General features: G+C 37.8%; 3 protein-coding genes across 4 annotated transcripts; all 3 read right to left on the bottom strand.

Moving 5' to 3' along the window:
* Window positions 1-18,809: 18,809 nt before the first annotated feature.
* Window positions 18,810-22,403, bottom strand: LOC138901212 (uncharacterized). Its single transcript, XM_070188957.1, has 3 exons — window positions 21,601-22,403; window positions 19,524-20,814; window positions 18,810-19,424 (listed from the first exon to the last, which is right to left on the bottom strand). The coding sequence occupies exons 1-3, from the start codon at window positions 22,401-22,403 to the stop codon at window positions 18,810-18,812; spliced, it is 2,709 nt and encodes a 902-aa protein (XP_070045058.1).
* Window positions 22,404-42,955: 20,552 nt separating this feature from the next.
* LOC104117309 (ethanolamine-phosphate cytidylyltransferase-like) lies at window positions 42,956-49,504 on the bottom strand. Of its 2 annotated transcripts, none has more exons than XM_009628353.4 (10): window positions 49,347-49,504; window positions 48,067-48,491; window positions 47,461-47,696; window positions 46,896-47,074; window positions 45,902-45,973; window positions 45,721-45,788; window positions 45,457-45,577; window positions 44,642-44,707; window positions 44,384-44,506; window positions 42,956-43,442 (listed from the first exon to the last, which is right to left on the bottom strand). In XM_009628353.4, the coding sequence occupies exons 2-10, from the start codon at window positions 48,417-48,419 to the stop codon at window positions 43,371-43,373; spliced, it is 1,290 nt and encodes a 429-aa protein (XP_009626648.1). In that variant the 5' UTR covers window positions 48,420-48,491; window positions 49,347-49,504; the 3' UTR covers window positions 42,956-43,370. The 2 variants fall into 2 exon arrangements, with proteins under 2 accessions (XP_009626648.1, XP_009626650.1); XM_009628355.4 differs by lacking the exon at window positions 49,347-49,504 and adding an exon at window positions 49,172-49,194.
* Window positions 48,547-60,762, bottom strand: LOC138901211 (uncharacterized). Its single transcript, XM_070188956.1, has 4 exons — window positions 60,565-60,762; window positions 60,425-60,523; window positions 48,685-48,717; window positions 48,547-48,588 (listed from the first exon to the last, which is right to left on the bottom strand). Exons 1-4 carry the CDS (start codon window positions 60,760-60,762, stop codon window positions 48,547-48,549), a joined length of 372 nt encoding a protein of 123 aa, XP_070045057.1.
* Between the last annotated feature and the right edge of the window lie 11,327 nt (window positions 60,763-72,089).

Raw genomic sequence — 72,089 nt, 5'->3', positions numbered from 1 at the left:
TTTTAAAACCACATGCGGATAACGTAATTAGGAAGTCCACTAGAACTGTGAAATTGGATAACTATGAAGCCGAGTATGAAGCTATGATTGTAGGTCTAGAACTGGCTAAGAGCCTGGGGGCTAAAATCATTGAAGCCAAATGTGACTCCCTCCTCATCGTAAATCAAGTCAACGTGATGTTCGAAGTAAAAGACGAACAGATGCGGAGGTACTTGCACAAATTGCAGGTGACCCTAAACTAATTCAAGGAATGGACTCTGTAGCATGCGCCTCAGGATCAAAATAGTGAGGCCGATGCACTGGCCAACTTGGGGTCGTCTGTTGACTCCGATGAATTCGACTCGGGGGCAGTGGTACAACTGATGAACTAGGTGGTAGAAGAAGGTCACGCCGAAGTAAACTCGACAAGTTTGACTTAGGATTGGAGAAACAAATACATAGACTACCTGAAGACATGAAAATTGCCATCTGATCCCAAGGAATTTAAAGCCATGCGCACCAAAGCTGTTAGATTTAGCGTAGTCGAAGGGAAATTGTTCAGAAGATCCTTCTGTGACCCACTTACTAGGTTCTTAGGTCCAGGAGAGACCGAATACGCCATGAGAGAGGTCCACGAGGGTACTTGCGGGAACCACTCGGGTGCAGAATCCCTGGTTCGAAAGTTAATCAGAGCCAGTTACTACTGGAATGAAATAGAGAAGGATGTGAAAGATTTTGTACGGAAATGCAATAACTGTCAAAGACACACCCCGATGATTCATCAACTGGGAGAGGTGCTTCACACGGTCCTGTCGCCATGGCCGTTTATGAAATGGGGAATATATATCGTCGGTCCCCTGCCATGGGAGCCCGATAAGGCCCAATACATACTACTCATGACCGATTAGTTTTTCAAATGTGTCGAGGCCCAGGCGTTCGAGGAGGTCCGGGAGAAATAGGTCATCAACTTCATCTGGGATCACATAATATGTCGATTTCGAATATCGGCTGAGATTGTTTGCGACAACGGAAAATAATTCATCGGCAACAAGGTAAGTAAGTTCTTCGAAGATCAAAAATCAAGAAGATGTTATCAATGCCTTACCACCCTAGTAGGAACGGGCAAGTGGAATCGACGAACACAACAGTACTACAAAACTTGAAAAAGAGATTGACCGATTCAAAAGGAAAGTGGAAGAAAATCTTGCTCGAAGTCTTGTGGGTATACCGTACAACTTCGAAGTCAAGTACCGGAGTGACCTCGTTCTCTTTAGTTTACAGAGAAGAAGCCTTAATACCGATCAAGGAAGGGGAACCGAGTTTCAGGTTTAGTATGCTACCGAAATATCAAACGGTGAAGCCATGATCACGAGCCTAGAATTATGGCACGAAAGGCGAGAACCCACCCTGGTCTAGTTGGCCGCCCAGAAGCAACGAGTAGGGAGATACTACAATCGAATAACCAACCTTCGGCATTTTCAAGTCGGGGACCTGGTGTTAATAAAATTAATGCTACACACTAGGAACCCAAACGACGGGAAACTGGGCCCGAATTGGGAAGGATCGTGTAGAGTTTCCGGAATAACCGGGAAAGTCTCGTATAAACTCGAGTCGGGAAACGGTGTACAATTACAAAACAACTGGAATGTGGCACACTTAAAGTGGTACTACTGCTAAGATACGAGCTCAATTCCATTTTTAATTTCGTTATATTATAGACTAACTTATGCAAGTACTCGGCCGAGGGCAAATGTGATTATTCGGTCTGAAAACACGTGTTGTACTCGTTTTCCCTTGAACCGGTTTTGTCCCGGAGTGGATTTTTTTACAAGGTTTTTAACAAGGCAATAGTAAAATGTGCTACCTTAGTTTTGAAGTCCGACCTAAAACTGGAATTGTTGATTGTTTGCACCGAACCAACAGTATTAGAGCCCTTATAAGTTCGGCCTCAAATACTGGGGGCCATTAACCCTAAGTTAAGAATTTAAAGGGGGCAAATTTTATATATGTCAAAAGCCAAGACTTGATAGTTAGGATTCATTGTAAGGGTCAAACGCTCAAATGAACCGTACCCATGTAGCCCACTCTAGCCACGGCACAAGGCTTATGCCGATTAAGTACTCTACATATAAATCAATGAAAGAAATATTTGCTTTTTTCATACTTCATTACTATGCATTTCGCTTCGTCGATTCTTAACAACGGATCCTAAATTCTAAAGCACATGGGCTACCAAGACAATAAAGAAATCGGATAGCCCGGGCTATCAAATCCCGGAGGCACCTAACCTATTAGGCAGGGCCCGAGTATGAAAGGCTACGGCCGTCCTAAAACTGCTCGGAGACATCCGAAGTCCGTACTCAGAAAGTAAGACCCTTACATGTAATCAAAACCTATTAAAGGGTTACCCTCAGCAAAAACATCGTCGTGTGTGATTGAAACACTTAAGCATCTTAAAGGCCTTTAATTTTATCGAAATTTTGAAGCCACGAGCAATTCAGAGTTACCATCGAAATCGGGCCCCATTAGAATTTCCGGAGAATGGATGCTCCAGATCACGTTTAATTCTATGTTAAGGCATTAGGGACGATACACAAATAAAAGATTGCAAATAGATGCTGAAAAGTAAAAACATATTGTTTCCAAAGGGAAATTTTATATATATTTCAAAAAATATGTACAAACGCACTATAAAACAGCCTCAAAATAAACAAGAAAGAAAATGTACAAAATGAAAACCAAAAAAGAGCTAAGGCGTGTCTGCCTGATCTTCACCGGAGCTCAACTCGGCACCGAACCTTTAGAACCTTCGGGGTCATAAATTTCCTTTGCCTAAGCCTTGAGCCTCTTAGCTTCTTCAATCTCGGTCGACAAGTCGAATCCTCGGGTGTGAACCTCCTCGAGGGTCTCCCTCCGGGATAAATACTTTATATACTTGGTCATCATTCATAAACGGGCCTCGTCTATCTCCACATCAACCTTGTACTGGGCTAGCATTTCCTTGACGTCAGAGGAATCAATCGAGGTTTCCTCCAATTTGAACTTCAGCGCAGTATATTCCTAACTAAGGGAATCCCATTCCGAGGCGGCTGAATCAAGTAATTTCCAGAGTTCGTCATTTAGCCATGACCACTTGTCGAACTTATCCTTTGCCACTAGGGGCTGGTCATTAACTGATGGTAGCTCCTCTTTTGTAACCTCCTTTTCCGAGGCCAACATGTCAATCCTGCTTCTCAGTGCCTCGGTCGTAGTCTTGACCTCGTTCAGCTTGGCCCGGAGCTGGTCAATCAAATCTTTCTTCTCTTGGACCTGTGAGGTTGCGTCGTTAGTCACTACACGTAACCTCTCATTTTTAACCTCAAAAATCCTTACCTGCTTGACCAGTTCGGCATGCTCCCATTTTACGGACGAGGCCTCCTTTTGTGCCTTTTCCAGCTTGGCTCGGAGAATTGGGAGGTCCTTGAGAGCCTCGTCTTGTTGTTCACTGAGATCCCTATACATGTCATTCTTCCAGACCTGCTCTTTGAATTCGAAATCGAGATGGATGACTTCCATTCGAGACTGAAGGAAGCTTTCGTGGTAGAGCACCGAATCCTAAAAAAAAATGATAAGATCGTTAGAATATGTTAAAACTAAGCAAGATTCGCAAAGGACACAAGGAATAGGAAGCTTACCCGGTTCAATACTTGTTGTGCCTCGTTGAAGAGGCTCAATGTGCCTACTTCGTTTATTTTTGCCTGGTCCTCCTTAGTCACCAAGTAGCAAAGATAGCTGGCCACACCCACCGGAGCGGACAACATCCATGTGTCCGCCGGAATAGTAAGCACGATCGTTCTTTTACGGTCGGAATCCACACTCGGAGCAGGAAACTGCCCCACCAGCTTTGAAGTCGAGCTAAACTCACCTACTCCGGACGGAATGTCCATGCTGTCAAAAAACATGTTGCGGGCCTCGTTTGTGCCTCATGCCATCTGATTTGATTTCTCTTTGTCGTCTTGAATCTCATTGAACATAGACTCAGTGTGAGACGGCGACTCTGTGATGTCAATGACACCAGCTAATTCCTTTGGGGCGGGGACGGTTTCTCGGGAGTTCGTGGCCTCTGATTCTCCTCTGGCTCCCGAGCAAAAGGGGGATCGGCTTCTCGGCCACCTTCCCCGGTTGCCACCTGTTCTTCTTTGTTGATGGTTAACCCATGAGCGATAAACTCTAGATCATCGTCCTGAGGGTAATCCCTGAGAGGGAAAAGGGAATCAGTGTCCGATACACTCGCTTTGGTACTCTTTTTGTTGCTTCTCCGGACCCAAACAACTACCCTCTTTTTCTTCTTGACCTCGGCGTCCGCGGAGCCAGAGGATTTCTTCTTTTTCCTTTTCTTCTCCTCCCGTCAGCCCTGGGCTTCCCTGAAGCGGAGGGCTTAGCAAGCAAGGACGGGGCCTCGTCCTCGTTCAATGGTCTAAGCCCTGTGGTCTTGGGCAAACCCGTGGAAAGAAAAAATAACTTAGCAAACATAGAGGTTAAGTATGAAATTAGAATTGTTCGGGAGGAGGACTCAACGTGGGAACAGGCCTCCCACTTTCCCTTTGAGAGCTTGCATCATTCGCGCTCAAAATAGGACATTTGCTTGCAGATTCCCTCGATCTACTCCTTGAAGCGGGGGACTGCATTGGGAACTTGGGCGACCACTGCATAATAATAGGCACAAACAATTAGAAAATTAACAAAGGAAGTACCAAGGACTCAGGAAGGAAGGAAAACTTACAGGCTGAGTTCCACTTCTCACGGTAAAAATTTGGGGGAAATGAGGTCTTCGGTTTTCACCCGAACGAACCTCCCCTACCATCCTCGTTCTCGATCTTCATTGATCTTCATAGAAATGAAGTACGTGGTCGAGGGCAAACCGAGATGCTTCAGTGTTGTTGATGAAGTGTTGGAGGAGGATTACGATCTCCAAAAGGACGGGTGAATCTACCCAAGGCAAACCTCATACTTTTGCAGAAGCCAAGGATTATAGGGTCTAATGGGGAGAGCATGAAGAGGTAAGTGTAAGCACTTAGATACGTCTCCACGTGAGTGGTAATGTCTTCGTTGGGCCCAAGGATCACCATTTCCTTACCCTCCCAGTTGCAGTCCACCCGAAGTGTAGGGAGTGTATCCTCGGTAACGGAGCATATATACCTTCATACTCTCTCGCCTCAATCCTACTGACTGGAGGCCTTCTCAATGGAGCAGCCCCCGGGGATGAATCTCTTCAAAGGTGGCTCCGGGGATACCTCAGGAACTGCCACCTCGGCATCCGTGGCCGGGTTGAAAGTTGAAGGGACGGTCTGTTGGGGCACGGATTTGAAAGTTTTTGCCATCGGATTCTGAAAAATATGAAGGCTTAAAGGTAAGGATGAAGGTTTGAAGATGAGGAAGAAGATTTGAAGATTGGGATGAAGGTACGAAGGTTGGGCGTGCAGGTTTAAAGAAAGAGTATGAAGATATGAAGATCTGAAAAGCAGTATATGAAAGTTGGAAGGAGTTAGGAATAAGCGAAGAAATTGAGGGTAAGTCAGGGAGCTCTGCAATCGGAAAGTAAAAAAGTAAAAAAGAGATCGAAGCTTTTATAGAATGGCTCGACGTGAGTATGATTGAGGCCCAAGGATCCCTCGTATCAAAACCTGGGGGAACGATCGGTGTATCTGAGATCGAGCACAGTGGAATAACGGACACATATCAAGTATAGCTTTCGGACTTCGGGAAACGCGGAGAATGGTTATACATGACGGGTAGGGGGCTGTAATATTCTCTCTCAACCGAATATTACAACGCGAATCCCGTTTAGTATCAACCGTAGATCGACATTTACTGAAAAATAAAGATTTTTACTTAATTTAGACTTGTACTATGATTGGAATTCTCCAACTATATAAAGGGGAAAGTTTTCTTTATTCTAGCACATTGTAACACGCAACTCAAAGTAATAAAAGTTTACTTTTGTCTTCTAGCTATTGTTCAAGGCATTATTCATATGTTATTTTCTTCACTCACGACCGAACTTGTACCGAGGGTCTAATCGAGGACGAGTTCTACTGTTCAATCTAAGATCAAGCTTGGTCATTACATTGCGATTGGTTTGATCGTTTATTTTGTCTTTAATTCATTTATCCGTTATTTTTAATTATTCGTATTGAATTAAACCATGTATTCTTTAAACCGCGTACAAATTAAGTAATTACTCATTTTTTGGGTAAACAATATGATATGGTTCATCTAACGCTCAGCTATTCCATGTAATACATTATACATACATGTTATAAAGTTATCTTAAAGCATGGAAATAAGGAAAAGAATTAATGATACAGTGTTTATTAAAATTCGGGCAAGTTCTTCCTTCTGTCTTCCAGTATATTTGAGTGACATTGATAATTGATATTAGATCAATTAACTTAGTACGATTAGGCTTTGTTCCTTCAGCATAGTTTCACTGTGAGTTGAAACTGCATGATGATAAAAAAAAAAGTCTAAAAATAAATAACATCACGTAAACTAAATTATGGTTATGTAAAATATAACACTAGTATTATTTATTACGTAGTGGGGATCACTGATTTTACACAATATTCAACTGGTGAAGCTCACATAGTGTGCATCACTTTTATTTATTCATGCTTACTTATTTTTACATGCACAACATACTATTCCTTTATTCTTTTCATAACTAATACCATATCACACGTAAGTGTATGTACGACACAACGTCTAGTATGTTGTACCACAAACTCTTAATAATATGGTCATGATCTGAACAGTCTTGATCGATCAGTTGAAATTACCAGCATCCAAGTGTTTGTTATTGTTGGCAGTTTCATTGGCGAACATGGTGGTGGCACAGCCTTTGTGGCAGTTGCTCTGGCAGCCAGATCCACAGTAGTTACAACTAGAGCCACACCAACCAAACTTGCTACAACACAACTTGTTAGGACACTTACGCTTATTGTTTTGTTTACCACATTGTTCTGCATAAGTTGTGGTTAGCAACAAGGCCAACATCACAAAGACAACTACAACGGAAAGTCTCATCCTATTGGTTCTTACTTTTTTTCTCTCTATGGAATATTGGGGAAATTGCTTATAGATGATATTGGAAAAGAAGCAGATGTACTCTTATATAGGGTATGATCATGTCGTCTAGTGAAAGATTTACTCGAGATTTTCTACCGAGCTAGATGATTTATCAACGTGACTTTAAGTGTAATGGTAGACGTGAGTGGATGACTAAGACTTAATAGATAAAATCTCGATCGTAGGTTAATTCCCTACTCGGAGGCTAAGTAAGAATTTAACCTTTATCGTATAAAAAGATTATATTTTGTTAATGTATTTGACTGGTACTAACAAGTAACAAGTACTCATTCCCGTTTAATTTTCAGGTTATCATGCTGAATGCCAACATTTACTTGTGGCTCTATTTTAATAATGTTTATTGTGTAAATATTTTTAAGTGCATCTTTTAATTAATGGATAATTTCAAATTCACACATTCTTGTTCAAGTCTTTCATGTTAATGTCATAGTAGGTTTGTTTTTTCCATGTTGATGTCATAATAGATAAAGATGTAACATATTACTTACAGGTTAAAATAGTACTATTAAAGTGAGTGGTGATCTATGCAATAGGAGGTATTATACAAAGTGAAAGGTTAAGTAGAACATTTACAAAATTACCTATGTTCGATGTGAGTAAATGTTTGGGCATTTAAGTCCCAAAATATCCATAAGCTGACTGTCCCGAAATGCGAGTTATATGTGTTGCCACCCCAAACATATGGTACATATTATCAGTTAGGAACGAAATAATCAGGTGTTATGCGGAAGCTAGTAAAGTAAACTTTGAACGACGATAAATTATATATCAAAACATATATAAATATTTAACGTGATTCGGTCAATTGATCTACGTCCACAGCGGAGATGAGCAATCCACTATATAAAATGAGAGTATAAAATATCGAGAGAACAACCTCACGAAAAGAAAAACACAAGTGACACACTAATACTTATCCCGTAAAGTTCTCCCCCTAAACACGACTCTCAAACCCCATATGGCCACATTGTGGATGTTACTAAATGAGAAGGAAGGATCCTCAATTTATAAAAGTCTAAATATTTTCCAACAAGAAAAGGGACTAGCCAAATATGAGAGATTTATAATTTTCTTCTACAAGAAGGAAAACCCAATTATGGTAAATATGTTGCCATTTCCTTCAACATATAGGAAACCCAAATATGGTAAGAAAATCAGGATAACACCTAACAATTCTTCCCCTTGGCCTGAATTTTCTGACAAAATAAACTCGATCCACCTTCTTCATATAATCTTCAACATGTCGCATCTCCAAATCTCCACCACAAAGTTTGTCTCAACGTGAGTAGAACTCCCGTCAAATTTGTCAAATAAAAATCTTGATTATCGTCAAATAGGATGCGGCTAGAACTGAACCCGCCAAGATGAATTTGTCTTGAACCTCACTCTGATACCACTTGTTAGGACCAAAAATAATCAGGTGTCATGTGGAAGCTAGTAAACAAACCTTGAACAACGATAAATCATAAAACATAAGAAAAATATACCAAAAGAACACAAACATTTAACATGGTTCGGTCAAGTGACCTACGTCCACAGCGGAGATGAGCAATCCACTATATAAAATGAGAGTACAAAATATCGAGAGAACAACCTCACGAAGAGGCAAACATAAGTGACACACTAACACTTGTCCCGTAAAGTTCTCCCCCTAAACATAACTCTCAAACCCCATATGGCTATATTGTGGATTCTACTAAATGAGAAGGAAGGATCCTCAATTTATAGAAGTCTAAACATTTTCCTACAAGAAAAGAGACTAGCCAAATATGAGAGGTTTATAATTTCCTTCTACAAGAAGGAAAACCCAATTATGGTAAATATGTTACAATTTCCTTCAACATATAGAAAAATCAAATATGGTAAGAAAACCAGAACAACACCTAACACGTTTGGCTTGGCAGATAAAATTTATTTATTGGATTACAACAATGGAGTACATATGTGCTCACGCCATGTGAACGTGTGTTATATGTTTTATATTTTTCCTTCTTTTTCGACAAAGGATTTTTATAGGGTGTCATATGCATTTTTCCTTCAGAAGCTTACCAGCTTGGAAACGTAACAGTAGTTCTCCTTGAAGAGTCATCCGCTAGCCTTATTATGGGTGTCACATACATCCCCTTATAATGAATTAGGGTCATCATTGAGGTTTTGCCCTATTATTGTATTGGAGTGTCTGGTTCTAAGTCAAGCTCATGGGGTGTCAAAACAATTCTGAAAACCAACCGAACCAAACGTAACCGAACTGATTATTAGTTTTTTTTTTAAGTAAAACCGCAAGTCTCAATAAAAATTTATAACCGTACCGAATATTATGGTAGATTTTTTTATTTTATAAACAATGCTGAAAAAATATTGAACTGAACTGAACCTGTCATATCTCCTTTTTCCCTAGGGGGATATGGGGAATAAGGGAGTTTTTCCAATTAAAGTGACATTAATCGAAATGAGATTATTTATTTATTTCAGAGTCGCCACTTGGAATAATTTATGGTGTCCCAAGTCACCGGTTTATTTTAAATCCCAAATCGAGGAAATTGACTCTTATTTATGGTCTGTGAACACAGAAAACCGGGTAAGGAATTCTGTTAACGCGGGAGAAGGTGTGAGGCACTCCTGAGTTCCGTGGTTTTAGCACGGTCGCTCAACTATTAATAATTGGCCTAATTATCTGATTTATTACATATTTAAAGCCTATTGTGCATTTTTACTTTTTAACCGCTTTTAATCATTTATGGAATTATTTCTGGGACAAGTCACGATGTCGTACACTTGTCATTTTGGCACATATTGTGAATCACGTCACGTGAAACGCACCCGCGACTTACAACATATTTATTTTTATTATTTGAAGTTGTGGTCGAGTCACGTGAAACGCACACTCGAATTGGGGAATTATGTATCATGACTATACCACGGGAACCGTACCCATAGTCACGAAGATTTATTAATCGCGCCTAAAGCATTTTCTACGAATATTCATTAAAAAAAAAAAAACGTACTCGTGTCAAGCGAACGTCGAAAATCCTAAAGATTGCCTACTCGGGTGAGATCGGCTTAAGCATACTCCTAGCTAGAGCAATAAAATAAAATAGTGAATATGTAGTTCTCAAATTTCAATTATGTTTCCTTAAAATCCCAACTCCACGGCACATTTCAATCATCAATAAACATATGTTGCATCTAAAACATTAGAAACCAACCAGACACGACATGAAGGAAAGAAAATTAACAAACAAACAAAATAAGGGAGAGTAAATAAAAAATATGGTAAGAGCTATTTAAGTATTCTACTAATTCCTCTTCTGCCAACTAAGGACACTCATATTGCTCACTTAACTCGCACAATCACAGTCTTTACACATCAGATGCTTAGCTAGATGAATAACCTTCACAAAAACTCATTATATTCTCTAAATTTCTTCAAAAACAGTGACCTCCTTTTAAAATTTGAAATTTCAAGAATGAAATAAGGGACTATGGTAAAGCATGAGAAACAGAGACTAAACCAACTTTCAAATCTGAAGACAATACCTCTACAATATCTATGGGCTACTCAATATAGCAAAGATAATTCCTACGAACGCATCTAAATTAAAATATCACGAAAAAGATTCAACAAATCTCAAACAAGAAATCAACCATTGAACCAAAGGCTAATACCATTCTCCAAATCATATTGAAAATCAATGCTAAATTAGAAGTAAGAGGGGGAAGACTGAACCTGTTATAGCCAAAGAATTTAATAATGGCAGAAGAGATAGCAATTTCAAAGTTCGACTCAAAAAATTTGTTTGAGAAGCGACTGTACAAACGAGTAGGAACCGCGAGCCAAATTGAAACCGCGAACCCCGGACGGGATCTCGAATCGGCACCGGAATTTTGAACTCAAACACGAACTTCAAACAAATTTCATCTTCATAGAAATGGAAGGAGCTATTGCTGACCGAACCAAAAATTGGAAACCTCAAACGGAACCCGCCCACTTCGCCGAACCTTGCTTTCACTCGATGGACTGAAGCGATGGAAATAGAGGATAGTTCACGGTGATTTCAAGCTGATATCGAGAATTATTTTAGCTAGTTTTTGGATCTATTTTTGTTGGGTTTTAGGAGAGGATGAGGGTTGTTTGAAGGATGGAATTGAGCAGATTTTCAGCTACTATTTTGGGTCCTTTTGGGGGCTATTTTCAGGTGGTATTTATTGGTATTTACCACTCGTTGAAGTGAGATTATCGGGGCTGGTCTTCAATGGTCGAAACAGGGGTTGAGAGTGGAGTTTGGCGGGTGCATTTCAGGTGATGAAGATGGAGGTTTTTAGGTAGTGACCGGAAGTGAAGTTTACTGGAGGAGAGATGATGGCTTTTTATGGCTAAAACCCAGGTGAAGAAGGAGGAGCTGCTGGGAAAAAAAAAATAGGAAATTGAGAGTAGCCCCCCTATTTTGTGTCCCCCCCGGGCCTCTCAAAATTAGGTGTTAGGAATTAATTGGTGGCCAAGTAAAAAGAGTGTATGGGCATGTGAGTTTGTTAGGGAGAGCATGTGAGTTTGTTACAAAAGATAAGGAAGAATCTTGCCACATGGAAATGACTCATTGATTCTTGCTTTAATTAATAATAATTTTTTTTCTTTTAAGAGTGTAAAATAAAAATACTAGCTAAATATTTTAAAATCAAGAACATATAATTTTTGTGATTTTTAATTTTCTTAAATAAAACCTACTAAAAATGAAATAAAGGTTAAAATATGTAGATTAAACTTAAAATTATTTACATACTAAAAAGTGTTGAAAAATCACAAGTATGGTAAAAAAATTAGGTGCTCACAGCTGCCCCTCTTTGCTTGGAAACATGAAGAGTTTTCAGGCAAAGACAAAGTGAGCCGTGTGACTAATTTTTGACCATAACGTTATTCAAAAGAGGAAGAAAATAAAAGGAAAAAGGTGCAACCGAGTCCTAACTTTGGACAACCTACATATCTCGGGTTATAAGGGAATCAGGTCGCGTGTAGTTCAAGAGGTGAATGAAGGGATGGAGTGTGTGGAGAGGATGAGAGAGTCGAGTGAGGTGCCGTTTCGTCGAGGTTCCGGTCCGCGATCCTGTTATTACATCAAAATCAAAAAATAAAAAAGACTAACTAAGCCTGTCAGCTATGAGTTACAAGATTCCTATCTATAAGTCTTCTGAAGCTTGATCTTGAGTCTTGAATGGTTCTTTATGCGGACTTTTGACTTAAACCTTGATGTTTGCTAGCTGCAGGTGCTAGTTCTCTCTTCTTCAGCTTTTCGGATCAAGACGGGACATGCAAAGCTTGTGACTTCAGCCATGTCTTGAGCAGTTCACATCTTTCATCGGCTTCTGCATTTTGGATTCACCCTTTTCCTTTTATTCTGGATTGAGACTTCTTCCTTTGGTTATCTCGGACTGTCAGCTCGCATTCTCGAGGCGAAATTTTGCTACTTCTAACTTGGATTGAATTCTTAAATGACTTCCCTCGTTCTCCAGGTGGGCGCCTGATGACTTTAAACTGAAATGAATTCCCTCGTTCTCCAGGTGGGCGCCTGATGACCTAAAAATTTGAAATATATTCCCTCATTCTCCAGATGGGCGCCTGATGACTTAAAAACTTGAAATAAATTTCCTCATTCTCCAGGTGGGCGCCTGATGACCTAAAAACTTGAAATATATTCCCTCATTCTCCATGTGGGCGCCTGATGACTTAAAAACTTAAAATAAATTCCCTCGTTCTCCAGGTGGGCGCCTGATGACCTAAAAACTTGAAATATATTCCCTCATTCTCCAGGTGGGCACCTGATGACTTAAAAAACTTTGAAATAAATTCCCTCATTCTCCAGGTGGGCGCCTGATGACCTAAAAACTTGAAATATATTCCCTTATTCTCCAGGTGGGTGCCTGATGACTTAAAAACTTGAAATAAATTCCCTCGTTCTCCAGGTGGGCGCCTGATGACTTAGAAACTTGAAATAAATTTCCTCATTCTCCAGGTGGGCACCTGATGTTGACTTAAAGCTAAAATGAATTCCCTCATTCTCCAGGTGGGCGCCTGATGCTGACTTAAAAACTGAAATGAATTCCCTCGTTCTCCAGGTGGGTGCCTGATGCTGACTTAAAACTTGAAATAAATTCCCTCATTTTCCAGGTGGGTGCCTGCTGACTTAGAAACTGAAATGAATTCCCTCGTTCTCCAGGTGGGTGCCTGCAATCATGACAACACAGACAAAACAGAGAAAAGTTTTTGCCCCAGTTTGTACCAGGAACATTCATTGATTGTTAGTTGCATCCCATTATCCAGGAGGGTCCTGAAAACTTAAAACTAGATCCCATTATCCAGGAGGGTCCTGAAAATTTGAAATTAAATCTCATTATCCAGGAGGGTCCTGAAAAGTTGAAATTAACTCCCATTGTCCAGGAGGGTCCCGGAAACTTAAAACTGAACTTATCTGGAACATGCTTTCTCATAGATGATTCTTGGCAAAGCAAACAAGATTTCTTGCCCCTGCTTGAAACAAAGAAAATTTTGTCAGTTTGAAACTGTGGCGGTTAGTTTGTGGCATCCTTGCTGAAGGTGTCTGCTTCTGTCACTATCCTGCTTCACAAAGAATTGTTTGACCTTTCAATCGGACCTCGAACACAAAACCTCTGAATGCCTTGAATCCCTTACACTCAACTCGCCGTATGGTACTTTCATTCTGACAACTGTCGAACCTTTTCATTTCCTACAAATTCACGAATCACTTGACCACCTGAACTTCAGTTACCCCCGCACTGCTAATTCTACATCATGTCACTTGGGATGTGCCTGGCCGAATTTCGCTTAGTGCAAATAAAGAGCTGGTAGTGGGCTTTGAAGTCCTTTCTTGCTTGCTTAACAACAGACTAATTTGACTGAGACTTAGAAGAATAGACCCAAAAGAAACGAAGCGAAGTGACTTCGAGAATTAGGAATAAAATAAAAGAAAAAAAACAGCGATGACTATTTGAAGAAAAATGGAAAAGAGACTTATCTGAATGAAGCAACTGGCTCCAATGATCATGACATGCATTTCGGACTGATCAGCCTAATCCATCCAACTAATCACATTTCAGTTCATGCCATGTCTTCATACTTCAAAACCGGGTTTTCCATAATTTAATTTCTTTGTAAAGTCATGAACCTGATTTAGCTTGTAATGCCCCGAGGGGTTTTCACCAGCAAACCTTTCTCATTTGCTCCTCTCTCAACTCATTGTCGCCTTACAGTGCCCGTAAGGATTTTCACCAATAAGACTCTCTCATTTGGATTTTCTCTCGACTCACCATCGCCTTATGATGCCCGTGAGGGTTTTTACCAATAAGACTCTCTCATTTATTCATTTTTCCTTGTGCCCATGAACCAAGGTGCTACCCGTGATGTAAATCGCACCTCTATCTCATTTGGCTTGGCATCCTCAAAGTTGATCAGAAGGTCTTTCTTTGGACTGTAGTGTAGGTTTTGGACAGGGTTAGAAAGAAAGGGTGGCATGCAGGCTCAAAATAATTTAAGATGAAGGGGTTTAAAATTTCAACTTTTGGAATCAAATCTTTTTACAAAACTAAAACTTCTGCCCCAGTTTCTTCGAATTTGGGGAATTTTGGACTTTTATTTTGAGGGGACCGAACCGTGTAAGGCTGCCTACGTATCCTTAAAAGGAATCAGGTCGAACGTAGTTCAAACATAAGAGTTTTGCTTTTGTTACTTTGCTTTTCTTTTTCTCCTCTCTTTTCTTTTTTTCTTTCTTTGCTTTTCTCTTTTCTTTCTTTTTTTCTTCTTTTTTTTTTCTTCTTTTTTTTCTTGATTTTTTTTTTCTCTTCTTCTTCTTTTCTCTCTTTTTTCTTTTATATTTCTAACACTGCTTTTGATTCCAAAAGAGGGGTATGAAAGAAAATAAATAAGGCTCAAAAAGGGTAACAAATGATAAAAGTGTTTGGGATAGCAGAATAAAATGCCTTCGTCATTCCAACTTTGAACGTGTCTAGTACAAAATGCGATTGAAGATAAGCAAAGAAATCATACATAATATCTCTTGACTGCATCAGAATTAATAGCCATATCCACACATTTACCTTCTATGTCTGTTAAATACAAAGCACCATTGGGCAACACCTTTGTCACAATGAAAGGCCCCTTCCAGTTTGGGGCGAACTTGCCTTTAGCTTCAGCCTGATGTGGAAGGATGCATTTCAATACCAGCTGACCCACTTCAAATTTTCGGGGCCGAACCTTCTTGTTGTATGCTCTTGCCATTCTTTTCTGATACAATTGACCATGACATACTGCAGCCAATCTTTTTTCATCAATCAAACTCAATTGCTCTAGCCGGGTTTTGACCCACTCATCATTATCAATTTCAGTTTCAACAACGACCCGCAGGGATGGAATCTCAACTTCCGCAGGTATCACTGCCTCGGTTCCATATACCAGCAAATAGGGGGTTGCACCTATTGAAGTGCGGACAGTAGTGTGATAACCTAGCAAAGCAAACAGTAACTTTTCATGCCATTGCCTCGAACCTTGCACCATTTTACGAAGTATCTTCTTTATGTTCTTGTTAGCAGCCTCAACAGCTCCGTTTGCCTTAGGACGATATGGAGTGGAGTTTCGATGCGTAACCTTGAACTGTTGGCATACCTCTTTCATCAAATGACTGTTGAGGTTAGCAGCATTATCTGTGATGATTACCTTGGGAATTCCGAACCGGCAAATGATGTTTGAATGAACAAAAACTACCACTGCCTTCTTGGTCACGGACTTGAAAGTTACAGCTTCGACCCACTTGGTAAAGTAATCAATGGCCACCAGAATAAACCTATGCCCGTTTGACGCTGCCAGCTCAATCGGTCCAATGACATCCATGCCCCAAGCAACAAAGGGCCAAGGTGCCGACATTGTGTGCAGCTCAGATGGCGGGGAATGAATCAAATCACCGTGCACCTGGCATTGATGACATTTGCGAACAAAGCTGATGCAATCACGTTCCATGGTGAGCCAATAATAACCTGCTCGAAGAATCTTCTTCGCCAAGACGTACCCACTCATATGTGGCCCGCAAACCCCGGAATGCACTTCGGCCATGATAGTCGAGGCTTGTTTAGCATCTATACACCTTAGTAATCCTAGATCTGGAGTTCTCTTGTACAATATTCCCCCACTTAAGAAAAATCCACTAGCCAGACGTCGAATGGTTCTCTTTTGATCGCCTATGGCATGTGCCGGATATACCCCTGATTTGATGTATTCCTTGACATCATGGAACCAAGGCTCACCATCAAGTTCCTCCTCAACCACATTGCAATAGGCATGCTGATCACGGATTTGGATTTGCAGAGGGTCGACATAAATCTCATCCGGATGGTGTAACATTGATGCCAGAGTAGCCAAGGCGTCGGCAATCTCATTATGAATCCTGGGAATATGCCTGAACTCTACCGACCTGAATCGTTGACAAAGATCATGCAGACATTGTCGATACGGTATGAGCTTCAAATCACGGGTTTCCCATTCTCCCTGAATCTGGTGAACCAGCAAATCTGAGTCTCCCAAAACCAATATTTCTTGAACTCCCATATCTATAGCTAGCCTCAAACCCAGAATGCATGCCTCATATTCAGCCATGTTGTTAGTGCAATAAAATCGAAGTCGAGATGTTACAGGGTAGTGATGCCTTGTTTCAGAAATGAGTACAGCCCCTATTCCGACACCTTTCAGGTTAGCAGCTCCATCAAAGAAGAGTTTCCAACCTGGCTTTTCATCATGATCAGCCCCGTCAACATACATCACTTCTTCATCAGGAAAATAAGTCTTCAGTGGCTCATATACTTCATCCACCGGATTCTCGGCCAAGTGATCGGCTAGGGCTTGGGCTTTCATCGCGGTTCGAGTCACATAGATGATGTCAAATTCTGTGAGTAAAATCTGCCACTTTGCCAACCTCCCTGTGGGCATAGGCTTCTGAAAGATATACCTTAGAGGATCCATGCGAGAAATGAGGTAAGTAGTGCAGGATGACAGATAATGCTTCAACTTTTGCGCCACCCAAGTCAGGGCGCAACATGTCCTTTCAAGAAGAGTATACTTAACCTCATAAGGAGTGAACTTCTTGCTGAGGTAATAAATGGCTTGCTCTTTCTTGCCCGTGATGTCGTGTTGACCCAACACACAACCAAAAGAATTATCCGTGACTGTCAAATAGAGGATTAAAGGTCTCCCAGGTTCTGGCGGGACCAACACAGGGGGGTTCAGCAGGTAATTCTTGATCTTATCAAATGCTTCCTGACACTCATCGGTCCACTTAACCGCAGCATTTTTCTTTAGTAACTTAAATATGGGCTCACAAGTCGTCGTGAGTTGAGCAATAAACCTGCTGATGTAGTTTAACCTCCCGAGCAGGCTCATCACCTCAGTTTTATTCTTTGGTGGTGGTAGTTCTTGGATGGCCTTAATCTTTGACGGATCCAACTCGATGCCGCGTCGACTGACTATGAATCCCAACAGTTTCCCCGACGGAACACCAAATGCACATTTCGCCGGATTGAGCTTGAGGTTGTACCTGCGGAGCCTTTGGAAAAACTTTCTCAAATCCCCAACATGGTCGGACTGCTTCTTTGACTTTATGATCACATCATCTACATAAACCTCAATTTCCTTGTGTATCATGTCATGAAATATAGTAGTCATTGCCCTCATGTAAGTTGCCCCAGCATTCTTTAAACCGAATGGCATTACCCAATAGCAATACGTCCCCCATGGCGTGATGAATGCTGTCTTTTCTGCGTCTTCCTCGTCCATCAAGATCTGATGATATCCCGCATAACAATCCACGAAAGACCCGATCTCGTGCTTGGCACAATTATCAATCAGAATGTGGATATTCGGCAATGGAAAGTTATCTTTTGGACTTGCCTTGTTGAGATCACGATAATCAACACACACCCTCGTCTTACCATCCTTCTTTGGTACTGGTACCACATTAGCTAACCAAGTGGGATACTGAGTGACCCGAATGACCTTTGCCTCCAGTTGCTTTGTGATTTCTTCTTTAATCTTCACACTCATATCAGTCTTGAACTTTCTTAACTTTTGCTTGACAGGAGGGAATGTAGGGTCGGTTGGCAATTTATGAGCTACCAAATCAGTACTCAAGCCCGGCATGTCGTCATACGACCATGCAAAGACATCTTTGTATGCAAATAGTGTTTTGATTATTTCTTCCTTGATTTGCGGTTCCAGATGCACACTTATCTTGGTTTCTCTAACATTATTTTGATCCCCTAAATTGATTGCTTCGGTTTCATTCAAATTAGGCTTGGGTTTTTCTTCGAAGTGTTTTAGTTCTCTACTGACTTCCTCAAATGCCGCCTCTTCATCGTATTCTGTTTCATCATCACCCTCTACTTCTTGGATCGTTGTTTCAGAATTAGATTGGCTTTTAAGATTTGGCTGAAAATTCCTCATGCATGTCATGTCATTGAAACCAGCATAAAAGGAACTGTACAGAAAGAAAAGCAAAAACAAAAATGAAACGCTATCAGGATCAATGGAAAAACTGGAAATTGTAAAAAATAAAAGGATAGAAGGGTTTGTACATTGAAACAAACAAAAACTAAGAAAAATCTGGGTTACAACCCTGGAATAACCCAGATGACAGAAAGGAAAACAAAGCAAACTACCAAAACTCCTTCCGGATGGGGAGAGGAGTAGCTTTCCAATTGCTAAGCTTCACGTTTGGTCCGACAAACTGCACATCGGCATTACTGGAACCTTCCCCAATTTCGACCATATTGACCTCATCAAATAGACTCTGGAACCTCTTGATCAAATCTTCATCAAAGTCAACCACAGGTTTTGGGACCACTGACATTGGGCGTTTGGCGACCCCTGACTTGACGAAAGACTTGGAGATATGCGGAACAGGTTTAGGGAGTGACCATGCCTTTCCTTTCAAACTTTTAGCCCTTTTCACGTCTTTCTCTGTGAGTGTGAATCCCAAACCAAATGTACCAAAACTTTCACGTAGGCACAACGGGTGCACAATACCTTGCAGAGATGAACCCAGACCTTTGCCCGGCAGAAAACCATTCTTCAACATTTCATTTGCTACCATGACGGACGCGGATGGTATCTTCGGACCTGGAGTGCATTCCCCTTCGGGAAATTTCTCGACAGACACTGTTTCGAACATTTGGTAAACCCAAGGCCCTTTGTCATCTTCAACTTCAATAAATGGAACGATTGTGTTGTTGTAATCAAATAAGTTCTCATCACCGTGCACAACTATTTCCTACCTGTCCCATTCGAACTTTACCATTTGATGCAGAGAAGACGGGATTGCGTTGGCAGCATGGATCCAGGGCCTGCCCAACAACAAGTTATAAGAGACAGCCACATCTAGCACTTGGAACTCCATAGTGAACTCAACTGGCCCTATTGACAAATTGAGCATTATATCACCGACAGAATCTTTCCCTCCTCCATCGAAGCCTCGAACGCATACATTATTAATGTGGATCCTTTCAGTGCCAATCTTCAACTTTTGCAAAGTGGACAGAGGGCAAATATTTGCACTAGAACCGTTATCCACCAGTACCCTTGAGACAGCAGAATCCTCGCACTTCACTGTGAGATAAAGAGCTCGATTGTGTTCTGTACCCTCTATAGGGAGTTCATCATCCGAGAAAGTGATCCTGTTTGCTTCGAAAATCTTGTTAGCAATCTTTTCCAAGTGGTTCACCGTGATCTTGTCAGGAACATGAGCCTCGTTCAAAATCTTCATCAGGGCTTTGCGGTGTTCATCGGAATGTATCAGCAACGACAGAAGAGAGATCTGAGCTGGTGTTTTCCTCAACTGTTCTACAATGGAATAGTCTTGCATTTTCATCTTTTTCAGGAATTCCTCAGCCTCTTCTTCAGTGACCGGCTTTTTTACTGGGATGTGGCCGTCCTTGGATGGCTTGGTTTTCCTCAGTTCTTCTGGGGTAAAACATCTCCCGGAACGAGTCAGCCCTCCGGTTCCATTGACTTCTTCCTCTACTTCTTTCCCTTTATACGTTACTATCACCTGTTTGTAATTCCACGGGATGGCCTTTGTGTCAACCATTGGCAACTGGGTCACTAGCTTAATAATAACGGGGGTAACACGAGCCCCTTCCACGATTATGACCGGCTTGCCCGGGACCCCTGGCACGATCACTTTTTGCCTTTCCTGGTTCGCTTCAACATCAACCGGAGGCCCTTTCACAACCAATACAGAAGGCTTCACATTGAGCGTGCTTGGCTTCTCCGACACCCCTTTAATCATCAAGGATATTGCTTTTGCAGAATCTAGCGCTTTGATTGGATTATTCTCGCTAGCCCGGATCATCATGACAGACTTGGAAGAGTTTTTGGGCTCCCCATCCTTATGAACTATCTCGATCATGTGTGTCTCTGCATGGGCCGGCAAAGGATTTTGGTTGATGTTTGGCGCCTCCGGGCTCTGGACCACAATTTGATTTGTATCAATGAGCTCTTGGATCGCCCTCTTCAAATGCCAGCACTTCTCTATGTCGTTCCCCGGGGCATCGGAACAATATGCACATCTGAGGGAATAGTCAAGGTTCCTTGGAGGCGGATTTGGTATCTTGGGCTCAATCGGCCTCAAAACGTCCAACTGCCTCAACCTCTGAAACAAACTGGTATAGGACTCTCCAAGAGGGGTGAAGGTTTCTTTTCGTTGTTGCCTTTCTTTTCTGTAATCTGGCTTCGGTCGAAAACTTGGACCAGTAGGGTTTTGGTATGGTTGTGGGGGAGTATAAAGATTTTGTGGAGTTGGAGCACGCCATTGTGGGTAAGGAGGGGGTTGAGCATATGACTGTGCGTGGTGAACATGGTATTGGGGTAGCTCGACAGAATATCAAGGGTCTTGTGGCGGGAGATAGTGCTGAGATGGATTATATGGAACTTGGGTGTAGGCTTGAGGTTGGGGTCGAGTTTGGGTGTATTGGTGAGGCGGACCCCTTGGGCCACGCCATGATCCAGAGACAAACATAGCGACATCTTCTTTCTTCTTTTTGCCTAACAGGCTTCCGGTGCCACTTTGAATTGCCTGTGTGGTCGCTTTTATGGCAGAGTAGCTCATGATCTTGATTGACTTGAGTCCCTCTTCCACCATTCCTCCCATCTTTACCATATCGTTGAAGGACTTACCTATGGCTGAGATCAAATGGCCAAAGTAAATGGGCTCTAGGGCTTAAAGAAAGTACTCGACCATCTCATCTTCCTCCATTGGAGGGTAGACTCGTGTAGCTTGTTCTCTCCATCTGAAACCATATTACCTAAAGCTTTCATTGGGCCTCTTCTCTACCTTGGTCAAAGATAGGCGATCCGGGACAATGTCTATATTGTACTGAAAGTGCCGAGCAAAGGCCTGAGCCAAGTCATCCCATGTGTACCACCTGCTAGTGTCTTGGCGGGTGTACCATTCTAAAGCTGCCCCACTCAGACTCTGACTGAAATATGCCATTAATAATTCATCTTTCCCACCGGCGCCTCTCATATTGCTGCAGAAGCCTCTCAAATGGGCCACGGGATCTCCGTGTCCATCGTACGGGTCAAACTTGGGCATCTTGAACCCAGCGGGCAATTGAACATCCGGAAATAAGCATAAATCCTTGTAAGCCACACTTACTTGGCTTCCTATCCCTTGCATGTTCTTCAAAGATTGCTCTAGGCTCTTCACTTTCCTGAACATCTCGTCCTGCTCCACATTCTGGGATGGTTTCTCAGTTTTGACAAGAGGTTCAAAGCGAGGGGCACGGGAATAAGGATCCGCGACTTTGAAAGTTGGTTCCGGACCATAATATTGGGTATTTGGAGCTTGGAACGCGGGTTCACTAGAAGATCTGTGGAGGGTAGCTCGCGGAGGGGCTACGAAAACAGGAGCGGATGTCAGAGCAGGGTATGCAGTTGTTTTGGCTGGTGGAGCATGAAAGGTTTGGGACGAGGTGCCAGGGTAGTGGTGATAAGGGGTAAAGCCTGGTGCGTGCTGAGGGGAAAGGTCAATGGTAATGGGATCTTGGGCTTGTGATAGTGGTGGAATGAAAGCGGGATTTTCCGAGTAGTTAGCGGGGAATGAAGGTGGGGGATGCCCCCTGACCCAGGCTTGATACATTTCTGCCATTTGATGCTTCAACCTGTAGACCTCTTCTTTCAATTCAGACTCCGATTCTACAACCTCCCTTGGCGGGTCGACAACACCCGTGTCCAATTCTTTGCTAGTCATGACTGCCTTGCACTTTGATCTGGTGTTATAAGGGTGACTTGCCAGGATGCCAACAAACTAACCACCTAAAACAAAACCTGTCTCTGTTCACACGCAAAAACTTGGTCAGTTTTAAAAGCAATTTACAGATAGGTAATCGCACATTGGATATGCAATGCACCTGAGCAGTTAACGTTCCTAAATGCTTTGCGACGGTTCGTATGTTTCATCCCGGCTTTTCCAAATTCTCCAAATCCTGACTTTTCCCTCTCTTATTCTTTCCTCTCTTTTTTTTAGTTTGGCCCCTCTTTTCTTTTAAGAATATGATCGAATCCTATGGGGATTGCCTACGTATCATGACGCCGCATGAATCAGATCATTACGTAGTTCAGAGCAATAGACGCGAAATAATTTATTTCATTAATAAAAGACAATCTTTTTGGATTTTCTATTACAAGGACTAAAGTAGAGATGACTGCAAAAAAGGAAAATCTACAGACTCGGCATAAAGTAATAGACAACTTTGACAAAGGCGAACAAGACTCAAAGAAAGTAAAACACAGACTACTAAAGGAAATCAAAAATACATAAGAGCATCCACTGGTACTCCGGAGGCTTGCGGGACATCAGCCGGTCTCCGCATAGGCCTGCAGGCAATATCTTCTTGGAGGCGATCTAGGTCAACCATCACTTGTCGGACGAATGTCATTACAGAAGCAAAAAACGTAGACTTGGTCATGTCTTCACATTCATGGCATTTCATTACAACATAATCAGCTATCTCTTTAATCCTCATTCTGATGACACCCTTTTCTTGCAGCAAACGTCCAATCTGCTGGGCCCGAGCCTCTAATACTTGTGTATCTGTGTTGCTTTGGTCTTGTAACTGCTTCAGGCTTTCTTGTAGTTGGTAAATCAGTGCATAGCAATGCTCTCTTTCTGTCCTGAAATCCTTTGTTTGCTTAATCATTTCATTTTCCAGAGCAACCAACTTTTCCTGCAAAATCGCTACTTCTTTGTCATATTTCTGCTTCAACTGGGGGGCTAATCTAGCGTGTTCTTCCGCACCTTTGGCTAGCTTTGCTTGAGCATTGAACAAATCCCCCTCGACCTTTGTCAAGTCAAAACCGTAATCATGCACTTTCCGCCTCAGGTTGGTTATAATTTTCTCATCTCTCTCACTTCTTGCTGGTGTCTCGGCGGCTATCTTCATTCTCTGAATTTGGGCTCGAAGGGCTTCATTTTCCTTGGCCAACCTCTTCTTTTCCCCTGCATCTTCAGCTGCCTGCAAACTACCATCAAATTTGATTTTTTCAATTTGCCCTTCGAGCTTGCTTATGGTGGCCCGGTACTCCCTTTCTTTGGCTAACCAAGCCCACTGCTCCTGCGATGCGTCAACAAATTCTTGGATATGAGGTCTTTTAGTTGGTCGTTCGGGTTCACCACTCGTCGCGACTCTCTTTCCATACCAGTCAACATAACTAGGTAAGACCTCACCTTTAGAGAAATCACGTACTCGGGTATTTGCCCCCAAATACTAGCATTCGCTCCAAATTTGACGAACCGCTTCTTCGGGAAATTGGGCATCAGGACGGATTTCGACCACATAAGTGCTAAGATCTTCATCTCTAGGAACTGTCTGGCATCTTCCAAGCTGTCTCAAAACCCGGTACGGAGCATAGGGTTGGATGCTTCGGAGACCCATTAGCAAGAAGTAGGGACCAGTGGCGGGCATATAAACAATCTCATCAATGGGAAGCCAACCCAATGTCCATTCTATCTGATCTGCGGTCGTAGATTGAAGGCGGGTAATCCAATCTTTGACCCCTTTCGGCATCTCAAATCCTGTTACTCGTGCACTAAACTCTTCAATGCAGTTTTTTCTCGTAGACCCATAGTTCATGTATCGAGGACGATGACAGAGGTGTTCGATCATCCATAGTTGCAACAACAGGTTGCATCCCTCGAAAAAACTGGCTCTGGCCTTACAGAACGTGAGGGCTCGGAATATATCTGATACGATTATGGGTGCGAGAGTACTCTTGGCCTGAGTAGTCAGAACGTGGACAACCCCGGCTATCCGCAAATCAATGTGCCCGTCCTCCCTTAGAAACACCAAAAGTCCTAAAAATGCCACCATGAAGGCAAAACATCTATGGGTCTCCCATTTTGATCGGTCTCCTTTACTGCAGAGTCCATTTTCAGGGTCTTCGAATCCCCCTAGATGCCCGTATCGCTGATATAGAAAATGAAAGGTGGAAATTCCCCGTGCTAGACTTTCCGTCTTGATTTGTCTGCTTATCTTTAATAAGTCCAGAAACTTGTGGGGAGTAACAGTCCTTGGAGATACCAGGTACTTGTGTCTCAGTCCTTCCGTGCTCCCAGTATAACCCGCTATTTCTTTCAAAGTGGGCGTAAGCTCAAAATCTGAGAAGTGTAAAACATTATGAGCGGGGTCCCAGAATGCCACTAATGCCTCTATCAGGTCCCTTCTAGGTTAAATTTTCAATAGTCTAGTGAGCGCCCCTAGGTATTGGTTGACCATATCTCGTCCTTGTTTTCCCAAATCCTCCCACCACATGTGGAGTGCCAGTGAAATCTGATCCATAACCTTCACAGGTAAGTTCTGAACGGTGCTCATTCTGCACATTTTAAATTAGGGTGACTAGATTAAAATTTTGTACAAAACTGACCATGAAAAGATTACTATCATTATAATTTTTGAAAAATATAACCGAAAACAAATCACGGCCACTTTTGCAAATACGGCCTTTCAACGCTTCGGAGGAGAAGATTTTAGGGTTGTGTTTGCGAAGTGGTCAATTTTTATTCTTATTATTATTATTTTTTAAGAGAAAATATTTTTGGAATTTGATTATTCTGTTTTTTTTTTTAATTTTTGAAAAAGCAAGACTTCTAAAGAAAAAAGAAAATATTTCTTTTTTTTTGAATTTTGATTTTATAATTATTTTTTCGGAATTTCGAAATAAAAAACTTCTAAAAAAAAGGAAAAGGGAAATATTTTTGGATTTTAATTTCATTTGTCTTCTTTTTCTAATAAAAGACTCCTACAGATAAAATATATACTTGTTTTGGTTTAAAATTATTTTTTTTAATCTTTTATTTGTTTGGGATTTTCTTTAAAAAAAAGACTCCTAAAAGAAGGAATTAAAGGAAATATTTTTGAATTTTTAAAAATGGGGTCTCAAAGAAAGACTTTCTAAATAAGGAAATAAAGGAAAATATTTTTAGATTTTTGAAAATTGGGGGCCGGAACCGATTAGGTTTGCCTACGTATCTCACATCTGGTGAGAATCAGACCCGCGTAGTTCGGTCATTTTGACGCGCAGAAAAATATGATTTGTTTTGAAATGATTCTCTCTTTGTTTTTGAAATTTCGACAGAGTAACGAGATTTTTGAATACTGGAATTATCAAAACCAGGTATTTTTCTGTCTTACCTCACTCTTGGTTTTTCTCTTGTTTTTTTTTTTTTTTTTGATTTTTTTTTTCTTACTCACGAAGCCGGTCAACATACAAGCCAAACAAATTAATGCACAAGTAGCACGTAAAGAATGCATTAGGATGATCTTTTAATTTTGGGTACACCTGTCCTAGACGGACCCAACCCCTGTGTTGAGTCCCCTAAGTCAAATGCACGTGATGCAAGCAAACGTACCTACTAGGGATCCGGCATGAGGCTGTGTTATTCTAAGTTTAAATTCTGGGTGTATTGTTCTAGACCTGGCTTACCCGAGCGGACAACTCGAGCCGAGGGGGGTAACGTACCGGTAACCAAAAGGCCATCCGGCTTTGTAACTGATCCGATCCTCGTTCTAAATTAGGGTATGACACTAACAGAAAAGAAGTCACGCCAGCGTGCACTTCCTAGAAGATTTAGAAGACTCAGAGAGAGGAAAGGTTTCGTAGCAGTTTATATACAATTCACACAATATCAAAGCGGTTAAAAAAAAAAGCGGCATTTAGCACATTAGGCTCAAACACGTAAAAATCAGACAATTGTGAAAGCCAATCATAACAGCTATTCTAAGCTCGAATTCTGAACCCTGAACCAGAGATTCTGGGTTCGATCCCCAGCAGAGTCGCCAGAGCTGTCACACCTCCTTTTTTCCTAGGGGGATATGGGGAATAAGGGAGTTTTTCCAATTAAAGTGACATTAATCGAAATGGGATTATTTATTTATTTCAGAGTCGCCACTTGGAATAATTTATGGTGTCCCAAGTCACCGGTTTATTTTAAATCCCAAATCGAGGAAATTGACTCTTATTTATGGTCTGCGAACACAGAAAATCGGGTAAAGAATTCTGTTAATGCGGGAGAAGGTGTGAGGCACTCCTGAGTTCCGTGGTTTTAGCACGGTCGCTCAACTATTAATAATTGGTCTAATTATCTGATTTATTACATATTTAAAGCCTATTGTGCATTTTTACTTTTTAACCGCTTTTAATCATTTATGGAATTATTTCTGGGACAAGTCACGATGTCGTACACTTGTCATTTTGGCACATATTGTGAATCACGTCACGTGAAACGCACTCGCGACTTACAACATGTTTATTTTTATTATTTGAAGTTGTGGTCGAGTCACGTGAAACGCACACTCGAATTGGGGAATTATGTATCATGACTATGCCACGGGAACCGTACCCATAGTCACGAGGATTTATTAATCGCGCCTAAAGCATTTTCTACGAATATTCATTAAAAAAACGTACTCGTGTCAAGGGAACGTCGAAAATCCTAAAGATTGCCTACTCGGGTGAGATCGGCTTAAGCATACTCCTAGCTAGAGCAATAAAATAAAATAGTGAATATGTAGTTCTCAAATTTCAATTATGTTTCCTTAAAATCCCAACTCCACGGCACATTTCAATTATCAATAAACATATGTTGCATCTAAAACATTAGAAACCAACCAGACACGACATGAAGGAAAGAAAATTAACAAACAAACAAAATAAGGGAGAGTAAATAAAAAATATGGTAAGAGCTATTTAAGTATTCTACTAATTCCTCTTCTGCCAACTAAGGACACTCATATTGCTCACTTAACTCGCACAATCACAGTCTTTACACATCAGATGCTTAGCTAGATGAATAACCTTCACAAAAACTCATTATATTCTCTAAATTTCTTCAAAAACAGTGACCTCCTTTTAAAATTTGAAATTTCAAGAATGAAATAAGGGACTATGGTAAAGCATGAGAAACAGAGACTAAACTAACTTTCAAATCTGAAGACAATACCTCTACAATATCCATGGGCTACTCAATATAGCAAAGATAATTCCTACGAACGCATCTAAATTAAAATATCACGAAAAAGATTCAACAAATCTCAAACAAGAAATCAACCATTGAACCAAAGGCTAATACCATTCTCCAAATCATATTGAAAATCAATGCTAAATTAGAAGTAAGAGGGGGAAGAATGAACCTGTTATAGCCAAAGAATTTAATAACGGCAGAAGAGATAGCAATTCCAAAGTTCGACTCAAAGAATTTGTTTGAGAAGCGACTGTACAAACGAGTAGGAACCGCGAGCCAAATTGAAACCGCGAACCCCGGACGGGATCTCGAATCGGCACCGGAATTTTGAACTCAAACACGAACTTCAAATAAATTCCATCTTCATAGAAATGGAAGGAGCTATTGCTGACCGAACCAAAAATTGGAAACCTCAAACGGAACCCGCCCACTTCGCCGAACCTTGCTTTCACTCGATGGACTGAAGCAATGGAAATAGAGGATAGTTCACGGTGATTTCAAGCTGATATCGAGAATTATTTTAGCTAGTTTTTGGATCTATTTTTGTTGGGTTTTAGGAGAGGATGAGGGCTGTTTGAAGGATGGAATTGAGCAGATTTTCAACTACTATTTTGGGTCCTTTTGTGGGCTATTTTCAGGTGGTATTTGTTGGTATTTACCACTCGTTGAAGTGAGATTATCGGGGCTGGTCTTCAATGGTCGAAACAGGGGTTGAGAGTGGAGTTTGGCGGGTGCATTTCAGGTGATGAAGATGGAGGTTTTTAGGTAGTGACCGGAAGTGAAGTTTACTGGAGGAGAGATGATGGCTTTTTATGGCTAAAACCCAGGTGAAGAAGGAGGAGCTGCTGGAAAAAAAAAATAGGAAATTGAGAGTAGCCCCCCTTTTTTGTGTCCCCCCGGGCCTCTCAAAATTAGGTGTTAGGGATTAATTGGTGGCCAAGTAAAAAGAGTGTATGGGCATATGAGTTTGTTAGGGAGAGCATGTGAGTTTGTTACAAAAGATAAGGAAGAACCTTGCCACACGGAAATGACTCATTGATTCTTGCTTTAATTAATAATAATTTTTTTTCTTTTAAGAGTGTAAAATAAAAATACTAGCTAAATATTTTAAAATCAAGAACATATAATTTTTGTGATTTTTAATTTTCTTAAATAAAACCTACTAAAAATGAAATAAAGGTTAAAATATGTAGATTAAACTTAAAATTATTTACATACTAAAAAGTGTTGAAAAATCACAAGTATGGTAAAAAATTAGGTACTCACAGAACCGTTACTTTATTATATATGTATAAAATATATTTATATTTATATGTTAAGTCTAAAATAGAAGGCATTAAATATTTACCTTGGCCTTGGATTTTGGGTGGATTTTGATGAAAATAAATAACTACAAGATATCCAAACGCCAAACCTACCCTTAACCCTATTACTATTGAAACAAGAATATTATACGTAGCTATTTGAACTTCTCTGCTGACTGCTGCTATTGAAACAAAACAACTTTCAACCCCACGTTCCACACACGAAGGTATGTTTTCTACTCTTCTTTTTTTACCGATTTGATATTTAAGCTATTCTCATAGTTTTCTTTTCGGAGTCATACATGATAGTAAACTATTCTCTTAGTTTTCTTTCTATATGATAGTAAACTACAACTTAGAAAAAATACAATTGATAAATAAAGCCAAATTTGAAAGGGCATATAACGCCATGTTTCCAGCAAATATTTTTACTTTGAATCATAGTATCTGTATGCTATGACTACTCACTAGGTCCATATATGTGATGACCCAAAATGTCATCTTTAAATTTAATGATTAATTATGTGATCTAAGCACTATTTATCATTACTCGACTTGCGTGTGCAGTTATTTAGTGCAGTTATGTGATCTAAGCACTATTAATTATGATACGTTTGAATTCCTATCTGCTAGTTTCACCTCTACATGCTTTGATTAGAGATAATTCCTTTAGGATTCACTCTTACTGTCTATTTGACCCTTATTCGACTTAACCAAAGATTTTACCTCTTCTACCGCCGTGCTATATTTTTCATAACTGTTTATCTTTAATTAAAATTATTATTTTCTCATCCTATAATTGTTTAGTCTTAATTGGAGTTATGATTATCTTCTGCTGCTTATCCTTACTTGAATTGTTGAATATTCCTCATAATTTCTCAACCTCAAAAGGAGTTTAGATAACCTATATCTTAGTTGACTTGCTATTATTTGGAACTATTTGACTCGTGTTGGCTTCTTATTGTTGACTTGAATATTGTGGAATCGTTGCTACATTTTTGTTTTGTTTTCCTTTGTTAAGTTGTTCTCCCTGTGCCTAGCATTCTTTACTGTGGTTATTCTTTGTGAATGAGTTCTACCGTTCCTGTGATTTAAATTCTTGAGTTGGTTTGCTCGCCGTACTTTGCATTTATGTCATTGTTGCTTTTGTACTCGTTGTGGTGATGTACGAGGTTTCTGTCGTGTTATAGTTGTTATCTCTGTTGTTTGCGCTGCATATTTAAATTGGGATTATGAACGTATTTCGGGAGATTCTCCAGTACTGTATATTTATTTTGGGATTACGGACATATTTCGGGAGATCCCCCAGCACTGCATATTTAAATTGGGACTACGGACGTATTCCGGGAGATCTCCCTGTCTTGCATATTTACTTTGGGACTACGGACGTATTCCGGGAGATCCCCCAGCACTGCATATTTATTTTGGGACTACTGACGTATTCCGGGAGATCTCCCTCCCCCCTACTGCATAATTTAGTCGTGACTACGGGACGGTATCCTGGTAGATTTTTTCTGTGGTTATATCTGTGTTCGGAGCTGCTAATCTTCCATGCTTAGGTGTCACAGGGTGACTTATACTTGAAGGATATTACTTGAAAATTATTTATATTGAAGGAACTATGTTTGAAGATATTTATTTGAAAGGGTTATACTTGAAATGTATTTATCTTGAAAGAACTATGTTTGAAGGCTAATTATTTGAAAAGTTTATATTTGAAAGGTTTTATCTTGAAAGAACTATGTTGAAAGATATTTATTTGAAGGAAGTATATTTCAAAAATAATTTATTATTGGAAAGGATTAAATTCTAAAGACCTCAATTTAAAAACTTAAGGGTGAAAGTTTACACTTGAAGGATTTGACTAATTTATTGGGGTTGTTGGGTAAGACCTGATGTGAAAACTATTGCAGTTGCTGGGTTACTACTTGCTTTTACTGTATTGTAATTTTTGGATTTGGGTTGTATTTTCGTTCATTCTTCTGTGTCTTATTCTGGTGTTCCACTGTTACTTGCTGTTTTTCCTTCCTTATTGCAGTCGATATGTCGTTAGCCATATCGCGGGGTCCTTAGATAGATGTCATGTTCTGTTATACCTATACTTATGCTTGTTCAGTTTATTAGACCAAAGGGTGTCTTGACTAGTCCTCGTCACTACTTCACCAAGGTTAGTCTTGATACTTACTGGGCACTGCTATGGTATGCTCATGCTACTCTTCTGCACAATTTGTTTTTTGTGCAGACCTAGGTATTTGTTCGTTAGCTAGCTGTGTGGACTGTCACTGCGGAGTCTCAAGGTAAACCTGCCGCTGCGTTCGCAGGTTTCGGAGTCACCTTCAAGTTTTCGTTTTGCACTGTTTATTCTTATTTCGGGACAGTTGTATTTAGAAGTTTTCTAGCAAACACTCTGTAGAGCTTATGACTTGTACTACCGGTTTTGGGAATTGTAAGAGATTTCTATTTATTTTGTTAGATGTTAATTAAATAATAATGTTTTAATTAATGTCAGGCTTACCTAGTTCCTAAGACTAGGTGCCATCACGATACCAAACGGAGGGAAAAATTGGGTCGTGACACCTTTATTTTCTGCACTTTAATTCTAGTTGTTCAATTCCTTATTTTTATTGCTTCCACATTTATTTCTCAAATTCTTACACTAGTTTGGATTCCCGACTTTGTTGTTATCAAGTGGTATCAGAGCGATTCTATCAAGATTTCGTTCTTGATAATTCTGGGAATTTATTGAATACTAAGAGCAAAAAACAATGAGTTAAAAAAAGCAAATAAAAAATCATTTAAAAAAAAAAAGAATTGTTTGCTCTCCAGGAACTTTCTTTTGTTTCTAATTTGTTTCCAAAAACTATCAAAGGAAACAAGAAGAGGGGATCCCAAATTTCCTAGCGAACCCACAGCCCTTACAGTTGAACCAAGACCCCTTTTGTTACTGGGTTCGGCAGTATATATTTATATAGATTTAGTAAATATTTCAATACAAATACAGGGTTCCGGAAAAAGTCACTGAGTTCGCCCGAACCCGCACCCACTACTGTAGCTCCGCCCCTGAATTAATGATACAGTATTTATTAAAATTCGGGCCAGTTCTTCCTTCTGTCTTCCAGTATATTTAAGTAACATTGATAATTGATATTAGATCAATTAACTTAGTACGATTAGGCTTTGTTCCTTCAGCATAGTTTCACTGTGAGTTGAAACTGCATGATGATAAAAAAAAGTCTAAAAATAAATAACATCACGTAAACTAAATTATGGTTATGTAAAATATAACACTAGTATTATTTATTACGTAGTGGGGATCACTGATTTTACACAATATTCAACTGGTGAAGCTCACATAGTGTGCATCACTTTTATTTATTCATGCTTACTTATTTTTACATGCACAACATACCATTCCTTTATTCTTTTCATAACTAATACCATATCACACGTAAGTGTATGTACGACACAACGTCTAGTATGTTGTACCACAAACTCTTAATAATATGATCGTGATCTGAGCAGTCTTGATCGATCAGTTGAAATTACCAGCATCCAAGTGTTTGTTATTGTTGGCAGTTTCATTGGCGAACATGGTGGTGGCACAGCCTTTGTGGCAGTTGCTCTGGCAGCCAGATCCACAGTAGTTACAACTAGAGCCACACCAACCAAACTTGCTACAACACAACTTGTTAGGACACTTACGCTTATTGTTTTGTTTACCACATTGTTCTGCATAAGTTGGTGTTAGCAACAAGGCCAACATCACAAAGACAACTACAACGGAAAGTCTCATCCTATTGGTTCTTACTTTTTTTCTCTCTATGGAATATTGGGGAAATTGCTTATAGATGATATTGGAAAAGAAGCAGATGTACTCTTATATAGGGTATGATCATGTCGTCTAGTGAAAGATTTACTCGAGATTTTCTACCGAGCTAGATGATTTATCAACGTGACTTTAAGTGTAATGGTAGACGTGAGTGGATGACTAAGACTTAATAGATAAAATCTCGATCGTAGGTTAATTCCCTACTCGGAGGCTAAGTAAGAATTTAACCTTTATCGTATAAAAAGATTATATTTTGTTAACTGTATTTGACTGGTACTAACAAGTAACAAGTACTCATTCCCGTTTAATTTTCAGGTTATCATGCTGAATGCCAACATTTACTTGTGGCTATATTTTAATAATGTTTATTGTGTAAATATTTTTAAGTGCATCTTTTAATTAATGGATAATTTCAAATTCACACATTCTTGTTCAAGTCTTTCATGTTAACAAGTACAAAATATCGAGAGAACAACCTCACGAAAAGGAAAACACAAGTGACACACTAATACTTGTCCCGTAAAGTTCTCCCCCTAAACACGACTCTCAAACCCCATATGGCCACATTGTGGATGTTACTAAATGAGAAGGAAGGATCCTCAATTTATAGAAGTCTAAATATTTTCCTACAAGAAAAGGGACTAGCCAAATATGAGAGATTTATAATTTCCTTCTACAAGAAGAAAAACCCAATTATAGTAAATATGTTGCCATTTCCTTCAACATATAGGAAACCCAAATATGGTAAGAAAATCAGGATAACACCTAACAATTCTCCCCCTTGGCCTGAATTTTCTGACAAAATAAACTTGATCCACTTTCTTCATATAATCTTCAACATGTCGCATCTCCAAATCTCCACCACAAAGTTTGTCTCAACGTGAGTAGAACTTCCGTCAAATTTGTCAAATAAAAATCTTGATTATCGTCAAATAGGATGCGGCTAGAACTGAACCCGCCAAGATGAATTTGTCTTGAACCTCACTCTGATACCACTTGTTAGGACCAAAAATAATCAGATGTCATGTGGAAGCTAGTAAACAAACCTTGAACAACGATAAATCATAAAACATAAGAGAAATATACCAAAAGAACACAAACATTTAACATGGTTCGGTCAAGTGACCTACGTCCACGGCGGAGATGAGCAATCCACTATATAAAATGAGAGTACAAAATATCGAGAGAACAACCTCACGAAGAGGCAAACATAAGTGACACACTAACACTTGTCCCGTAAAGTTCTCCCCCTAAACATAACTCTCAAACCCCATATGGCTATATTGTGGATTCTACTAAATGAGAAGGAAGGATCCTCAATTTATAGAAGTCTAAATATTTTCCTACAAGAAAAGAGGCTAGCCAAATATGAGAGGTTTATAATTTCCTTCTACAAGAAGGAAAACCCAATTATGATAAATATGTTGCAATTTCCTTCAACATATAGAAAAATCAAATATGGTAACAAAACCAGAACAACACCTAACACGTTTGGCTTGGCAGATAAAATTTATTTATTGGGTTACAACAATGGAGTACATATATGCTCACGCCATGTGAACGTGTGTTATATGTTTTATATTTTTCCTTCTTTTTCGACAAAGGATTTTTATAGGGTGTCATATGCATTTTTCCTTCAGAAGCTTACCAGCTTGGAAACGTAACAGTAGTTCTCCTTGAATAGTCATCCGCTAGCCTTATTATGGGTGTCACATACATCCCCTTATAATGAATTAGGGTCATCATTGAGGTTTTGCCCTATTATTGTATTGGAGTGTCTGGCTCTAAGTCAAGCTCATGGGGTGTCAAAACAATTCTGAAAATCAACCAAACCGAACGTATTCGAACTGATTATTAGTTTTTTTTTAAGTAAAACCGCAATTCTCAATAAAAATTTATAACCGTACCGAATATTAGGATAGATTTTTTTATTTTATAAAGAATGTCGAAAAAATACTGAACTGAACTGAACCGTTACTTTATTATATATGTATAAAATATATTTATATTTATATGTTAAGTCTAAAATAGAAGGCATTAAATATTTACCTTGGCCTTGGATTTTGGGTGGATTTTGATGAAAATAAATAACTACAAGATATCCAAACGCCAAACCTACCCTTAACCCTATTACTATTGAAACAAGAATATTATACGTAGCTATTTGAACTTCTCTGCTGACTGCTGCTATTGAAACAAAACAAACTTTCAACCCCACGTTCCACACACGAAGGTATGTTTTCTACTCTTCTTTTTTTCCCGATTTGATATTTAAGCTATTCTCATAGTTTTCTTTTCGGAGTCATACATGATAGTAAACTATTCTCTTAGTTTTCTTTCTATATGATAGTAAACTACAACTTAGAAAAAATACAATTGATAAATAAAGCCAAATTTGAAAGGGCATATAACGTCATGTTTCCAGCAAATATTTTTACTTTGAATCATAGTATCTGTATGCTATGACAATTCACTAGGTCCATATAATACCTAGAGAGATATTTGTGCCAAACAATTAAACAAGAATGTGATATCACACAATTCATAAACATTAGGTTTAACAATCATATTTTCAGTATTCATTTAATTCATCCTTCATTATCAAATAGTTCTTTTAAATTTTCTTATTTCAACTATTCATCAGGAATTACCAAATATCTTTGTCTTTCTTTAATCACTAATGATTCTCATTTTTATTTGTTTTAACAGGTTATATCCATGGATCAATCAAATGCTATGGGCAAGAATCAGAATTTTCAAGCTAATGAACATGATCAGGGCAGAACAGAGGATATTAGAACAGACCCAAAGACAGGTATACCTCCTCGACCACCTCAAAACCGAAGAAGAACAAAACCAAAAAGCTCCACAAAAGAAAAATAGTGATCAAGGATCAGAGGTTTGGTATCATTTTACTAAAATTGAAGAAACTGAACCAGTTAAAGCTACATGTAATTATAATAAAAAAGAACTTACTGCTTCAGGGAGAAATAGCACTTCAGGCATGTGGAGCCATATGGATCAGTGTAACTTACATCCTTATAAAAGAGAGAAAAATAAAAAATCTATAACTCATTTTACCACCAAAGGTGAAAAGGGTAATGGTAAAGAAACTAGCAAATCAAGACCACTTAACATAGAAGAAGTTAGAAACGCAATGGCTTCCATGATTATTATTGATGAGTTGCCCTTTAATATTGTAGAAGGGGAAGGTTTTCAGAGATACAGTAAAGCACTGAACCTAGATTCATAATCCCTTCGAGAAATACGGTTGTAAGAGATTGTTTGGAGCTTTACGTAAAAGAGAAATTCAAATTGAAAAAATTAATTGAAAAACATCGTTTGTGCCTTACCACAGACACTTGGACATCAATTCAAAATCTTAATTATACGTAGCTTAAGGCACATTGGATTGACAATGATTGGTTGTACCAAAAGAGAATTTTAAACTTTCAGCTCATTGAGATCCATGCAACGGATTATTGACAATTCTATTGAGGAATGTCTCATTAATTGGGGAATTAAAAGTATTTTTACAGTGACAGTAGATAATCCAAGTTCAAATGATACTTGTCTTGATTACTTGATGAAGTGAGTAAAGTGGAAAGATTTAATTTTAGAAAATAAATACATGCATATTAGATGAGCTTCCCACATTGTTAATTTAATTGTCAAAGAAGGATTAACCGAGCAAGATAAGGCCATAATTCGAATTCGAAAAACAATTAGATATGTCCGGTCTTCTCCTAAGTATAGTTTATTCAAGAAATGTGTTGAAAAGAGAAAATTTCTTATAAACATCTTGTTTGTCTTGATGTTGATACGAGATGGAATTCCACATATAAGATGTGGGAACATGTTGAGAAATTTGAGAAAGCTTTTATAATGATGGAATTAGATGATCCAAGTTATAAAAAGTACTTTGAAGGGGGTTATAATAGAATGGCATATGACAGGAAAGATGCAAAATATAACAAGGAAAAGGATAAGAAAACTATTGGATTTTTTAAGATCAATGATGTTGGTAATTCTTGTAAGAAGCAAAAAATGGGAAAAAGAAGTATGTGAATAAGAGATCAAAAAACCATTGGCCCTCCCAGGCATGAAGATTTTCAAGCTGCAAGATGATTTGCAAAGTTTCTAAAGTTATTTTATAGTTTGACATTAAAGTTTTTTAGCTCATTGTATACTACTTCTAACACGTTTTTTCGTGAATTGATTGCTATTCATTCTGCAATTGGGTATCTTTCTGTTCATGAGGATGATGACATGAGAAGCATGGCATTGAGAATGATGGAGAAATTTGATAAATATTGGTCTTTTAATAAGAAGACCAATTACTTGTTGTTTTGCTATTATTTTGGATCCACGCCACAAGTTAAATTATGTTGAATTTTGCTTTAGTGAGATGTATGGTCATAATAATGTATTAACAAAATTGAGGACTACTAATGTGGCGGAATCTTTGGATGAGTTGTATCATGAGTATAAGAGATTATATACATATGAACAAGAAAAAGTTAAAATGTAACATCTAAAGAAATTTCTCATGGCATGGATATTGATGAATGCGATAAAAGCTTAGTCTTTCCTGATTCACAATTCTCAAAGCGCATGGAATCACTAAAGAAAATAGAGAATGCATTAGAGATAAGCAAATACTTGAATGATGAGCTAATATAAAAGAAATATGAATTTGATCTCCGGGCTTGGTGAAAAGGAAATAGAACTAAATATCCTATTCTCTCAAAGTTGGCCGAGGATGTTCTAACCATTCCAGTGTCTACTGTATCTAGTGAACAAGTCTTTAGCACCGGTGGTCGTGTAATTGATTCATTTAGGAGTTCTCTAACTCCTAAAATAGTGAAAGCCCTTATCTGTGCACAAAATTGGTTGCGGTCTACTCTTATTGATTTACGTGAATCACTGGATAACATTGAAAAGATTGAGGAGATTGAAGAAGGTAATAGAATCTTTTATTAATTTAAATATTTTATTTTTCATGTGAAATATTGCGATGTTTATTAATACAATTTTGTTTGTCTTATATTTTACAGATTGTCTAAATTCTGCAGCAGCGAAACACTACTAATATTGACGAATAATTTAGGTCCAAGATTCACTGGTAAAATAATTATTTTGTTATTTTTTCATAAAATGCCTTCTTCAAGAAATAATATAGCTTAGTTTAATTTTCTTGTTCTTTACAGATATAGAAGGAAGACGGTGTTTTCAAAATTCACGGCGTGATGTGTCTACTGCCTTGATGCTTGCTAAATCACTTTTTAGTTCTTAGTTCCATTAATTTATATAGTTCTTTGATAGTCCTAACGCTAAAGTATTTTATAGAAGAAACAAATAGAAGCTTTGTTTCATGGTGCAGACAATTTTTTCTATTATATTCATATATGTCGTAGGTATAGTTCCATTTCACATGAAAATTAGCCTAATCACATGCTCAGGTGCAACTCTTTTCAAGGATACTTTTATTGATATGACTATTCAGAAACTTTAGTAAATTCTCAAAAAGAAACCTTTACAGCAAACTGTTGTTAGTATAAGTTTTACTTTGTGTATTGTGTGCATTAGAATTGTGTGCTGTGTGCATTATATTAAAGCTGTGAGCATCATGGTTACGAGCAGTCTAGAACCATATTAGTCTTCTATGGTCATGAGAATTGTGTACTGTGTGCATTATATTAAAGCTTGTTATTATTTTAGACAAGGAATAGGGACATTCTAATAACAGTGTATTTTTAAATGACTTTTCAAAAAAGAATTACCGAACCGTATCAATATCGAAGAGAAACCGAGATGATACGGACGATTTTAAAAAATCTAATTTTGATTATATACAATAAAGTAACCGAAAAATTGATATGGTATAATTTTTGAAAAATAACCTGTCGAACCGTACCCTTGACACCCCTATTATTAACCACTTTAGTGCAACAGACTACACTGTCCCTCAAGCAATGGCACTTCAAGCCCAAAAGTGATGTGAACCTATGTTTGTTATGACTTATATAACTTTTCTTTTTCCTTTCTTTTCGATGTGAGATTTTTCTAATATTTTATATGCACCTCTTCTTTAGAAGTTACCTAGAACCCTCCCAATTCATCTTGTTGAATTGCTTTCATCAGTTGATACTCATGAGCATCTCACAACACAACATCATTCATTTTTTTTATAATTAAGAAAAGCGCTAGAAATATTGGATTTATTGTTAGATTTTATTGATGCGATTCCACGTGACTGGTTTTCATATATTTATTACTCCCTCGTATACTTTTCTTTTTAATTTGTTTCAGAAATGATATCTTCATGTATTTGAAAATAATTTAATTTTTAAATTTTTAATTTAAATATCTTCATAAATGATATCTCATACATTAGGTATCTTGCTAATGCTACATGGTCTGGCATAGCATTTTCTGTTAATTTACTAGCAAGATATAGCTCTTCTCCTATACGGAGACATTGGAATGGGATTAAGCATATATTGCGATATTTAAAGGGAACTCTTGATATGTGTTTGTTTTATGCTAACAAAGGTAGTGCAGATCTTGTTGGTTATGCAGATACAAGTTATTTATCTAATCCCCATAAAGCTCGATCTCAAACCGGGTACGTGTTTACAATAGATTGCACAAAGCAATATATTGTTGCTACTTCTTCAAATCATGTTGAGATAATAACTATTCATGAAGCAAGTAGGGAATGCGTATGGTTGAGATCAGTGATTCATTTTATTCGAGAAAATATGGTTTGAAATGTGATAAAAGATCCACAATTTTATACGAAGACAATGTTGCATGCATAGCCCAATGAAAGGGAGGATTTATAAAAGGAGATAGAACGAAGCACATTTCACCAAAATTATTCTACACACACGATCTTCGGAAAAATGGTGACATTGATGTGTAACAAATCCGTTCAAGTGACAATCCAGCCGATTTATTCACTAAATCTTTGCCAACTTCAATTTTTGAGAAGATGGTATACAAGATTGGAATGCAGAGACTCAAATATTTAAAACAAGGTTTTCATCAGGGGGAGTAAAATATGCGATGTACTCTTTTTTTCTTACTAAGATTTTTTCCCACAAGGTTTTCCTTATAAGTTTTTTAATGAGGCAGATAGAAATGCGTATTACTAAATATGTGTACTATTTTTCCTTCACTAGGATTTTTCCCCCTGGGTTTTTCCTAGTAAGGTTTTAACGAGGCACAATACCTTTTAATGAACATCCAAGGGGGAGTGTTATGAAAATAATTATATTGTAGATGTCCATTTATTACTCCGCTATAGATAATCTTCCTGAAGAAGATTATCCATTTAGTACTCTGTTGAAATTTATCTACAAGAAGCTGATGCAAGCAGGTTGCAAGCAGCTCAATGAAATGATTTGCAGCGGCTTCTTATTAAACATGCAGGTTGCAAGAAACTCATGCAGACAACTTACAAGCAGCTAAAGAAAAGCCTCGCAGTTGCTTCCTTTCTTCTATAAATAAAGGAGTTTTCAGTTCATTATGAACATAACTTTGAAAGATGAATAAAATATCAATCTCTTTCTATACTTGTCTTTATTTTTTTATTTTTTATAGTCTTTATTTTATAACAATTTTAAAGTTGTGACAAGCTTATATAGCCGGACAAGACAAATATTATAAAACGTTTATGATCACAAATTTTAAGAATATTTCTATTTTTAACAATGTATCCAACCAAATATGTTCCTCAAATAAAACGAAGAGAGCTATCATTAGGCTTTGCCATTTGGCAACCATCTGAGTTTGGTGGGTACAAATTAAAATTGGCCACGACATGATTTAGCTTTTCTTTCTCTCTCATATCAAAATGAAGGATTGATTTTTATGGTCCAGACTCCAGATAAGCTCTGGATCATTTGTTGAAGTTAGAAGGAAAAAACTCCTCATTTTACCACATAAATAAAAATAAAGAAGTATCACACTAATTTAGTCAAACAAAACCACGAATTTAGTCAAACAATATATAATTAGGAATGGGCGAAAATGTAACTATTTGAGCTCATATAATTAACGCCCTTACCAATGGGCGAAACGACAAATAGTGTAAATACATAGCACAAGGTTAATTCCATGATAAGATTTTTTTATCCCTCAAAATTCTATGATAACTTAGCTACCAAGAAAGGAAATTTAGCAGGACTTATCCAATAAAGAAAAAGCCATCCAACACAAATTCAAGCTGATGAATCTGCTAGGTAGCCAGGAAATCTGGACTAAATTTGTCAAATCCAATATAAGTGTATTTCGAATTCCAAAGCTGATGTCATCTATAGACTATAAGCAAAAACCAATATTCCAGAGGAAAACAAAAAACTATAAGGTTTCCAATTACCTAATAAATAATACTACTCACTTAGTCGTGAGAATAACACGGGCTAGCCAGTTTTCGGATTGGTAATTAAAAAATAGTCAGCGTTTACAAAATTATTAAAAAATAGTCATTATTTTGCTGCAACACGGAAAGTTCCAGCATAATATACTGGAAATTGGTGCACATGTGTATGAACTTCCAACTTATTATGCTGGAACTCCACCACACGAAAAATTCCAGCATAATATACTGGAGATTGGAGCGCATGTGCATGAATTTTCAGCATATTATGTTGGACCAGTACATTATGCTGGAACTCCAGTATATTAGGCTGGAATATTTTTTGGATTTTGAACAGTATTTTCGTTCAGATTTATCTTTACATAAAAAGTGGCTAAATTTCGATTATTTTTGAAATATCAATTATTACTTGTAAATCTGGCTATTTTTGAATTTCATCCAACTTAGTCTCATCTCAAGTGAAAGTGTTTGACTGAACAAGAAAATTTATAAAATAAAAAGAAGACTACATGTAAATTACATATATGCTTTAAGTACAAAAGAATTATCTTTTTAAATAAGTGGTAGTGAGACCACCACATGTTGATTTATCTCATTCGATCATGTCATTGAGGGTAAAACAGAATGCTAAGATCGAATAATTTCTAAAAAAAGAAAGGTAAATTCTTGTTCAGACATACTAATATCTAAAGTATCATGTGACATAAAATGGAACGAAAGAATATGAGTATTTTGTTAAATAACTGCACGAATGAATAAATAAGCTTTAGGTACTGCTCTTTAAATATGCTAACGTATATTTATCTTGTTTTCATGTTCTCTTTGGTTTCTGCAGTTTTAGATAAAGTGATACAAGTTGAACAAGAGTCCACAACAATACAAAGTATCAAATCGCTTACTTAATACTAGTAAAAAATGTTGCTAACTAGGGGTGACAAATGAGTGATTTGGACTGAATTTAAGCGAGTCAAGATGAGTTAGGTCAATAAATAGGTCATTGCCCAATCCAGTTCAAAGTGTACTTGGACTAAGATGGGCTAAACGATCATATCCCATCCCGCCTAACTTGACCCATATTTTAGAACCATGCTCATAAATATAGACAAAGTCTTTTACCTTTTATATACCTATGTATAAAAGGTAAATAAATACTATTAGTATTTTAAAAATCAAAATATATTTTCTTAAATAATAAATTAGTATTTGAAATTGTATAAGTTGAAAATCTTTTTGCGGGTGGGGTGGGGTTGGAGGGTTGGGTGGTACAGAAAAATGAAAAAACAAAAAATAGATGAAAATACAAAAAAAAAAAAAAATAAAAAAAAAAAATTGCAAGGGGATGGTTGAATGGTGCAGAAAATTGAAAATAAAAAAAAAATTCGAGGAGGGGTGGGTGGGTAGCGCAGAAAATTGAAAATACAAAAGAAAAGTAAAATGTATTCTGATCTATCAGTGGGTTGCTCTAGTGTTGAGTACCCTCCACTTTCAACCAAGAGGTTGTGAGTTTGAGTCACTCCAAGAGCAAGGTGGGAAATTCTTGGAGGGAGGGAGCCGAGTTTCTATCGGAAACCGCATATCTATCCCAGGGTAGGGGTAAGATCTGTGTACACACTACCCTCCTCATACCCCACTAATGGAATTATATTGGGTTGTTGTTGATCTGGCAGCAAACTCACTCCACTATCACCAAAAGACACAAGCAAAACCTTGCCAGAATGCATATGCAAATATTATTGAATTCAATCAGACCCCAAAAGATATACCCTTTACAAAGTCATAATCATCAAAATTTTATGATAAAAAGAACAACAGAATCAAGATCTAGTTTATGTACAGAGGCAGTGGAACTGCTTGAAATTTAAAAATGGAACTTAAATTAACTATAGAGCAGTAGTTTCTTCACTATTACAGCAATCATTTGATTCCCGAGATTAGGAAATTAGCTTTACCATCTCCGGCAACATGCCGAAGAGGAGGATTACAACCAAAAATAAATTAAAAATAGAACCAAAAAAATTTCTAGATCTTCTGTCTAGGGTATTTTCTTCTTGTATCTTGTCCCCTTCTCTGTTATATATCTTTCAAATACAAAAAGTACAGGAAGAACTACCTCGGAAAGGGAGCAGCTTCGCCTAATACAAGTCAGCTACACAAGGGCCAGGCTGGTGAAGTGAAAATTATTAATCGCCTGAAACATACTTCCTTTCCGCGTAGTATTTTTTCTCGCTTGCTGCTTTCTTGGTATTCCTTTTCTGCATAAGTCAACAAGCCATCATTCAAGAAAGTCATTGAAAGAGCTTAGAGATGCTAAATTGAGAAGTGACCCAGTATCTAACATGATCGGCTCTTTGTACAAGTTGGAATTATCAATGTATTTACTTTATATATATGTAGTGAAAGAAAAGAGAACTACCGTAGTCACCTATGTTCAACCGTAGGTAGTTTTTTATGGTAAGCTCCTTGAACTAATACTCCCTCCGTTTTAATTTATGTGAACCTATTTCCTTTTTAGTCCGTGCCAAAAAGAATGACCCATTTCCCTATTTGGAAACAATTTACCTTATATGCAATGATTTATAGCCATACAAAGTATATGTGCTTCATTTTACACCATAAGTTCAAAAGTCTTCTCTCTTTTCTTAAACTTTGTGCCCAGTCAATGGGTTAACATAAATTGAAACGGAGGGAGTAGTATTTCTAACCTCCAATATTATCAACCATCTATGTTTTTTTTTTCCTAATGACAATGGTTTCTGAGCCAACTTGGAGATACCTCGACTATTTCACCGGACAACTCTGCCCATCAAGGCTTAGACAGATGGGAAGAAATCACCTTTTTTTCCTCGACTGAGATTTCAACCTGAGTCCTCATAGTTTTCCTCTCACTCCCCCACCCCCCCCCCCCCCCCCGACTGTCAGACAAGCTTGGAGACTCAAAATCTAAAATTATGCCATTTTGAATCAGAATGCTTAGCAGCTGTAGAAAAATGTAATCAGAGATAAACACTTGCAGACTCATTACTAACATGCCAAACATATCTCATGATTTGTCAACTGTGTGTCTGTGTATGCGTGAGTATGCGGAAAGAAGCAACAAGACTCAAAATCCAAAATTGTAATTTTCTGATCAGAAAGCTAAACAGCTGTAGAGCAGGAATAGCTAAGAAGTAAGAGAATAGTAAATACAACATACCACATAGATCTCATGATTAGCGATGATTCTTTGAGCAACCGAAGTAGTAGTAATATCTTTTGGGCTCTCAATCACTTGGAAGATTCCCATGCTTTTAGGAACTGCATAAGGATCCTGACCCCCCTGCACCAGGGAAAACATTTCCTTTATAACATGCTTCCCACACAATTATGTTAATCAGTTCAGGGAAAAAAATATTCCTTCTGATCAGTGGAAAACATCAAGTTGTTGCATGCAACAATCAAATCGTAGACTTACTTCCATGGAAGAGTTGCTCTCAGAAACTGTCCCGTGTACAACCAAAGAAATGTTGAAAGTTGTTATCTAACACATGCCAAATAAAAGGAGAGAATGAATTAGTGACCAATAAGACATAAAAATTTTCTTTTCTATTTCCATCTAGTTGAAACGTCGCAATTCAGGGAAAAACCACCAACAATAACATAGAACAAAAACCTCATGTGCAAGAAGTGACACACATTTAAGTCTGTTTTTATTTTATCTTTTTGCATTATCCGGCATTATTTCAGAAGTGCTGTGTATTTCCAGCACTATTAATGAACCATAAACGGCAGAGCATCACACAACCAATCATACCAAAATGGAAAGACGTCATGCCAACGCACGATGTTAGGTGTGGTACGGCACTAGACCACGTTTCCGACCATTTCAAGATTTTGGTGAAGGATTCACAATATAATTATGCTATGCGTTAAAGGAAAGCATAGGCCTGAATTCATTATGTGGTTCAGCAATTTTATGACATTAGACAAACGAGTACACTACTAACTACGGCTACATCAGATACTAGAATGGATCCAATTGATCCATCTTTTATAGACGAAGGCTTTTTCTTTTCTTAACGTTTGGGATAAAGTCCCAACAATATTATCATACCCTTATGGGGAATACAAATGCTTCTTTTCTCCTAACAGTTCAACAAATCTGAAAACACCCCTTAAAAAATTAGTTGCGGTACTCTATTCGGGATAAACGGTCCCACATATAAGAATACCAAGAGCTACGAGCAAAACTGAGGAAGAGACATAGGTGTAGCTGAAAGTAAACATTACCATATCCTGAGTTACTTCCCAAGGAGAACCAATGATGACCTCATCAACATAACGGCATGCAAGTACACTAAGACTGCGCTCATACAGATTCATCAGCGGATACTGATGTCCACGAAGTTCACTACAAGAAATTAAAAGCAATTTTCATTAATAACGCCTTACTATATAAAATCTGGAAATTTAAAAGACAAACATATCGATAGAAAGCAAGCCTAAGTTAATGTGCGGTCTAAGAATATGGATCAGAACAATAATACCATGTACCTGACAGTTTGGTCTGGATAAATACCAACTAAAAGAAAATCTCCAAGTTGCCTTGCCCTTCTGAGAATCTGAGAAGGGGAAAAAGTAACTTATGGGTAAAATCATATTGATGCAGGACGACGCTAAACCATTGCCATGAAATGAAAACATAAACGAACCTTGTCAAATATTCTAGACTTACCTCAACGTGTCCAGCATGGAAAAGGTCAAATGCACCATCAATATATACCACTCTAGAATTAGGCCCAGGCCCCTACAATTGAAATAGTACACAAAAATATTTACTTTTGCCTCTCCAGTAAAAGAAAGGTTACTAAGAAATAACAAGGTGAACGACATTTAGTTTGCTTTGACAACCATCATGATCATGGTCCTGTAGAGCGCCAAAGTTTTTATCAAGTTTACCGCAGTGGAGGTCAATATTCTTTAGTCATGACTTAAGCAAAATCGATCATCTATAATCACCTAATACCCGCTTTTATACTCAATTTGATTCTACTAGATAACCATAACTTGTGTGCTTGCAAGATTTGAATTTTGTAGAAGTTAAAACAAAATAAGAGCTAGGGAATAAAAAGATTATATTGATGGAGAAATGGGTCAAAGCGGAGCGAAATGGATTGTGAGGATTCGTATAACCGACCACAACTAGCTTGGGAATGAGGCATAGTTGTTGTTGCCGATGGGATGGTAGAAAAACTTAAGGAGATTTACAATAAAATAAACTCATTTCAATGTAAACAGTTCATCGTTTCTTTCTCGTCAGGAGGTTGCACATGTAATATGACTTATGAGAAGTATACTGCGACAGACTTCAAGAAGTGTTTACTCAAAACCATCTAAGCTTGAATTGATTTTTAGTAATAGATTATCTTATTCAACCAGCCCAATAGCAAAGTTTATATTTAAGTTAAAGTCATCACTACAAGATTCTTTATTCAAAGTGTCATCTTGAGGATAAAAAGAGAAAAGGTCTCTTCAGTCTACCCTATTTAAATTGCTTTAAAGCATTCATTCAGAAGTAAATCCTCCAAAGAAGCTGTTGTTGTATAGTTGATTTGTTCTTCAAAGTAATTTCAAAAGGTTCACATTGAATTCAACAAGAAAAAAGTAAACATGCTCATGTCTAACATGAAGCTTCACAAAGAATAAGTAAAGAGTACAATTTGTGGTACCTTCCCATTTGAAAATTGCACAATCCGTCTTGACGTGGGCAAAAAATGAGATATGTGACCGCCCTTTGCTTGTTTTTCCTCACCACATTTATTATTTATACTATCCGCTTCGCCAGTGGGAGAAGAATTGGAGCAATCTTGAGGAGTATTTCTACTTTTTGAGGAAGAGAGAATCCTCCCTACAAAAATGTGATTCAAAACAAGCATTACCCAAAGCAAATAGCTTATCTCATTGCTCTTAGCTAGTATCTGATTTGTGGAAACATTTCTTATTTTAATTTTTGAAAACTGTTCAATGGAAAGGTATGTTTGATCTATGTGTATTTTCATTCACTAGTTTTTGGCAAATCAATTTGGTTAGCAATTGAAACTTTTTTACTTTAAGAAACCATTAGAGGGAAATCAAACAGAAGACATAGACACTCAAATGGCTTGAACAAGCATGCTTTGTTGAAACAATTTAGGGGGAAAATTTCTGTTATTTCATGTACAACTTATTTGGCGAAGATGCTTTTCCACAGATCAGAACTTTCGAAACTCAACTAGAAAAGGAGAGATATAATACCTACAATGTCTGTGCTGGAGACACCTTCAGTTCGTTTAATTTGCTTGTAGCGACCAGCTTTTTTGGCCAAGGCATAAGCATCAGTTCCGTCTGGAAGTAGACAGGGATCATCACCGTGTATAATGTAGTCAATGTTATACTCATTGAATAGACGGTTCATAAATTCTTCAGTAATTTCATAAGGAGCACTCGAAATCACTTCATCCACCCACTTCAAGCCACTAACAAGAGCAAGTCTGCAGAGGATCTCAATTTAGACACGCAAAAGTTCCACTTAACTCAAAGTGTAAAATCACACGAAAGTAGCTCACAGTAAGAAAATGAACGAAATAAGTGGGAAGAACATTCATGATCATGTACTTGGAGTTAATCTTGTTTAATACAAGTACTTAAAGTTTCTAATATTAAATACGGATCGATCTCACACCTGACATACTGACATATGGAAAACACATAACAAATAAATCAGCAAACATCGAGCAGAAATCACATGCATCTATACTCTTTTCCCTTATCATTGCAGAAGATATTTCCGGAAGAAGGGAAATATAAGCTAACAGATTAATCAAGGAAAGAGTAGTAGAAACAAATGGCGCTTACTCATACCTTTCTTCCATGCATAAAACTGGAGGACCTTTAGTGGCAATAATTTCCTCATCACTGACAACTCCGACTACCAGTTCATCTCCCAACGCTTTTGCTTGTCTCAAAGCATTTGCGTGGCCGTAATGCATAAGGTCAAAACAACCATCCATATAAACACGAACACGCTTCTTCCCGTGCTTCTTTTTATGAAAGATACTTCGATCAGCAAAAGGATAAAGTAGAGTAGGAACACTGATCCCGCCAAAATAGCTCGTGGATAACCCGAGCAAGGCTGCAGTCAGCATGATCCCACCAAAAAGGCGTGGGTAGTAATACATGCCTTCCCAAACCCAATTGTTGCTTTCAAAATCCATTTCCTCTTCCCTTCCCTAACTTTTTCACGGTCCTTGAGGGCCTCTTTATGCTACAAAAGAGGAAGAGAGGCCCTGCAATATAAAGCGACAAACAAATAAGGCAAAAGGAAGAAACAAAGTATAGAGATCAATTTTGATCCAAACAATTATCAACAGTCCCCATTTCAATCTGAAATGAGAAAAACATCTTAATTCAGATCAGAACATTCTACTTAAGAAACCTATACATATTGAATCAAATCTCACCATTTTAGCAAAAGAAAACCTCAAACATTCGCCCTTTAATGAAACTACCAACCTAAAAATGAAAAACAAGCAGAATTCAAGATTATTGCACAAACAGATACAGCAAAACTAGCCAAAGAAAGTGAATTATAGAAGCCGGTTATTCTCCAAACAATATTGAACAATCCTCATTTCAGTTTGAGCTGAGAAACCCATAATCTTAACCTCATTACCATTGCAAAACAAATTAGATTAAAAATTCAGTAATCACAAATTGGGCAATAAAATGACCCAAAAATACAAACTTTATTGCTACTACCAACCTAAAATCAAGCAGAAATCAAATTTACTGAATACACAAATAAAAACATGAAATAAAACCAAAACAAGAAAGATATAAATCAGAAAATAAGATCTGAATATTGGAACACAAAATTATTAAATATAAAGGAACAAACTTTTAACAACAACAAGAACAAAAATATAATATGATAAAAGGGTATGAAAAAGAAAAAAAATTCAACAACCTTACGGAGGGAAGATGGTATGATTCAGAATAAAATGGTGAAATAATGAAAAGGGTGTATGATTTTGTTTGCAAATTGTTTACATCGAAATTAACGCCACATCCAGGAATCAGAATCCCAAAAAAATAAATTAAAAAATAATAATAAAAGAGAATTTGCCCGATCGAATCTTAACCTTTCTTCCTCCTTTTTCCCTTTTGTTTGTTCCTTTCTTTCTTCTTTTTCTTTGTTACCTTAATCGTTAAGGAGATGCACCCAACAAATATCAAATGTCTCTTTTCTTTTTTTGCCTTTATATACTTGCTCCTCTACACTTCTTCCAAATTTATGTTCCTAATTTGGATGGAAACAATTATTTATGATGTTAAGAAAAATAAAACAATATATATGCTATTTCAATTGAATTTCTTAATTTAACAAAAATAAAATATTTATGTGAAGTAGTAACATACGAAATTTTTTTAAAATTCTTATTTAAATTCGTATTTGCATGACTATAAAATCTTCTAATTTATAATAAAAAGAGAAGTTTAGAATTAAATTATCTTTAAATATATAATTTCGAATAAATTAATAAAAAAATAATACTAGCATATATAATGAGACAAGGGAGTAATGTTGAAATGTGAAACTATATTTTAAATAAGAGAATATATTTGGTAACATGTAATATTTTTTCTGTTTTAACATATAAAATATAGAAAAGATTGAATGGAGGAAACCAAGAGTGAGTCCCATGTAGATCTGAAACAAATTTTAAAATGATGAATATCGTTGTGAGACAAACTAATAATGATAGACATTAAAGAAGAACTAAGTTAAAGTAAATAAGAATTTTAATAACTCTTTGAGTTTATAAAATGAATATTAGAATAATACTTAAAACATTTGGACTGACTGCACAGAAATGAGAGTTTATACCGACAGTGATGTGCATCTCATTTTCTCTCTCTATTCTTTTCTGGCAATGGAATCTTATTGTAAGTTGTAACACGGTACTACTTGTAGTTTTATTCGAATCATTAATTAATAAATATTAGGGTCATTTGCTTTGAACAGTAAAAGAGAAAAGAAAGAATAGAAGTAGGGGTGTTCAAAACCGAACCGAAACTGAAAATCGAATCGAAATCGAAGCTTAATGGCTTATTGGTATCGGGTTAACGGTTTAACGGACGGGGAACGGATTGAATTTTTTTTATTAACGGCTTATCGGTTTGGGGACGGATTATTCAATTTTCTTAACGGATAATCCATTAACCCGTTAAGAATATATATATATATATATTAAATATCAAAAACCCTTCCACTTCTTCCAGTACTCCATCTCTAAGTTCTAACGCTTAATTCCTAAATAATCAGAACCCTTACGTACTATGCATCAGAAGATCCCAGGCTTGACTTAGCTTAGCTTATTCTCCCACCCTACAACAAGATTGTTTAAGCTGTTGTCTATGGTTCACCTCTATTTTTGTTTTTTTAAAACTAAGGCCTGCTGTCTATGTTTAATAGAAGAACAATAGTGTTGTGCCACAACATTTTTCACTCTACAACACATGATACATTACATTATTCTTATGTAGGCGTTAACAGACATGTATGTCTGGACTCAATATGTAATTTCCTATTCTGAATTTGTATGCTAGGCGGTCAACAAACAATCAATGAACTAAATATAGATTGAATTAGGCCGATAAACCGCCCAATAACCGCCCGATAAGAGCTAAACCGTTACCAATCCGCTCGATATCTTATCGGGTGGCTAGCGGATTAATACATTTAAAAGCCGATAACCGTTAATCCAAACCGTTAAGAGTAATTAACCGCCAAATCCGCCCGATAAGCAGCCCTAAATAGAAGGGTCAACATTTTTCTTGGGACTGGTAGATCTATTATGTCATTCTAATTTCTGTGGACAAATCGCATAATTAAATGTAATCCGAGTAATTAAGGTCAATGGATTTTTTGACTTTTTACAAACTTATTTTTAGTTTTATGATTTCACTTTTTTTTTTACACATGTGAGATTTACTTTTACACATAAGAGCTATTTTATTTACACATAAGAGATTTAAAAAAGATATTTTCTTAAATTCAACACTGTAAAAGGCCAAGAAGACCTAAAACCTCTTAAATTAATTGCGTTAATCAAAGAGAAAAAATATAACTATGTATCTTCTTTTATGATGGTTACATATGCTTTATTTTGCTCCTTATAACACTCGTAATTTACTTTTTTGTGGCTAAGGGGATGGTTCTAGCTAGGGGTGTATAAATCGAACCGGAAAACCGCACCAAATCGAAAAAGTTAAATCAAATCGATTAAAAATTCGATTAGGTTTGGTTTGATTTGATTTGGTACTGAGTAAAAAATCTGAATCAAACCGACATATAAATATATAATTTTTGTATATACTTTTAAAATTTTATATAGAATTTTATTTAAAAAATGTCTAGAAATATTTGAGATTCTCTTGCGGGATATAATATTTAATAGTATATGAAGTGCTCCATATTTCTTAACCTTAAACAGTGGGTTGAATGATCACTTTCTCATCAAGTGTTAATGAAATGCGTCAATCTCTTTGTTCTTCCATATTCATATCATATGTTAAGATCTATTAAATTCTTATATCTTTTTGGAATGTGAAGTGATTATTATTATTTAGGTATCATATTGATTTTTATATTTAATTACTAAATTTGATTAACCTTGAAAGTGTACATCAATAAAATATTATTTGTCAGGCGACAAAAAAAATAACTATTATATATTACTAAAAAAATTCTCCCATAAGAATATTTTAATAGATAATATGTTTGTCAAATTTTTATATTTTTACTAAACATATATTTATTTATCAAAAATTTAACAAAAGTAAGATTAAAATAATATTTAAGTAACAAAAAATCCGACAAAACCGAACAAATCCAAACCAATATAGTTAGTTTGATTTTGATAAAAATCGAACCAACCTGGTCCATGTACACCCCTAGTTCTAGCCTCTAGGTAGCAAGAAGGAGAGGTAATAATCAAATTTCATACTTAGTTTTAATGAGGGTCGTATCCGAATCATCTTGCTCCTCGACTAATTTACTGGGTATTGGTTATTTTTCAATAGCACAAATATCAAATAATTATGTTTATCAACACTTAGATAGATCGGTGAAAATTATCTAACATATTTGTCTTTATAAAATATGAACATTGGTCAATTATGATTCTCATCCCGTTCATTAACCACAAGACTATTCAGATTTTTAGTACTTCTATATTGTAAATAATGAATTTTATCAATAGTTCTTTTCTCAAGTTGTTAAAATTAGTACGTAATTAGTTTTATTTTGTTATATGAAAAAGAGAAATGACATGTTGACAAGTTTGGCCTACAACAATTTTATTCCATTGACAACTTAAACTTAGAGTAGATAAGGTAATAGATAAGCTTCTTTTTCTCGAAGAAAATTGTTAATAGTGAGTTCTTGTCTCAATTAATAAAACTTGTAATTAGGTTCAACCTTTATGCAAGAGTTGAATCTTACCTACATGAGGGTTTGGTACACAGAGAATTAGAAATGGTAGTTTAGTGACAACTTAACTAATTTACAGCAGACAAGCTTACAATTAAATACACCTCCGAAAAGGAAAATTCAGTAATTAACTAATTTGGCTGGTGTATGGTCACTAACTTTAATTTAATTTTATTGCCCATGCATAACTTTTTCAAAATGTCAAGGATCCCTTTTTATTTAAATTATTTTGCAGACTTTCAAGACAGATTAGTGGGCAAGTGACAACACTTCAAATGAGCCTTTACAAATTGACTTTAAGATCCTTCTCACCAAACTTGGAAAATCTACTTATTCTCCGAAATGTATGGCCTGAGATAGTCCCTCAATTTTGAGTAATTGATCATTAAAATTATTTTTTTAATTTTTTCAAAAGTCATTTTGCTTTACCTAGTTAACTTAGCAGGTCATCTTTGCTGGATCCTATATTTTTCGATGAGTCTTAATGACGTGGAAAAAAAAATTAAAATACTAGTTACGAATCTGAACCCTTTTAAAACTCAACCCACCCGTTTATCTAATACCCGACCCGACATACAATAAGTATGGTAGTTTTTTTGTTTGTTTAATCTTATATCGTGTGACCTTAACAATTAGTTGAATTTGGAGGCGGATACAGGATTTTAGGAAGATGATTGCACTATTACGAAAAGGTAAATCATGACATAAATTTTATGGGATCAACTTTTAGTTCTTACTATTGCACCCATTATACTTTATGAATTTTAAGTTCAAAATTAATTTTTTTAAATAGTAATTTCTTACATCTATGTCTATACTCTATGTTGAAAATATTTGGATCAGTTGAAACCATTGACTATATGTTACATCGTCCACTACTATTAGCTTTAATGTACATATTTATTTAATCAAATAAGATTCTACGATGACAAAAGAAGAATAGAAATTTCAATGTGTGAAATTTTTGAAAGAATGAACCAAAGAAAGAAAGCAAGAAAAAAGAGAAAAAGTAGTTAATAAATACGCAAAAAAAAACATCGGACATGTCCATCTCCCATTGGCACCTAGCTTTAGAAAAAAGAGAAAAAAAAATAGCAAGATTGACATAATATTTGAACTCACAATCTCACTTAGAGAGGTGCACTCAATAACTATATCATCATATAATACTTCGAGTTTGGATGTACATACATATATTTAATTATTTTTGAAAAAATATAACATTATTATATATGATCTAGGGAGGGAAGCATGGGTTCACGTGCAAAGACGAACCTACGTGCTAGTTGGGGGGTCATTGGCACCCGTTAAGCTTGGGAAAAATTCTTTACATGTATGTATATACATGTTATACATGTATGAGAGGTTGACATTGGAGTTCCTACATAGAGGTAGATGAAGGTCAAAGAAAAGGTGGGGAGAGGTGATTAGACAAGACATGGCGCAACTTTTGCTGACCGGGGACATGACCCTTGATAGGAAGGCATGAAGGTCGAGGATTAGAGTAGTAGAGTAGGTAGTTGTAATGACCTAACCGGTCATTTTAACTTTTAGAACTATGTTCCCTAAAATAAAACTTTTTGTATGTGCTTTTAATTATTTATGACTTGCGGGGATAGTTGGTTCGGGATTTGAAAGTGTTTGAGTTGAAATCGGAACACTTGGTTCCTTAAGTTGGCTTTAAGAGGTCAAGTTTGACTTCGATCAACATTTTAAGAAAATAACCCCTGAATAGAATTTTGACGATTCCAACAGCTCCGTATGGTGATTTTGGACTTAGGAGCGTGTTCGAAATTTTATTTGGAAGTCCGTAGTTAAATTAGGCTTGAAATGGCTAAAATAGGAGTTTAAGTTTGGAAGTTTGACCGGGGAGTTGACTTTTTGATATCGGGGTCGGAATTCAGTTTCGAAAATTTACATAGCTCTGTTATGTCATTTATGACTTGTGTGCAAAATTTGAGATCAATCGGACTTGAATTGATAGGTTTCAATACATAATGTAGAAGTTGGAAATCTTAAGTTTCATTAAGCTTGAATTGGGGATGATTCGTGGTTTTAGCGTTGTTTGGTGTGATTTGAGGGTTCGACTAAGTTCTTATGATGTTTTGGGACTTGTTTGTATAATTGGTCGAGGTCCCGAGGGGCTCGGGTGAGTTTCGGACGACTAACGAATCACTTTTGGCCTTTGAAATACTGCTGATAACTGCTGGTATTTTCTTCTAGTATCCTTATACGCGATCGCGTAAGTTGGTCTGCGATCGTGTAGAGTAATTTAGGCAAATGTGGATTTGTTCTAACGCGATCGCGTGAATGGGGTTGCGATCGCATAGGGTTAATTTGGGCAGCTGGAAATTTGTTCACTGCGATAGCGTGGACACATCCGCGATCGCGTAGGATTGGCTAGTGTGTGTATCGCGATCGCGTGTAATTGTTTGCGATCGCGTAGGGGAAATTTAAGAGGAAGCTGGGCCACGTGTTTGTGCTACGCGATCGCGTGAAGAGGGGTGCGATCGCGCAGAGTCAGAACCTGGTGCATCGCGATCGCGTGGGACTTGATGCGATCGCGTAAGGTTAATGTTTGGGCAGAAAAATTTGTGCTACGTGATCGCGTGAGGAAGTTCGCGATCGCGTAGAAGAAATCACTGGGCAGAGAGTTTAAGTTCCGTTTTCCATTTTTAACGATTTGGAGCTCAGATTTAGGCGATTTTTGGGAGATTTTCAAAGAAAACAATGGGGTAAGTGTTCTTAACTCAATATTGGTTAAATTACCCGAATCCATTACTATTTTTATCATTTAATTGGTGAATTGAGTTGGAAAAGTTTGAAAACCTTCTTGGATAGATTTGAGAATTTGAGGGCCGAATTGTTATCGGAATTTAGTGATTTTGGTATGGGTAGACTCGTGGTTGAGTGGGTGTTCATATTTCGTAACTTTCGCCGAATTTCGAGATGTGGGTCCCACGGATGAATTTTTAATTCATTTCGGAATTTTTATTGAAAATGTAGTATTTTCTTATAGAATTGATTCCTATAATTTTTAGTGATTGTATCGAATTATTTTTGGCTAGATTCGAGCCAGACAGAGTTGGATAATCGTGAAAAAGGCCTTCTAGTGGATTAAATTGGAGCAAGACGAGGTAAGTCTCTTGTCTAATTTTGTGAGGGGGAAATTACCTCATAGGTGATTAAAAATTAAATAATTATTGCTAATTGTTGGGGCTACGTACGCACGAGGTGATGAAAGTCCGTGCGTAGCTACTATTAATGCTAAAGTCCGGGTAGTTTAGGACTCGAAGCATGAATTACTTGTGTAAATTATATTTTTTATTTAATTAATATTATTTGGTATATATATATAGTGAATTGTTAGATAAAACTATTAAAGGATGGAAATCTCTTATATACTTGATTTTTTTTCTATTTAAATTAATTAATTGTTAAGAGAAATTGTTCTTCCTCCTGAATTTATCTTATAATAAATATACTCTCATTCCAAAGGTACATATTATAAATGTCCTCCTTTCTTGTGGAGCGGGTCGAACGTCTCGGCAGGATAGATGCATATATGGATCGTGCCGCACGTCTCTCGGCAGTGTACACGACACTCTGAATCGGGTCGTACGTCCTCGGCAGAAATCGTGCTTAATAATAATAGTCACACAATACCTTAATAGCTTATTTCAGCTTGCGAAGATAATTGATAAATTGGAGAATTCTTGGAATTTAATAAATTATTATGCCTGCTTGTTGAGGAATTAATTGTTATTCCTGTAAATGAGATTAATTGATAAATTAGAAATTATTTGAATTGAAGGAATTTAATTAATATATTGAGAATTGTTTCATTTGAAGGAATTTGATTATTTCTGCTGGTTAAATAAATTATTGTAAATTCTTGTGAATCATGCTGATTTAGATATTCTATTTGTATTTCAATTATTATTATTGACCCATAGTGAGTGTCAAAGTCGGCCATCTCGTCTCTACCACTTCGAGATTAGGCTTGATACTTACTTGATACACATTATTTACGTACTCATACTACACTTGCTGCACTTTTTGTGCAGGACCTGAGGCAAGTACTAGTGGGGGGGCCTATCGTCTTACACCCACATTATCCAGGGGCATATTGGTGAGCTGCCTTTCTGAGCCATTCTGCAGCTACTAGTGTCTCTCCTTGTATTTTTTTTATTCTGTCTATTTTTATTTCAGACAGTATTTGAGGTTTTGTATAATCTACTGGATGCTCATACACTTGTGACACCAGGTCTTGGCACACACATTGGTAGAATTTGGTATTTATGTTTTCTTGGATTTAAATTTTGTCGAAATATTTTTAATTTATTAGGTGGCTTGCCTGGTTATAGTGTTGGGCGCCATCACGACCTATAGGTGGAACTGGGTCGTGACAACATGGTATCAGAGCACTAGGTTCACGTAGGTCTCACAAGTTATGAGCAGACCTAATAGAGTCTTGCGGATCGGTATGAAGACGTTTGTACTTATCTTCGAGAGGCTATGGGGTGTTAGGAAACTACCTTTCTTCTTATTCCATCGTGCAATTAATGTAGTACTAAATATCCTTCTCTTATTCTCTCACAGATGATGAGAACGCGCTCGAATGAGGTTCCAGACCAGGGAAGAGCTACTCCCCCAGTTGCTAGAGGCCGAGGCAGAGGGAGGGCTCCAGCCCGTGGTAGAGGGCGAGGACATCCCAGGACTGTTCCAGTTATTCCGCCAGTGGGTCCAGTAGAGAAACCCATTGTTGAGGAATAGGATGAGGTACATGTGGCAGAGCCAGCTCCGGTGGATTTCACATCTGCACCAGGATTTCAGGATGTCATGGGTTGTATGTTGCGGTTCATGGACAAAATAACTCAGGCCGGTTTATTTTCGGCAGACCCAGCCACATCTCAGGCGGGCGGGAGAGCACAGACCACTACCATGCATGCTCATGGACATGCAACTGTTGTATATCAGACCCAGGGTGCACTACCCGTGGGTAAAGCCCAGCAAGTGGCAACAGCTACACCTGAGCCCAGGCCAGCTGTAGCCGCCGATCCTCAGAAACTATTGGACCGATGGACTAGACCTCTCGAAATGTCATAAGATCAATATGCCTTTGGATAAACTTTATGAACTACGTATTTTTCTGAGATACATGAACAGAAGATATAATAATAAGGCACATGGGGAATCAAGAACATAGGCACCCCTAGTACTTCTATGAATAGAATCATTTATGAAAGTTGTGCGTTTGCTCATTTCGTTTGTATCATATGGGTCATGCCAAAAGAAAGAAGGAATAGCCTTAACATACCTCAAATCGTCAATGCAACTAAACAACAAGCTTACGACAACTAGCGCGCCAACCTTATAACAAAGAAATACATGTACAACTTAGATGGTGCTAGTATATTATGTATCTCAAACGATAACTCGATTCTAAAATAAAACGGACAACATTTTCCTTGATTTTACTACTCCCTCAAGCCTACTATAGGAGAGACAAAAACACAATACAACCCACAACTCGAAAACAACCTACTATTATTCGGGACCTTTAATCCAACAAAACCCCCCAATATACCATAACACACCCAATCAACAAGTTATCAATTAGCTTGAAATTTTAACGACGAGCGACCAGCCCACTACCCTACCATATGTGACATTTTTCCACGCTATTTTATCCTTCCAAACCCCATAAATCAGCATAACAATAGGCCAACACGAGTGGACTACAAAAAAGTTCACTAAAAGTGAAATAAATCGAACTCACGGCTTCCGATTACCGTCCCGTGAGTTCTAACTATTAGGAAACGAATTTATCAACCTTCCTTGATATTTAAAAGCTTTAATACAGAAAGTAGGTATTTATTAACCATGAAGTACATTCTAAAACTCAAAATACAAAGAAAATGATAGGCGGTATAATGATACTTACGTTGTAGGGATCGTTCTAATGTGATCGCTTCTTGATTTCGTGAAAGGGATGTTGATCTTGCTTGGAATTTCTTGGACCAGTTCTTGGAGAGCTTGAGAGTGTTTTGGTAAGTTTTCTCTATATTTTGATGAGATATAAGGGGATAAGACCACTTATAATCCCACCGCCTCAATTCTCCAAGCAGGTGGGTAAGCTGCCTGCTTGGCAGCTTGAGCAGTGCAACTTCGGACACTTGTATCTCTCTATTCCGATATCGTATTGACAAACGGTTTTCAGCGTTAGAAATTAGACACATGGGAATTTAATTCCATATAAATATATTCCTGTAACTCTCAATAGATGGGGAAAAAACTACCTTGCAACCTGGCATATAAACCTGTTAGTTTCTCCGAAGTGCGACGACATGACTTGGCGACCCTACTTTAAAAATCCATATTTCTCTACCCCGATGTCATATGAATAAATGGTTTAGACCGTTGGAAACTAGGTTCCAAGAGCTTCATTTCGGTATGAGATATGTCCCAAAATGACATCATAAAGCTTACAAATTTAATTTTATCAAAACAGCTCGTTACAAGGAAAAACTTAGCTCGATTTTTCCGCAACTTAAATCCGATTTTTCTCAAACTTTATATTTTTTATTCAAACATCATATATAGTCATATCATGACTTTAAACTCATTTAAATTATGATTAATAAGTCTCTTATTAAACTTAACTTATCGGTAAACCTTTCTTATCCTTGTAGAAGAATTTCGTCCTTTTTCAGCTTACATTACATAATCCTATAATGATAGTGACGTCTGAAGTACGGGGTATAACAAAAACCTCACACACACCATAGCACATAACTCACTTAAGATCAGATCTAACCCGACTCTCTAGTCAAAGACGTTAAGCATAGTCGAGATCAAATAATTTTAGGCATTTACAGAAGAGCCAAGAACTGAGCCTAGGCGTCACAACTAAGGCACTCACCGCTCTCAAGGCACAACAAAGTTAAGAAAGATTGTCTCCAATAGGCACAATGACACATGATTCTCTTTATTCCTACAAAAGAAAAATTAACTACACCAGATTCAAATAAAACCCTTGGATTCCTACTGCGCCACAAAGAAAAATAAGGGGAAATTGTTACACTACCTAAAAAATAAAAGACATTTTTTTGTGTTTTTTCCAAAATAACAAAAACACACACAAAGATAAAAGAACAAAAAATAGATATAAATACATATATATATATATATATATATATATATATATATATATATATATATATATATATATATATATATTTATTTATTTATTTACACCCCCACTCCACACTTTAAATTATGGCATGTCCCCATGATACAAAAATAAAAAAATAAGAGGTAAAGGAAATTCCCCCGAATCATCTAGTCTGGGTATGATTCAATGTCGGTATCCACTTTGCACGCCCGACCCAATGCACACATCCATGCTAAAAGTTTATTTCTGCCTTTTTCTAGTATACCCCACACTTAACACGCTTACTCTCTCTAGCTCGCTCCTTGAGGGACGTTGCCTTGAATTTAGAGTGTGCAGTTGACTCGTATCTAGGTGCTCCTATTGCTTCCTTCATCTTGAACACCACTCTTTCTTTCCCGCACTCTTAGCATGAGCTATATTTCCTGAATATCCAGAATAGTTGTACCAGTAGCCAAGAAAGGTCTCCCTAAAATAAGAGGAATCTCCTTATTCTCTTCCATGTTCATCGCGATGAAGTCCACAAGGAACACAAATTTGTCTACTCAAACTAGCACATCTTCCACTATTCCGTCAGGTATTATTGTGGTCTGATCTGCCAGTTGCAAAGACACAGGTACAGACTTGATTGGCCCAATCTCTCTCTCAAGCTTTTTAAAAATAGACAAAGGCATAACATTAATAGAAGCACCTGAACTACACAAAGATTTTTAAAATTAGTACTTCCTAAAGAGTAAGGTATAGTAAAATTCCCTGGATCTCCATACTTTTGAGGAAACTTATTTTGCAGAATAGCACTACAATGCTCTGTGATCTTGATTACCGATGTCTCTTCCACTTTACACTTGTTGGACAATATCTCCTTCAGAAACTTAGCATATGTTGGCATTTGAGAGAGTACCTCTATTAAAAGTAGATTAACATGCACTTGCTTGAGCACATCTAGAAAATGCCCAAATTATTTGTCTATCATCTCTCTTCTCTGCTTCTGAGGGAAAGGTAGAGCAGGCATATATTTACTCTTTTCAGTCTCATCAGTTATTGAATTCCCAACCTTCTTCTTTTTCAGAGCTCTAGTTCTCCCCTTCTTCTTCAGAACATCATCTGGATCTACCCTCACTTCACCTTCTTGATTTTCATTATTTTTCTGCTCCCCCACAATCTCCACTTGTCTTTCAATCAACTCACCCTTTTGTTTTACTATGGGGTCCTTCAATACTTGCCCACTTCTTAAGGACACCGTATTTATTATTTCTTTTGGATTCCTTTTGGTATCAGTAGGGAGAGTTCCTGGAACCCTCTCAGACAATATATTAGCAAGTTGCCGCACGTCTTTCCAAGTTTCGAATGGTTGTGTCCTGTTCTCATATAGATGTGCTATGTGTTTCAAGCCTCTAATATGTCTTAATAATAAAGGCCTTCATCAGATCTTCCATGCTAGACTGATTAGAGTGTGGAGCCTGGTATTGCTACCTCTGCTGATTTTGAAATCCTGGAGCTCTTTGTCCCTAGGTCTCAGATTATTCTGCTGCCATGAGTTCAGACTACCACTTGGTGAACTCCACGAAAAACTTGGGTGCCTCTGCCCCATGGAGTTAAAATTATTACCACTTTGGTAGTTGCCTCTGTCAAAGGTTCCCACAACATTTACCACTTCATCTGTAGTTGAGGCCTAATACTCATGCATTGGATGACCCATTCTACAAAAGTCACAAACTGATGATGGCTGGCTCTTGACCTTGGCTAAGGTTAACTTTCTTATCTCTTTGGCCATAGTGTCTAGCTGGGCTTGCACTTATGTGTTACAGTCTACCTGGTGAATCCTAGCTAATTTTCTTCTATCAGTACTCTCAGCAGGCCATTGGTTAGTATCTTTAGAGAGCTCATCAAGAATCACAACAATCTCCTCAGGAGTTTTCTTCATTAAAGGACCTCTAATTGTAGTACTCAGAGTTCGTCGTGAGGAGGGTGTTAGTCCATCCCAAAAGTCTAGGAGTTGCATCCAAAATTCTATTCCATTATGCTGACACTTTCTCACTATCTCCTTGAATCTTTCTCAAGTTTCGAAGACCGTGTCAGTGTCCTTCTGTAAGAAGTTGTGGATTTCCCTTCTAAATTTCATTGTTTTTACATCTGAGAAGTACTTGTCAAGAAACTTTTTCGTCATATCTTCCCATGTCCTGATCAACCCAGTTGGTAAGCTTCGAAACCAGTGCTTCGCATCATCCTTCAGTGAAAAGGGGAATTCTCTTATGTAGACTGCATCTTTTGACACTCCATTGTACTAAAATGTGTTCATGATTTCCTTAAAATCCATCAAGTGAGTGTTAGGATCTTCATTCACCTTCCTTCTAAAGACACAGTTGTTCCGGATGGTTTGAAGCAAGCCTTTCTTCAACTCAAAATTATTTGTTGCTACAGGTGGAAGTCTAACACTTGACAATCCCTGATTGTAGACTGGTTTGTCATAGTCAACTAATGTTCTCCCAAGCTTGAGAGCCATATTTTCGAACATGTCTTCAACTAGATGTCGATTTAGATTGAATCTTCGACCCCCATCCTCTTCGGCATTCTCATCAGCAACTCTAAGGGATGCTTCAGCTGCTAACCGTGCAACTTGTTCTCTATGCTGTTTTTCCTCTCTTGCAGCTAAGTCTACTCCATCATCACCGTTCTTTGCCATGTGTTCTTGGGTTGAAGGTTGCCCCAAGAATTTTCTGGTGAGTTCTTTCTCTTTCCTCAACTGTCGCAGACACTTTTTCACCTCTTAATCATATGGAATCACTTCTTTTGAAGAAGATCGAGTCATACACCCGAGAAGTAAAACTTGTTGCCTGCACACAAGTGAGAAAAACGCGAATACAAGAAAATAAAATTGGTTCCTGAATTAACACCAAAAATTATTCCGAACACTATTGATTGCCAATCCCCGGCAACGACGCAAAAATTTAACGAGCATAAAACACAAGACGAAATTGATGTCGCTAGCCAAAGATAGTATAGTATAATTATCGTCTCCACGAGGATTGGATTTAAACAATGTCCATGTAATTTCTGACTTAATTGCTATTTAGGATGATTATCTTTTTGGTCGGAATAATTATGAACTAAAACTAACTATTAAAACTAAAGAAATTAATAATTGATCATAGAGAGCTAGAGAATGGAGCAATGGGTTATTATCAAGACAAGGAATAAGAGTTTTGACATGATAGGTGCAAGACTGCTATCCTGAATTTGACATTGTTATATTTCACTCTTAAGATTCTATCGATTCTCACGAATTTAATAGGTGATTAGCTTATACTTCCGATTTTGATTCCTCTCTCGATTAAATCTAAATTTTTCAAATAAACTAATGTGAAGTGCGGTGAAACTTGCAAGAATCTATGGGTAGGAATGATCTAAGGTAAACTTCTCCCAAATATTTTTCAATTTTAATTTAAGCGGTAGCTCAAAAGGCTCTCTCGATTACTTCAAATAATCACCAAAATAAACTAAGGCATACGCTGCAATACTATTCAAAAAAATATTCCTCTTCCGATTAAATACTATAAAAAATAAAATCACAACTAATATTAAAGCTCCTCCAATAAATTCAAGCAATTAAACAGTAGTCAAATCTATAAACAACAACCAAGTCACCAAATCATATAAAACCTAAGGTAAACTACTCCATAAATATAGAGAAAGTATTCAAAAATATAGTTAAAGAATAAGAAAACGTTAATCCAATATTACAATCCAAACTCGCGTATTGAATTGGTAGAAGAAAGATAAAATCTTGTCTCTTAAAGCCTCCAATGCTCTCCAAACACTCCCAAGGTCAAAAGTCCTCTAAAAATCGTGTTTTTGATGTATTTATGCCATATAAGAACGAGCCCGGATGAACTACCCTTTCCAAGCTGAATTGGGAAATTACTTTAAGAAAATATCACGACACAAAATCCACTTAGTCGTGATGGCACCTAACTCGACCCGCTAGGTAAGCCAAATACAGTCAATACAATTCTACTGGAATTAATATGAAGCCAATAAGAGAAATAACTAAAATTTATGCAACTTCCCAAGGACTGGTAGACTACGATTTAGATTTACAAAACCGATATGATGAATAAATACAATATCTATTTGAATTATAAGTAAATAGAACTCAAATCTAAAACTACCAAGGATAAATGGTTGTCATGCCCGGGCAACGGATACCTCTTCAATGCCAGCTCCTGCCAAGCACATCAGCGTCAGCTCCACGATCTGCACGCAAGGTGCAGAAGTGTAGTATGAGTACATCGACCCCATGTACCCAGTAAGTATCTTGACTAACCTCGGTGAAGTCGTGACAAGGCTTTTTAGTTAAAAGATACTCACTGATATAAACTGTGCAGTAGGATAGCAATAGAAACAATACTAAAACATAATAGAGAAGAGTATAAGAACGAAGTTACGAAGCAGTGCATGATTACTAGAAGAAATCACGGTCAATATTTCTCAATATCACAACCAATCCTTTCTTAAAGCGATAACCATCAAACCACAGTAGTAAATCCAGCTTTTATATTGTCAGAGATGAACTCAACATAAATCATGGTTTCTTGCATTTAACTTCATATTTATATTAATCTAGAAGTCAAGTAAAACATGAAGCAAGAAGGTCACATATTCCAACAAGGGACAAATAATCATATAATCTATGTACGGGCATGATTAACTTTGGCACATGCATATACGCTCGTCACCTCATATATGCATCACCCCCGCATGTAGCAACACTATCAATTAATGGAAAATTTTTTTCTAACAAAGTTAGGCAAGACACTTACCTCAAACAATCTAAATCGATACACTAGCATCGCCATCCCGCTCAAATCGACCTCCTAACGGTCCGAAACTAGCCAAAACCAAATCGAAATCATCAACTAAAGCCATAGGAAGCAAACCCAAATGATAAAGGTCGAATCTTTAATCAAATACTCAAAGTCAACCAAAAAGTCAAATCCGGGCCCGCACCTTGGAACCCGACAAAACTTATACAATTCGATAACCCATTCAATTATGAGTCAAACCATACTAATTTCAATCAATTCTGACTCCGAATCGATGCTCAAAACTCAAAATTTTACTTTAGGAAAGTTTAGACAAAAACTCCCAATTTCGCTTTTGAAATCATCAATTAAACGCCAAAAACGAAGGTAGATTCATGAAATATAATCAAAACCGAGTAGAAAATACTTACCCCGATATTTGTGGTGAAAATCACCTCCAAAATCACCCAAGTCCGAGCTCCATAGCTCACAATACGATAAAATGCCCGAAACCTTCGAAATATAGTAACTTATAAACACTGCCCATGCATACTCTTCACGATCGCGGGACCAGCTTCGCGATCGCGAAGCACAAAATGCTCAGCCTCAAAGAATCTCTACGCGAATGCGGACCCAGGCTCACGATCGCGACGAACATCTGCACAGACCAACTCGAACGCGAACGCTCCATCACGAACGCGATGAAGAAATCATGAAGACCTGCCCAACCTAGCTCTACATTGCGTGAACACATAACAACTTGTGGGAACGCGATGCTCAAGCTCCAACAACCTACGCGAACACTGTCAAATATTCGCGAACGTGAAGAAGAAGATACATAACTATAGAATTACTCTACGCAATTGTGTTCCCTGCTTCGCGATGCTCTGCAGACACACCAGTAACCAACAATGCAAAAACTATCCAAAATGATCCGAACCATGTCTAAAACTCACCCGAGCCCCTCAAAACCCCGTCCGAGCATACCAATAAGTGCCAAAATATAGCGCGAACCTACTCGAGGCCTCAAATATAACATAACAACATCGAAACCACGAATCGCACCTCAAATCCATCTTAATGAACTTTTGAACTTTTAATTTTTAAAACTCATACCGAACAATATCAAATCAACTCGGAATGACCTCAAATTTTGGACACAAGTTCCAAATGACATGACAAACCTATTCCAAATCCCGGAACAACAATTCAAACATGATATCAACAAAGTCAACTCTCGGTCAAACTTATGAACATTCTAAATCTTCAAATTTCCAACTTTTGCCAAATAGTGCCGAAACCTTCTAAAAATATCCAAATGCAAATCCGGGCGTATGTCCAAGTCCAAAATTACCATCCAGACCTAACGGAACCACTAAAACTCTGATTCGGGGTCAAATAAACAAAAGTTAAACTAGGTAAACTGTACCAACTTAAAGCTTCTAACATGAGATTCATTCTTCCAAATATATCCTGAATCACCTAAAAATGAAAAATGACGATTTGCACAAGTCATAATACATCATATGAAGCTACTCATGACTTCAAACAACTGAACAGAATGCAAATGCTCAAAACGACCGTCTGGGTCATTAAATCCTCCCCCACTTAAACATACGTTCGTCCTCGAACGTGCCAAGAGTCGTTCAAAGCCATCAAATTAATGCATGAGTTCACCGTACACATACCTGTGGGTGATCCCACATCACCCCAATCCATTTAAGTTTGCCAACTCAATATAACCAAAAATTCTTCCTTCAACCTAATCCCTAAACCTTGGAACCCAGTTTCCAACATTTGGAATTCATTATAAGACCCAATTCTTATATCCATACATTGCATAAGTCTAAATAAACTGTACCAAGCCATAACCATAACCCAAAATATAATCACATAATGTACCACATAACTCAGATACTCACAACAATAACTTCTGACCTCAATGGCAGCCCAAAAACAAATCTAGTACCGGTAGTAAACCTCAAATTAAATAAAACCTCGTTTAAAACCTTCGTACTCTACCAATGATGAAAAAACATGCAGAATCTCATAACCACTCATCAAATCAACAAGTCAAGAAGCTCACTCGTTCGACTAGGACCATTGCCCAAATTTTGAGCGGACATATGGCATCATTCTCCCAAACATTCCTCATCCTAATACAATAGTGCAAATCTCAGGTCTAGAGACCTCATATCTGTCAATACAAGTAGCCCAACTGACAAGTCACACCAAAAGCCATATGGATCCCCACACAACGCGGTTCTGTACACCAAACAAGTACTTCCTCCAGTCCACAATAAGTAATTTTTTGGCTATTTTCACACAGATTAAGAAATCTACCTTTTAACATTAATTAGCAATGAAAATTGACCATATTAACCTTTACTATCTCTTCACATAAACATTCTTAACACATACTCCAACACTATTTACTCCAAGGGCAATGTAGGAAAAAAGTAATTCATTCATTCTTGAAATCTAGAAAAATGAGATATTTTGGACAACAAAAAAGGACCAAAAAATCACTTATTGTGGACTAGAGGGAGTAATAATTAAGACAGGACAAATAATAGTAAGAAAGTTAATAAGAAGGCTACTAAGAAAGTTAAGCAGGCAGGGTAATATTAACATCTTCCCATGAACTATTTTCGACAAAGTAATAGCAAAACACAATAAGCATAAGGAGTTATATCTCATCATAGTACCGTTGTGGCGCGTAACCCGATCCAATCATATCAATCCACATAAGGGTACCCATCATGTCATAATGCTCGGGCTCACTGATCACACGTGCGTCAACATCAAACACGATAGAATGTATAAATATAACTGAGGGAAGATGATTAGGCATAAACAATACTGAGAAAGACAAGCATAACTATTGTGCAATAAGCAACTCAATATCACGAGGGCCATCTCGCCCATTATTGTAAGGACTCGTAAGAATTTAAACAAAAAAAACTTGAGGTTTCGTGGTGCCAAGTTAAATTCCTGCGTTATCGCGGTTCGAACCTTTTGGATTGAACAGTACCCTATGGACTTAGAGGAAAATATTTCGCAGAAGAACACATTTCTGCTATGCGGCCGCATAATCACTCTGCGGACCGCATAATGGCCGCAGAGTGAAGCAAAAAGTTGGCCAATTTGAGGTTAGCTTTGCAGTCGATTATGCGACCGCATAATTACTATGCGGACCGCATATCGGTCGCATAATCCCTCTTGGATTTTTGCGGAGGGAGTTTTACGGTGCATTATGCGACCGCTGAACAAGTATGTGGACCGCATACTGGTCGCATACCTAGGCCGAAAGTTCAGGCCCCTGAGGGCCATTTATGCGGTCACTTTGCGGACCGCATAACCATTATGCGGTCGCATATGCGACCGCAGACCTGTGTCGGGGCACCCATTTTCTTTATCTAAAACCCGACCCTCATTCCATTAAAACACCTCTTTAGTCTATTTTGAAGCTCATTTATGATATTTCTAGAGTGAGAGAGAGAGGGTTCTAGAGGGAGGGCATAATTTTCATCAATTAATCTTCAACCATCACTCAAAGCTTGGAAATATTCAAGTAGAGCACCAAATTCTTCATCCAAAAAGGTAAGACTTCATCACCCAACTCTTAATTTCAAACATAACTATAATGGGGTACAAGCGTGATACTTCATGGGTATGAGGGTGGTTTATCTTGCATGTATGTGTGATAAAGAGTTGGGGGGGGGGGGGAAGGTAAGCTAGAACCATGAACGTTTTTCTAATTCTGGGTTTAATTTATATATTGCTAAAATAGGTTGAGGTTGCTAAGGGTTCCAGATAATTGCAGAGTCTAAAGAAGCGCAATTGAGGTATGTATGACTAACTCTCTTCTTCTTAGAATCGAACTCCTGGTGTCCGAATAATTGGTGTAAGTTCCGACTTGATCATACCAGATTTATTTGCCTTAGTGTGTTGGGTTGAAAGATTCATATTCCCTAATTATTTTAGATGTTTACCATGTCATCATGCTACTTGAGAACGTTATTATAATTTTCCAAATTCCTTCCCTTATATGTGCAATACCTTATGTGATGGTACTTATCGGTATGAATGGTGATGTTATTTGAACGGATAAAAAGGGAAAAGACTTGAATTGTAAAATGTTCCCAAGTGCCAAGAACTACTTAATAAATGAGGTTGATTGTGCCATGTAACAAAAGATGGGAAAGAAATGTGAATTGAGTAAACAATTGAAAGAGGTTATGTTTCAAGTGAGATGGCTTAGCCGATCGGGCCGAGATCGGACGTCATGCTGTACACATGATGGCATTTGTGTTGGAATTATTGATTTACATTGTGGATATGGATATGTCTCACTTGACATGGCTTAGCCGGTCGGGCCGAAACCAGACTCCGTGTTAAAACACGGTGGCATTGTGAGTTGTAGCTTTGGCACTAAAGATTATTAACCTAAAAAGATGGAAAGATTGAATTGGAAACTATGTGATCCTTACTTAGTGTTTCTTTGTATTTATGTGAAGTACTTATTGGTTATTATGACTGCCTTCTCTTTGTTTCACTATTCATTCGACTAAGATTGGCGTTTGCCTTACATACTAGTACTATTCGACAGTACTAACGTCCCTTTTGCCGGGGGCGCTACATCTTTGAATGGATGTAGGTGGTTCCCTCGCAGATAGTGTCAATCGAAGATAATGGTGCTCTCTTCCTCTCCTCACAGTAGTCTTGGTGAGCCCCATTCCTCCCAGGGGTCATGTAGTCCTTCTTTTGTATAAGTTTTCATATTTTGAGGTATAGCCGGGGCCTTATTGCCGGCATTGTCATGTTGCTCTTTTGTACCCTTAGAGGCTCCGTAGATATTTATGTGGGTCATGTATGTATGTATGTTGGGGTGGTCGTTGGATCGAGTTGTATTTTGGAAACTCAACTATGGCATAATGTATATAATGAAAAATGAACTAGCAACGTTTATATATTTATATAACTGATCTCTCCCCTGTTTTACAAATGGTGATGCGTTCCCTTTTTGGATTACGAATGAGTCGGGTAGGAAAGGTTTAATAAGCCTTGCTCGACCGGGTTCACTCGGTTGAGCGCCGGTCGCGCTCCACGAGGTTAGGCATGACAATTATGCCATACGGCCTAAAAGGAATTACAATATGCATGTGAATAATCACGTAACCCTCACAACCGGTCATAGCATAAGAGAGAAACACATAACATAGACCAAGGCGCGAATAACGTCCATTTCGCCACATGATGTACCTGTGGTAACAACTGCGCAAGAGCAAGAAAATCCGATCGGATACAAAATACACCCGGTCATTCCCAAACAGGTAAATAACCTTTCAAAAGTCCATAGTAACCTTTCCATAACACATACCACCAATTATCCAATTCTCAACATTTCTTCACAATTCGCAACCAAGGAATAGTCTGCCTACGGGAACATCCAGTCTCTGAACCTCATGAATACCAGAATATCCATATCCAATCTCAACACCGCTACTCAAATGGCTGATACATCACTCATACTCCATCATCTTTCAGATAAATACCCACAAGTCAAAACATAATGCACCTGCCAACATGCGCACTCTCCTCCGGTGACATCAAATAGTGACAACATTCTCTTAAATACTTGAAATCGTCCATGTCATTAAGAACCCATATCCTTCCTTTCAAAACTAAACCGCAACTTTTAACCCCATACAGCACACCGCCACTAACATGCTAACTCGTGAAAATACAAAAACCTCATAATCAACTCTGAATCATAATCAAGTTGAACACCTCATTGACCGAGAACCTATCATTTAACTCAATCCAGGAGAACATCACCACACGCAATATATCTTCTATACCTATAGAAAACATCAACTCCGGGCCGTGGCCATAACTATGGTGAATTCTTCAAAACTCATTAACACTTAATCAAGTCATCAGAACCGATATCCTCTAACTCAACCGAGTCACGCAGATTGCTAACCCGAAAGTAACTCAATCCGATATGCTTGCACTAAAGGAACCTCCTGTGAATCCGAAGCCGTTTCTTGCATCTCTCTAATATTGCCATGTAGAATCATTCTTGACATAGAAATACCGCAGATCCGGTCACCATTCACTACCGATGCTAAGCCCTATTCATTCACAAATTCAGGAGTCTTTAAATTCCACATATGATCTGGAACTCATCAGAACCTTCTCGATAACCACTCACCTTACTCTGATCTTCAATACACAACCAATACGCACCGAGCAACCCACGTTTCACCAGCACATGCCTATTTAAAGAGACAACCGAGCTACCCCTCAGCCCGAAATTGATACAACCCATGATCCTTCAATCCGATCATCAATAGCAGACTCCTTCACTTAGCTCAAAGCCATAGAACACATCGTCGGTAATCCATAGTACCATATCTTCATAGCTGCCCCGATCCAGTACTGCGAATCAACTGAATACTTCATAAGCTCAGGTAATACTGGTTGTAGAACACTCCAAGGACTCTGCCAAGAGCACACATAATTCTTGCGATAGTCAAGCAACCCCCCCTCCCCAAATATTCTGAAATAATAATATATGCATTCCACCGAATGGAAACCTCATACGAAGCACAAGATCCAAACTCATCACGCAAGAGATAACCCCCGGTTGTACTCAAATCAACACCTTACCATGAAGCCACCATAATCACAACAACTAGGCCATCTGTCAGTCTTCCCAAGTCCGTTCTTACCAACCAGATACAAGAATCTGTTTTGTACCACAAATGAATGTCTAAAAGATCTAACATTATATCGACTCCTAAGACTAGACAACACATCGTGACGATAACCAAGCATCCATGGCTCTTTGTATTTCATCCGCAACATCACAAACCGTCGGCGTATAAATGATACCTAATATGCAACATCATATATAAACGAATAGGAAGAATCCAAATTGCAGGTTTCAAGCTGAAACAAGGCCGCACGATAAGGAAAGAAATAAGGGAAATTTTCCTAAATGCCATATAGCCTCTCGAAGATAGGTATGGATGTTATCATACTGATCCACAAGACTTTACTAGACACTTGCTCATGACTTGTAGAACCTACGAACCTAGTGATCTGATACCAACTTATCACGACCCAAAATCCGTCTAGTCGTGATGGCACCTAACCCGACCCGCTAGGTAAGCCAAATGCAGTCCACACAATTCTACTAGAATTAATAAGAAGGCAATAAGTGAAATAACTGATATTTATACAACTTCCCAAGGACTGGTAGTACAAGTCACGAGCGACTACAATTTAGATTGACAAAATCGATATGATAAATAAATACAATATATATTTGAATTATACGTAAACAGAACTCAAATCTAAAACTACCAAGGACAAATGGTAGTCATGCCCGGGCAACAGATAA

This window comes from Nicotiana tomentosiformis, chromosome 11 (assembly GCF_000390325.3).
Source record: "Nicotiana tomentosiformis chromosome 11, ASM39032v3, whole genome shotgun sequence".
Classification (NCBI taxonomy): Eukaryota; Viridiplantae; Streptophyta; class Magnoliopsida; order Solanales; family Solanaceae; genus Nicotiana; species Nicotiana tomentosiformis.
This window is presented reverse-complemented; position numbering and strand designations above follow the sequence as displayed.

What these genes read in the sequence shown, in the direction of transcription:
- LOC138901212 (XM_070188957.1), bottom strand. Translation starts at nt 22,403, where the DNA reads ATGACTAGCAAAGAATTGGACACGGGTGTTGTCGACCCGCCAAGGGAG. An exon ending in AGTGGGGCAGCTTTAGAATG is followed by an intron (nt 20,815 to 21,600) that starts GTACACCCGCCA and finishes GTCCTATACCAG; the next exon opens with TTTGTTTCAGAGGTTGAGGC. An exon ending in TCCAAGTGCTAGATGTGGCT is followed by an intron (nt 19,425 to 19,523) that starts GTCTCTTATAAC and finishes TGGGACAGGTAG; the next exon opens with GAAATAGTTGTGCACGGTGA.
- LOC104117309 (XM_009628353.4), bottom strand. Translation starts at nt 48,419, where the DNA reads ATGGATTTTGAAAGCAACAATTGGGTTTGGGAAGGCATGTATTACTAC. An exon ending in GTTTTATGCATGGAAGAAAG is followed by an intron (nt 47,697 to 48,066) that starts GTATGAGTAAGC and finishes GATCCTCTGCAG; the next exon opens with ACTTGCTCTTGTTAGTGGCT. An exon ending in TGCAATTTTCAAATGGGAAG is followed by an intron (nt 45,974 to 46,895) that starts GTACCACAAATT and finishes TTTCAATTGTAG; the next exon opens with GGGCCTGGGCCTAATTCTAG.
- LOC138901211 (XM_070188956.1), bottom strand. Translation starts at nt 60,762, where the DNA reads ATGCCAACATATGCTAAGTTTCTGAAGGAGATATTGTCCAACAAGTGT. An exon ending in GAATAGTGGAAGATGTGCTA is followed by an intron (nt 48,718 to 60,424) that starts GTTTGAGTAGAC and finishes TTTCATTTTTAG; the next exon opens with GTTGGTAGTTTCATTAAAGG. An exon ending in TTAAAGGGCGAATGTTTGAG is followed by an intron (nt 48,589 to 48,684) that starts GTTTTCTTTTGC and finishes TTCTCATTTCAG; the next exon opens with ATTGAAATGGGGACTGTTGA.